The sequence below is a fragment of the Lepidochelys kempii genome, chromosome 6, assembly GCF_965140265.1.
Source record: "Lepidochelys kempii isolate rLepKem1 chromosome 6, rLepKem1.hap2, whole genome shotgun sequence".
NCBI classification, from domain to species: domain Eukaryota; kingdom Metazoa; phylum Chordata; order Testudines; family Cheloniidae; genus Lepidochelys; species Lepidochelys kempii.
This window is the reverse complement of record NC_133261.1, coordinates 15,422,014-15,492,383: the sequence shown is the minus strand read 5'-3', so window position 1 is coordinate 15,492,383 and position 70,370 is coordinate 15,422,014. Positions and strand designations below refer to the sequence as shown.

Below are 70,370 nucleotides of genomic sequence, written 5' to 3'. Positions count from 1 at the left end.
GCAAATGTCCTATGTGATTGACAATGTGTGGAGTCATTTGAGCTTGACTACTTCTCTGGGTGAATGATCAGCAGTCACTTAGATTGCAAAGGATTAATGCTTCATTCTGTATACTCAGGTTTCAGGTATAAATAGTTTATAAGTGGTTAACAGATGTCTTACTAAATGATTAATCAATTGTTAGAGAGACAAGGTGGGTGTTAACCAACCATAGCATATGCTATTCATATCTGTAACTTGCTTAGAGCATCTGTTAATCACTGAGTGATCCTTTTTAAGAGACAGAAGGTGGGTGAGGTCCAAAAAGATATTATCTCACCCACTTTGTCTTTCTGAGATCCTAGGACTGATAAAGGTTACAAAAACATTGCATAATCCTTCATAAGACATTTATAAATAGAAATATCATGTAGAGTGTGACCAATGAATTTATAGCACCTGGGATAGTGGTAACTCCAGGACTATGTCAATACAGTTCCAGAGACAGATGCATTCAGGGACTGAAACACTTACTGGAATTGAATGTTGTAACTTGGGTGTCTCTGCTTAATGAGCTGAAGATGGTGCATTAATGTAACTATATAACCCATACCATTCAGTGGGGTGCCCAGTCACTGTCTGGTGGTTGTTTGGATATGGACCCATTGAAGAGCCTACTAAAGGGTCAAGCTTTTCAGCTCAGGCAACAGGGGCTCCTACTTTTAAGATCTAGAGGTTACAGGTTCAATCCTCACTGCCAAAGCTGGGGCATTGTGTTGCAAGTGGCGGCCCACGTGATTCAGTGCATAGGTGGGGATTATGTAACACCTTTCTGATGTGTACTACAAGTCCCCACTCTGTGGCTGAGCCAAAGAAGCTAGCTGGCTGCTGCTTTTCCCACGTAATGGCTACAGTCCTGTAGCTCAAGTAGGGGCAGGTGCTGCAATGCTGAAGGCCCCACATTCAAATCCTAACGACTACCCCATGGCTACCAATCTGATCTCAGCAGCTGAAAGTGAAACTGTGCCTCTGCATCTTTTTTTGCCAGTAATAAAGATGCTGAGAGCCAATTTTCCCTGTTATTTACACCTCCACACTCCCATTGGCTTCAAATTCTTCCCTCAGATATACCTGTGTGCCATTCCTGCCTTCAGGGATATGACACCGGGTAAATGAAGACAGAATGTGAAGACAGTGAAGCAAAGCGAAGCGAAGTGAAGTCAGTCCCTGCAGTTGGGACTTAGGCCTTGTCTACACTCCACAGTTTTGTCGACAAAAGTCAACTTTTGTAGACAAAACAGTGGAGGTGTACACACAACAACGCTCCTCCTGCTATTTTAACTCCCCTGCTATGTTGACAAAACAAAACCACCTTGACAAGCGGCATAGAGCTCTTTGCTATATAGTTAGAGCGATGCAGTATCAGTATAGACAGTGCACTTGCTTACGTTGCCCTAACTGGCCTCCAGGAAGTGTCCCTCAGTGCCCATCAATGACGCTCTGGTCAGCAGTTTGAACTCCACTGCCCTGCAGGTACACAGGTGCCCTCCCCCCTTTAAAGGCCCAGGAATTTTTGAAATTTGTCTTTCTATTTGCTCGGTGTGGACTGTTCACACAGCATCTTCCTAGCTGACCATGCCAGCTTGCCGCAACAGACACGCCCCCTCATGGAGCTGTTCGATCTGCTGGGTCTGTGGGGAGAGAAGGCTGGGAAGTTGCAGCTTTGCTCAAGCCATAGGAATCTGGATATTTGCAGGCAGATTGCTTGCGGCCTGCCGGAGAAGAGACATGAAAGGGGCACGCAGCAGTGCCGTCCTAAGAGCAAGAAGCTGAGGCAGGCATATCAGAAGGCAAGGGAGGGCAACCAGCACTCTGATGCAGCGCTGAAGACAAGGAGCTGCATGTCACCCTCGGCAGTGACCCCACCGCCATGAGCCCACAGAATTCTTTGCGGGGACTGGAGGCAGTGGCCAGCGGAGTCAACCCTGAGGATGAAGTGGTGGATGAGGAAGTGGAGTTGGAGGAAGATGTGGGACATGCGACAGGGTTATCTGGCGACAGAGCCTGTTCAGCTACGCAGCGAGGGCCTGGCAGAAAAGTTTGTTAATGCTTGCAGGGCTGTCCCAGGAATGTTCCATAGAGAGCTCTAGGAAACTTTCCTGTAGGTATTCTGAAATCCTCTGCCAAAGGTTCTTTGGCAGAGCTGCCTTGTTTCTCCCCCCCGGTAGGAAACTTTGCCGTGCCAAACAGCAATTATTTCTGTAGGGACTACAACGGCACACAGGCGAGCAGCATACAGAGCTGGTTTGAAGCCACACACATGCAGGAGATGCATGCTTGGATCCTGGGTTACTCTCAGGAGTGAGATATCAGGTTCGATTACCCCAGCCTGTGAAAAGGGTGCCAATATTCTCTCTAGGCGTGTGTAGTGACCGTCTTTACAAATCACCCAGACCCTTTGTCCCTTCTTGCCCACTGTCCCTTCCCCACTTGCCAACCTCCCCACCCCTTGCTGAACTCACCATATTTGGGACTCTCACTGAGCTGTGTGCTAGCAAAGGGACAGTGAGAAAGAGGTGTATGAGACTTCTGTGACTCTCAGGTTTCAGTGCACTCACAATACTCTCTCTGTTCATTGTTTCTTTGGCTTTTGCATATGTGCCCTGGAGGACCAATGCCTACACACCCATGGAGTGCCTCTGTCAGATACGGATGCAAACCAGGAAGAGTAAGGAGGATATGTTTAGAGCTGTTCTGTAGTCAACAGATGAAGCACAAAGCAAAACAAGAGGTTGGAGGGAGACAATGAATAAAAAACTTAGGCTGGATAACCTGGAAAGGAGACAAGGGCAGGAGCGGATGACAGATGGACAGGAGCAGATGATAAAGCGACTGGAGGGCCAGACAGAGTTGCTCAAGTCCCTCATTGTGCTGCTGTCTGAGCATTTCCATGCATGACTCCCCCAGCAGCCAATCCAGAAAAGTGTTTCATGCCCTCCCCAAACTCCCCCAACACAATCCTAGCATGTTCCTGTTCTGTCACAGTACCCCTTGCAATCCACTCCTAGAGACTGGTTTCATGATGAAAGCTGGAGTTACACACAGCTGAGAGAACCTGAACCAAGAGACCATTCCTCATTGCCATGTCCTCTGTTTGCAAAAAAAAAAAAAAAGGGTGTTTTGTCCTCTAATTAGAGTCTAGTCTGAATTTTACCAGCTACTACCATGTCATGACACAAATAAAGACTCATTTTTTTTCAAAGAATCACAAAATCATAGAATGATAGAATCATAGAATATCAGGGTTGGAAGGGACCTCAGGAGGTCATCTAGTCCAACCCCCTGCTCAAAGCAGGACCTATCCCCAACTAAATCATCCCAGCCAGGGCTTTGTCAAGCCTGACCTTAAAAACCTCAAAGGAAGGAGATTCCACCACCTCCCTAGGTAACCCATTCCAGTGCTTCACCACCCTCCTGGTGAAAAAGTTTTTCCTAATATCCAACCTAAACCTCCCCCACTGCAACTTGAGACCATTACTCCTTGTTCTGTCATCAGCTACCACTGAGAACTAGATCCATCCCCTTTGGAACCCCCTTTCAGATAGTTGAAAGCAGCTATCAAATCCCACCTCGATCTGCTAGCAATGCCCCTACATATACATCCCAAAATGCCATTGGCCTTCTTGGCAACAAGGACACACTGTTGACTCATATCCAGCTTCTCGTCCACTGTAACCCCTAGGTCCTTTTCTGCAGAACTGCTGCCGAGCCATTCGGTCCCTAGTCTGTAGCGGTGCATTGGATTCTTCCGTCCTAAGTGCAGGACTCTGCACTTGTACCTTGTTGAACCTCATCAGATTTCTTTTGGCCCAATCCTCTAATTTGTCTAGGGCCCTCTGTAGCCTATCCTTACCCTCCAGCGTATATACCTCTCCTCCCAGTTTAGTGTCATCTGCAAACTTGCAGAGGGTGCAATCCACACCATCCTCCAGATCATTTATGAAGATATTGAACAAAACCGGCCCCAGGACCGACCCTTGGGGCACTCCACTTGATACCGGCTGCCAACTAGACATGGAGCCATTGATCACTACCCGTTGAGCCTGACGATCTAGCCAACTTTCTATCCACCTTATAGTCCATTCATCCAGCCCATACTTCTTTAACTTGCTGGCAGGAATACTGTGGGAGACCGTGTCAAAAGCTTTGCTAAAGTCAAGGAACAACACGTCCACCACTTTCCCCTCATCCACAGAGCCAGTTATCTCATCATAGAAGGCAATTAGATTAGTCAGGCCAAGTCATGACTTGCCCTTGGTGAATCCATGCTGACTGTTCCTGATCACTTTCCTCTCCTCTAAGTGCTTTAGAATTGATTCCTTGAGGACCTGCTCCATGATTTTTCCAGGACTGAGGTGAGGCTGACTGGCCTGTAGTTCCCAGGATCCTCCTTCTTCCCTTTTTTAAAAGATGGGCACCAGATTAGCCTTTTTCCAGTTGTCCGGGACTTCCCCTGATTGCCATGAGTTTTCAAAGATAATGGCTAATGGCTCTGCAATCACATCCGCCAACTCCTTTAGCACTCTCGGATGCAGCGCATCCGGCCCCATGGATTTGTGCTCGTCTAGCTTTTCTAAGTAGTCCCTGTCATAAATATAAAGGGAAGAGTAAACTCCTTTAAAATCCCTCCTGGCCAGAGGAAAAATCCTCTCACCTGTAAAGGGTTAAGAAGCTAAAGGTAACCTCGCTGGCACCTGACCAAAATGACCAATGAGGAGACAAGATACTTTCAAAAGCTGGGAGGAGGGAGAGAAACAAAGGGTCTGTGTCTATATGCTGCTTTTGCTGGGGATAGAACAGGAATGGAGTCTTAGAACTTTTAGTAAGTAATCTAGCTAGGTATGTGTTAGATTATGATTTCTTTAAATGGCTGAGAAAAGAACTGTGCTGAATAGAATGAATATTCCTGTCTGTGTGTCTTTTTTTGTAACTTAAGGTTTTGCCTATAGGGATTCTCTATGTTTTGAATCTAATTACCCTGTAAGGTATCTACCATCCTGATTTTACAGAGGTGATTCCTTTACTTCTATTAAAAGTCTTCTTGTAAGAAAACTGAATGCTTTTTCATTGTTCTCAGATCCAAGGGTTTGGGTCTGTGGTCACCTATGCAAATTGGTGAGGATTTTTACCAAACCTTCCCCAGGAAGTGGGGTGCAAGGGTTGGGAGGATTTTGGGGGGGAAAGACATGTCCAAACTACGTTTCCCAGTAAACCCAGTTAAAGTTTGGTGGTGGCAGTGGAAATTCAAAGGGCAAAGGGTAAAGTTAATTTGTACCTTGGGGAAGTTTTAACCTAAGCTGGTAAAAGTAAGCTTAGGAGGTTTTCATGCAGGTCCCCACATCTGTACCCTACAGTTCAGAGTGGGGAAGGAACCTTGACAGTCCCAAACCACTTCTTTCTCCACAGAGGGCTGGTCGCCTCCTCCCCATGCTGTGCTGCCCAGTACAGTAGTCTGGGAGCTGACCTTGTTCGTGAAGACAGAGGCAAAAAAAGCATTGAGTACATTAGCTTTTTCCACATCCTCTGTCACTAGGTTGCCTCCCTCATTCAGTCAGGGGCCCACACTTTCCTTGACTTTCTTCTTGTTGCTAACATACCTGAAGAAACCCTTCTTGTTACTCTCAACATCTCTTGCTAGCTGCAACTCCAGGTGTGATTTGGCCTTCCTGATTTCACTCCTGCATGCCCGAGCAATATTTTTATACTCTTCCCTGGTTATTTGTCCAATCTTCCACTTCTTGTAAGCTTCTTTTTTGTGCTTAAGATCAGCAAGGATTTCACTGTTAAGCCAAGCTGGTCACCTGCCATATTTACTATTCTTTCTACACAGCGGGATGGTTTGTCCCTGTAACCTCAATAAGGATTCTTTAAAATACAAGTTTCAGAGTAACAGCCGTGTTAGTCTGTATTGGCAAAAAGAAAAGGAGGACTTGTGGCACCTTAGAGACTAACCTCAAATAAATTGGTTAGTCTCTAAGGTGCCACAAGTACTCCTTTTCTTTTTTCATAAGCCAGAAAGGAATTTCTTGAAAGCCCCATAGTGAAAAACATATCACCTTCTGGAGAATGCAGGCATCAATTCTGCTACCTCTCACACGCTAAGCGAGCGCTCTACCATTTGAGCTAATTCCCCAGGTTGTTGCTATGCCGACACTGGGATTCGCTATGTGTACACTGGCACTTAGGTTGGTATAATTTACGTGGCTCAAGCGTGTGGATTAATCGCACCTCTGAGTGATGTAAGTTATATCTAAATACTTTGTAGTGTAGCCATAACCTATATCTGACCTATCAGTCCTCACCCTCAAAGGAAATCTGCACAATGCCTTCAAAAGACAAACTTGGGAACTTAAATTCATAGCTCTGCGAGGCACTAAAAATCAGGAACTGAATAGAGACGCTGGATTTATGGCTTCTTACAACAATTTGTAACCTATTAACTCCACTTTTTGTCCTATGACTGCAGAGGTGTTAATGGGCCACTCTACCTTGAACGGTTCCTTACCATATGTGCTAATTACTTATGCTAAACAATCTGTTCCACCTTGCATTTTGCTGTGACACTGAGTACCTTGCTGAGACCTGAAGGAGAGCTCCCTGTGACTCAGTAGCTTGTCTCCCTCACCAACCGAAGTTGGTCCAATAAACGATATTCCCTCACCCACTTTGTCCCTCTTTTAAGATCAAGAGTTTCAAAAGTGACTAGCCGTGTAGGGGCACCCAAATGGAAACCTCTTAAAGGGCCACACACCCTTTGAAAATCAGATCCCTTTAAAGGATTTCTCAAGGGGGGACACCAAAGTCAGTAGGCACTTTCAAAAATCTTGGCTGTGGCCTAGTGGACTGGATTGGGAATTCAGGAAACCTCCATTCTTTTCCCAGCTCTGGCATGCTGGGCAACCTTGGCACATCACTACCCTTTGCTGTACTTCAGTTTCCCCATCTGTAAAATGGTAAAGTGATTTGAGATCTACTCATGAAGAGTACTAGGTATTATTATTACTAATGGCTAGACTTGGCCCGAGGAGTTACTTACTCTGTAAGGAGTAATCCCAGGTACCTGAGTCCTGAGCGGTCAACGCTGGAACATGACACCTATCTGTCTAGTGGCTGTAAAGTCAGTGACATAATCATGCCAACACTAAGGTTGTTTACTATCACAGTGTACATTTGTTGCCCTAAATCTAGTCGCTTATGTAACCGTACCACTCTTTCAAATGCCGACTTGCTGCTCAGCTGATAACACACACTGTGAATTCTGTGGGTTTATTGTACTGATCTACTCTGCTGATTGCTACTGGCTCTCTAGTATATTAGCTGCTGATTCCACAGAGGTCCCCATGGGTATTTACAGGAGTCCAGAGCTTCCAGGATTCCTTGTCGTCATACTGAGTGAGAGCAGTTCAAAGGTCAGATCCTCAGTTAGTGAAAACAGGCATAGCTCCTTTGCAGCCATTTCCATCAGCTGAGAAGCTGTGCCTATGTTTCTATATAGAGCAACGTGCCTTCTGATATATCCTTTAAATAATTTTTAATGCTGTAAGCGGGACTCATCCCTTGAGTGTCTCTTTGTGGCTGGGTGCAGTACTGTAGTCCTTTCCCTGCTCCTGGTGTCCCTGTAGGGGATGAGGTGGACGAAGTTTTCTTCAGGCAACTAACAGAGTTACTGAGGCCCTGGTTCTCATGGGGGACTTCAATCACTCCGTTATCTGCTGGGAGAGCAATACAGCAGTACACAGACAATCCAAGAAGTTTTTGGAAAGTGTAGGGGACAATTTCCTGGTACAAGTGCTGAAGGAACCAACTAGGGGTAGAGCTCTTCTTGACCTGCTGCTCACAGACAGGGAAGAATTAGTAGGGGAAGGAAAAGTGGAGGGGAACCTGGGAGGCAGTGACCATGAGATGGTTGAGTTCAGGATTCTGACGTGAGGAAAAAAGGACTCTGGACTTCAGAAAAGCAGACTTTGACTCCCTTGGGGAACTGATGGCAGGATCCCCTGGGAGAATAACATGAGGGGGAAAGGAGTCCAGAAGAGCTGGCTGTATTTTAAAGAATCCTTATTGAGGTTGCAGGAACAAACCATCCCGAGGTGTAGAAAGAATAGTAAATATGGCAGGCGACCAGCTTGGCTTAACAGTGAAATCCTTGCTGATCTTAAACACAAAAGAGAAGCTTACAAGAAGTGGAAGATTGGACAAATGACCAGGGAGGAGTATAAAAATATTGCTCAGGCATGCAGGAGTGAAATCAGGAAGGCCAAATCACACTTGGAGTTTCAGCTAGCAAGAAATGTTAAGTGTAACAAGAAGGGTTTCTTCAGGTATGTTAGCAACAAGAAGAAGGTCAGGGACAGTATGGGCCCCTTGCTGAATGGGGGAGGCAACCTAGTGACAGAGGATGTGGAAAAAGCTAATGTACTCAATGCTTTTTTTGCCTCTGTCTTCACGAACAAGGTCAGCTCCCAGACTACTGCACTGGGCAGCACAGCATGGGAAGGGGGTGACTAGACCTCTCTGGAGAAAGTGGTTCAGGACTATTTAGAAACGCTGGACAAGTACAAATCCACGAGGCTGGATACACTGCATCCCAGGGTGCTAAAGGAGTTGGCGGATGTGATTGCAGAGCCATTGGCCACTATCTTTGAAAACTCCTGGCGATCGGGGGAGGTCCCGGATGACTGGAAATAGACTAATGTAGTGCCCATCTTTAAAAAAAGGGGAGAATAAGGATCCAGAGTACTACAGGCCAGTCAGCCTCACCTCAGTCCCTGGAAAAATCATGGAGCAGGTCCTCAAGGAATCAATTCTGAAGCACTTAGAGGAGAGGAAAGTGATCAGGAACAGTCAGCATGGATTCACCAAGGCCAAGTCATGCCTGACTAACCTAATTACCTTCTATGATGAGATAACTGGCTCTATGGATGAGGGGAAAGCAGTGGACATGTTATTCCTTGACTTTAGCAAAGCTTTTGATACAGTTCCCACAGTACTCTTGGCAGCAGGTTAAAGTATGGGCTGGATGAATGCACTATAAGGTGGATAGAAAGCTGGCTAGATCATCGGGCTCAACGGGTAGTGATCAATGGCTCCATGTCTAGTTGGCAGCCGGTATCAAGCGGAGTGCCCAAAGGGTCGGTCCTCGGGCCGGTTTTGTTTAATAACTTCATAAATGATCTGGAGGATGGTGTGGATTGCACCCTCTGCAAGTTTGCAGATGACACTAAACTGGGAGGAGTGGTAGATATGCTGGAGGGTAGGGCTAGCATACTGAGGGACCGAGACAAATTAGAGAATTGGGCCAAAAGAAATCTGATGAGGTTCAACAAAGACAAGTGCAGAGTCCTGCACTTAGGATGGAAGAATCCCATGCACTGCTACAGACTAGGGACTGAGGGGCTAGGCAGCAGCTCTACAGAAAAGGACCTAGAGGTTAGAGTGGACGAGAAGCTGGATATGAGTCAACAGTATGCCCTTGTTGCCAAGAAGGGTAATGGCATTTTCGGATGTATATGTAGGGGCATTGCCAGCAGATCAAGGGATGTGATCATTCCCATCTATTTGGCATTGGTGAGGCCTCATCTGGAGTACTCTGTCCAGTTTTGGGCCCCACATGACAAGAAGGATGTGGAAAAATTGGAAAGAGTCCAGCGGAGGGCAACAAAAATGATTAGGGGGCTGGAACACATGACTTATGAGGAGAGGGTGAGGGAACTGGGATTGTTTAGTTTGCAGAAGAGAAGAATGAGGGGGGATTTGACAGCTGCTTTCAACTACCTGAAAGGGGGTTCCAAAGAGGATGGATCTAGACTCTTCTCAGTGATAGCAGATGACAGAACAAGGAGTAATGGTCTCAAGTTGCAGTGGGGGAGGTTTAGGTTGGATATTAGGAAAATCTTTTTTACTAGGAGGGTGGTGAAACACTGGAATGGGTTACCTAGGGAGGTGGTGGAATCTCCTTCCTTAGAGATTTTTAAGGTCAGGCATGACAAAGCCCTGGCTGGGATGACATAGTTGGGGATTGGTCCTGATTTGAGCAGGGGGTTGGACTAGATGACCTCCTGAGGTCCCTTCCAACCCTGATATTCTATGATCCTATGTCAACCTCCCCTGGTGGGATTTCAGTGGGTCAGCCCTCTGGCCAGGTCACACAGCCAAAATGAGCCCCTTCTGGGGTGGCAGAGTCCAATAAACAAACAATCTATCTGGTCTCACCAAAGTCTTCAGCCCTGGCTCTGAACCCTTTAAATTCAGCCCTTCACTCTGGCTTCCAAACAAGTCCTGTTCCATTCTTGGGGCTTAGGTTAGGTTGATCCCCCGATTCTTCGGGTTGACACCAGTTTGCTGGTGGGGGACTCAGGCCTGCCCACTACTCCAGATCCCAATCCAGGGACCTGATAAACATCAGCCATATACTGCTCAATTCAGTTTAGGGTGACCAGCTGTCCCGATAAAATCGGGACTGTCCCGATGTTTAGTTCTTTGTCCTGTGTCCCGACCGATGCACGGTGGGGACGCCATTTGTCCCGATATTGTGGCTTTGGCTGCTCCGGCGGGTTTTGTTTTTTTTTGCTTCCCCCATGTGTCCCGATATTTTTTCCGTTTCATCTGGTCACCCTAATTCAGTTTGTGGTTGCTACTTCCCTAGAGTGAACACCTTTTCAAAAGGTAAAAGTGGGACACATGCAGGAGCCCTGCCCACCTCTGTGGCTTCACCCCTGCTCCTCCTCTTCCCTCCAAGGCCCTGCCCCCTGGCCAAGCCAGAAGCTGGAGCGGGGCCATGGTAAGAGCCACACAGGGAGCCCCAGCTGCTGTGGAGAGCCCCGGACTCTCCGCCTGCCCTGGGTGTGGGATTGGGATGCCAGAGAGCAGCCCCCAGCCCATGTCCCTGCCCTCGTGGTGTCGCTGCCCAGGGCAGGTGGAGGGTCCGGAGTCCCTGGTCAGGTCCCGCTCTCCCTGCTAACCCAGCTATACAAATGCAGCTGCAGATAAACCCTGGCTGATCCTCAGGCTCCTGTGGCCAGAGAGAAACACATTTCCCTGCTCCTCTGCTCCCAGACAGCTTCCACACTGCCCTGCTAAGGGCCTGAAGCTCCTTTTACCTGAGCCTGCTGGGCTCTGACTGGCTGGCACTAGCCCTTGGAAGGTCACATATCTGTAGTTTCCAAGATGGCTGCTCCTGACAGGCCTGCAGGAGCTCCTTTGTTGCTGCATTCCCCCCCACCCCTTTGCTGCTTCCTGGGGCAGGGTGTACCAGGACCATGGGGCCCCCTGTAGAGAGCCCTAAAGGCCAGGTGCACCCTGTCACAAACACCTTCATCTCAATGAATAGGCTGCTCATACAACACTTACCCCCAATGCTCACCTTTGAGAAGTTTCTCCGTTGTCCTTTGGGTCGTGTGCCCAATATGGACAAAGCTGTGGGGCTGGTTCCTGTGAAACATGGTCCAGAAAGGCTGGCGCAGCTGGACTTCAGACTGCAAAGTCCTAGGGAGTAGCTATTCCAAAAGGCAGGTGGTACCAGGGACCACTGCCTGCTTGGGCCATTCAATACTGGCACCAGATTTGTGGTGATAGAAATAATGATTAATTCCAGAGGGGAGAAAGGCATTGGCTTTCTTTGTGCCATTCAATCCTTGGCTCTCTGCTAGAGTTGGGTGAAACTTTTCACACTAAACTGTTTTTTGGTGACAAATGCAGATTTGGTGACACAAAAATATTTTGTGAGTTCATGTGAATTTTGCCATATTGTTCATTTTTGGGAACCCTCCTCCCCAAATTCTTGAAAAAAATCAAATTGTAACCTTTCAGTGTTTTGGCTTGAACTAACTTTTCATTTCAAAATTTCCTTTCATTTTGTTTTTAAAAAAATCTAAAAATGGTCAAAATCTAAATGAAATGTTACAATTTTGTGAAACCAAACATTTTGTTCAGCCCTAAATATTGCTTTTATTTTTGTGATTTGCCGAAAAATTTGAACATTTGTGGTTTTGGTTTGACCCCAAACAAATTTTTTTCTCAACTTTTTGAAATTGCCAACAAATGGAAAATTCTATTATTCACCTAGCTGTAATCTCTACAGAGACTGGCTGCAAGGGTGTATCTCGCTCCAAGATGACACAAAATACCCAGAGATCAGGATTTAAAGTTTTAAACAGGTGGTTTATTTAAAAAGTAAAATAAAAACAACCAGAAATACAACCAAACATAAAAAAGATTGAGCCAGATGCAGGACATTTAGGCAAATTTCAATATATCTTAAATGTTCCTATAAGTTACCAAACTTACAACTACAAGGGTATGTCTACACTGCGTAAAAAAACCCATGGCATTGAGGTTCAGCGCCTGGGTCAGCTGACTTGGGCTCTGAGGGCTATGAAATTGCAGTGTAGATGTTCAGGCTTGGGATGGAGACCAGGCTCTGAGATCTTCCCCCTTTATGAGGTCTCAAAGCCCAGGCTCCAGCACGAACATCCACACTGCAATTTTATAGCCTTTCACAAGACCTAGTCAGCTAAGCCAAGCCAGCCGTGGCAATGCAGAGGGTCTTTTATTGCAGGGTAGACGTATCCAAAGGATGACTGTTATAAAGGTCACCTCACGCTAAGGATCCCTGATTTCCAGATAGGCTTTTTATAGCCGGAAGAAATTTCCCATGATTGCTTTTAAAGGACCTGATGCAAGGTCTATAGAAGCCAGTGGGAGACTCCCCCACCCCACCCACCCACCTTTCCCCTATAAGGCTCTTCTCAAAAGAAGCCAATAGGCAATTAGAGAAAAATCACTCAGTCACACTACAGGGGAGAAAAAAGCCATGCCCATCTGTTTGGGGACTGGCTACACCATGAGGCTAGAGAGACTGGTTATAAACCAATGGCTTCCTTCTTGCGGCACCCATATTTGCCTGGGAGGCCATGACCCCTCTGTCTAGATAGGGCTCTCCAGCCTTTTAGCTGTGGAGGAACCAGGAGATGGGGAATCTCTCATTACGACCCGGACCTTTTACCCCCTGCCCTGCTCTGCAGAGCAGTTGCCAACCCCTCAGGGTGCTGTGTCATAGGAGTTGAGGCCCATCATAGTGGGGTTCTTGTTACCTGGCGGCCTTACCTACTAAGAATGAGGCACCATTTCACATGGGACACCGGATTGTCAGATGATAATGCTTTCCAGCCACTGCTGACCTGCGGCTACATTAGCATCAATGTCTGGAGGCTCCAAAGTCTGTGCCCTTCATCCACCTACAGTGAAGGCCTGTCTGGGTCGCAGCCTGGGGCAAAATCCAGTGATGGAGAGAGAGCGGCCATTGGACACTGGTTACACTGTTCCAAAGCCGTGCAAAGTAACAACACCCCTGGCTGTTCCCCCAATGCAGAAAACCCCTGGATCAGGAGTTTCCAGGGTGTGCGGCCAGGGCAGCCCGGTGCACTGGCTATTCTCCAGCTGCCACGGGGACCAGGGGAAGACAGGTGGAATTAGAGCATCCCTCAAGGCTGTTTTAACTAGCTCAGGGTCAGGATTCCAAGCTGCCACTCCCTGTTCCTGTGCTGGATTCTGTGCTGACAGAGGGTTGAAAGGGGGCCTGGGAGAGCGCAGCTAGATACACGGGTGATTGTCACATGTTTGTTTGGAGGTGCTCCTGCCCCAAGTTTCACTCTGGCCCCCTGCCTGCTCTCAGATCTCTCTGCCCAGGGGGCACTCATGCACAGGGGATGTGCTGCCCCCTTGACAGATTCATTGACCAATTCCCCATGCAGCCTACAGGGAATGCGGGCTAGATGTTACCTCTTGGTTCAAGGTAGACCAGGCTGGGGAACATGCTTTAAAGTCTCATTTGTGGGCAACACACAGTCCTGAGCCCATCCCGGAAGAAGGGGAGAGCAGGTCCCTTGGAACTCAAGACAGAGACCAGGGGTGGGCAGAACATTGGCAGTAACTGAAGGAAATCTGTCATGCAGGCAGGGGGCCAGAATTTGCTCCTCAGAGGAGGAGGAGCTGCTGCTTCTGCTCTTGGGCCGACTTCTCCTCAGGTTCTTTCTTGGGCCTCCCACTCAGACTGGTTCTTCGGATCATAGGCCGCATCATTGTAAGTTGGTGGATGAGGCAATTCTGCAGTGGGCACTATGAGGTCTGCCCTGATGGTATTGGGCACAATCAGCATGGACTGGAAAACAGGGAAATCAGCCTCTCATTGGCATCATCATCACCACCAGCATCACCTGCATGCAGTCTCAGAGGAACTGAGCCAATGCCCACCGAGGTCCATGGGCATCTCTCCAATGATTCCACTAGACCATGTCCTGTTCACCAGCAGCATCCGCTACACCTACTGCCATCTTCCTGGCATCATCTGAATCATAGTGGCCACCATGCCCATGTTACCCAAGCCCCACTATTGCCTCCCTGAGATATGCTCTGCTAATCAGGAATGGGGTTAAATGGAAGCAAACCTCTTGCCATGCTTCCCAGACATGGAGCTGGCCAGCAATCTCATGGGATCAAAATGCTCACCTCGTGGGAGTTGAGGCGGGTTGCCCGGCACCAAAAGAGTGCGGTGGCGACGGCAATGCAGAACTCCAGGATGGTGAAGATCAGCAGCACGATGGAGATCCCGTTCCCGGCCTGCTCGAGAATAGAAAACCACAACAGCATAGCCATTAACACCCTATACCCCTGATCAGGGCTGAGGCTGCTGTGTGCTACATACAACTCATGCCCTCTCCTGCCTCGAGCTGCCCCCCGCAGAGTCCATTCCTAGAAGCACAAAAATCCAGTTCCACTTCTTCCCCTTGTCCAACGGGGTACACTAAGAATCCATTCCAGTGGCTCCCCCCAGTGTCATCTCAGACTTTTCTATCTGCCAGGATGCTGCACCCCAAGGGCCGGATTATTCACTGGTGTAGATCAGCTCTGAATTGGCTTCAATGGAGCAACACCGATTTACACCACCTGAGGATCTGTCCCCAGTGTCATCCTCAATCCATGTTTGCAGGGTTATAGCTGGGTGGGCCCCAGGATATGGTTGAGGCAAAATCTTTTATTGGACCAACTTCTGTTGGTGAAAGAGACATGCTTTCCAGCTAGACAGAACTCTACTTCAGACCAACAGAAGTTGGTCCAATAAAAGATTTTGCCTCACCCACCTTGTCTCTCTCTAATCTTCAATCCATATTATTTAGCATCTAGAATGTCTTGGGCACATCCCCTTCAGATTCTTGACTTAGACTTCAGTGCTAACAAAGAGGAAGCCTCATCCCTTTCCAAGGGAATCTACCTCAGGGTTTACGCCTTGCCCAGTGCATGATGGGGCAAGGACTTGGGAGTTTTGCTGGTGCTGTGTGAAGATTCAGGGAGTGTAGTTTAGGGTCCTACCTCAACAAAGCACTTTCATTCCAATTTTGACCTTTTTATACTTTTTTTTCTTAAAAAAAAAAAAAGAAGTTTTCTTTGCAATAGTCCTCTCAAAATGTTCTGTTCTGTACATGCTGAAATGGGACATTTTGACATTTTCAAAACTGCTTTTTCCCAATTTTTCTTCCTAAACAAAACATTGTCACTGCTGGCACGTTTTTAAACATTTCGATTTTGACAAAAGCAGCATTTTTGTCTAAAAAGGGGGTCACTCTCAAAATACCAACCAATGCCAATGTAATTTGTGCCAGGCTCATCACCTTGGCATCTGAGCCCCTCGTCACTGTTCCCATTCCTACATAGAAGGCTAGATCCTCCTCTCTCTCCATCTCTCTTAGAGCAACAACAGATCTCCCCAAGATGTTCATTCCAAACCAATGATCTGTGAATAGAAAGCTGCCAGCAGGATCTGAACAGTCGCTTACCATCACTAGATAATTGTAGTAGTCATAGTTGGAGTGGTACAGTCCATTTATATTCAGGTCTATTATAAAAGCCACTATCCCAAGTAATGCAAAGATGGCACTGATGACATTCATGGTCTGGCTTCCTTTCACCTGGAACATACACACAGAGGGGGGAAGGGATATTGCTAGGTATGGATGAAATAAATAATCAGCTGGAATCTGGTTAGTAACTTGCAAGTAATCTTGCAAGTAACTTGAACCAACCCTCTAATCTGAAACCATGGATCTGTGTCTCCTGGCTTTGTCTGGACTTGGGGGGTAAAAACCCACATTCTGGAAACCCAGCCTCTGAAGCTTTCCCGAGGATTGACCTGGAATAGGAATCTCCAGAAATCACGAGACGATGTTCCCAGCCTGGGATCAGACAAACCTACCTGCTGGACTGCAACATAACATCCCTCTCCACTCCCTGAATCTTTAATGGAGGACAAACCCGCACCACATGCTTCAGGGGGATGCCCTGAAATATCATCAGATGCTTCATGTGAACCCCACCCCTGCCCTGGAGAGGTTCTTCTCCCACACCAGAAACCACACCTCCTGGGGGAGGAGAGGAATTCAGCCTGTGTGTTCACCTGGTGCCTGGCATTCTGCTTTCACCCTGGTTCAAGTGGAGTTAAACTAAAGCCTCTGAAGGGAAGGCAATGCTAGGACTCACCGCGCATTCGGTCGGGCTCTTCTCGGCTCCGATAGAGAGGCAGCCAGAAATGATGAACTGTGTGGGGAAGGGGAAATTATCATTGTCAGGTGCACCTTGTTCATGGCTGGTTGCAGGGCTGTTATTAGCCCATCAGGCATCTGTACCAGATATGGCCTAGCTACAGAGCTTCATTATATACACCAGATGCCTAAATTGTAAGATCCTTGAATGCACTGTTGTGAGTTTAAGTAAGGCATGCCACACACAGCACTGCCTAGTGGCAGAACAGTATAATACAGCTGAGCATGCCATTACCCCAGACTTTAAGGTCAGAAGGGACCATCATGATCATCTAGTCCAGGGATCTCAAACTCAAATGACCACGAGGGCCACATGAGGACTAGTACATTGGCCCGAGGGCCGCATCACTGACCCTCCCCTGCTGCCCTGCTCCGCCCCACCTCTTCCCACCCCTTCCCTGCCCCCATTCCAACCCCTTCCCTGAAATCCCGCCCCAACTCCGCCCCCTCCCTGCCCCCAGGGGGGGTTCAGGGTGCATCAGGGGGCTCAGGGTACAGGAAGGGTGTGGCGTGCAGCAGGGGGTCAGTTTGCGGCAGGGGGCTCAGGGCAGGGGGTTGAGGTGCAGGAGGGGTGTGAGGTGTGGCAGGGGGTTGGGGTGCAGGAAGGTTGAGGGGTGCGGCAGGGGGTTCAGCTGCAGGAGGGGTGCGGGGGCGGGCTCCGGCCTGGCGTGCACTGGGGACAGGGCAGGCTTCCCTCCTGCCTGCCCTGCCCCCGCGCCGCTCCGGGAAGCGGCTGGAACCTTGGAGGGGGGCAGGGGACAGGGGTCTGTGTGTTGCCTTGGCTGCGCCTCCAGGACCACCCCCCGCAGCTCCCATTGGCTGGGAACGGGGAATCACGGCCAGGGCAGCACACAGACCCCTGTGCCCCCACTAGGTCCTGGCTGCTTCCCGGAGTGGCGCAGGGGCAGGGCAGGCAGGCAGGGAGCCTGCCCTGCCCTCGGTGTGTGCCGGGCCGGGCCGGAGCCGCTCTAGATAAACGCTGGGGGGGCTGCGGGGAGCTGGCGAGCTGCAGAAAATAACCCTGCGGGCCGCGTGTTTGAGACCCCTGATCTAGTCTGACCTCCTGCACAATGCAGGCTACAGAACCTCACCCACCCACTCCCGTAATAGACCTATAACCTCTGGCTGAGTTACTGAAGTCTTCAAATCATGATTTAAAGACTTCAAGTTACAGAGAACCCACCATTTACACTAGTTTAAACCTGCAAGTGACCCATGCCCCATTCTGCAGAAGAAGGCAAAAAATCACCAGGATCTCTGCCAATCTGACCCCAGGGAAAAATTCCTTTCTCACCCCAAATATTAGACCCTGAGCATGTGGGCAAGACCCACCAGCCAGACACCTGGGAAAGAATTCTCTGTAGTAACTCAGAGCCCTCTCCACCTAGTGTCCGATCACCAGCTATTGGAGATATTTGCTGCTAGAAGTCACAAATTGGCTACATGCCATTGTAGGCAGTCCTGTCATACCATCCCCTCCATAAACTTAGTAAGCTCAGTCTGGAAGCCAGATAGGTCTTTTGCCCCTACTGCTCCCCTTGGGAGGCTGTTCCAGAAATTCACTCCTCTGATGGCTAGAAACCTTCCTTTAATTTCAAGACTAAACTTGTTGATGGCCAGTTTATATCCATATGTTCTTGTGTCCACATTGGCACTTAAGTTAAAATAACTCCTCTCCCTCCCTGTATTTATCCCTCTGATGTATTTATAGAGAGCAATCACATCTCCCCTCAGCCTTCATTTGGTTTGGCTAAACAAGCCAAGCTCTTTGAGTCTCCTCTCATAAGGGAGGTTTTCCATTCCTCAGAACATCCTAGTAGCCCTTCTCTGCACCTGTTCTGGTTTGAATTCATCTTTGTTAAACATGGGAGACCAGACCTGCACACAGTATTCCAGGGGAGGGCTCACCCGAGCCTTGTATAATGGGTATTAACACTTCCCTGTCTCTACTGGAAATACCTCGCCTGATGCATCCTAGGACTGCATTAGCCTTTTTCACAGCCTCATATTATTAAACTGTGGGTCTCTTTAAACTTTGGGATCAATTCTGGTTCCCCTAAGGGACCCGCCTCTGATGGAAACGAGGCAGAAGCATGGACCCCTTCTCCCTGCTAGGGCAAACAGGATGGGGAGCTCAGGAAATGAGTCTGCTTCTGCTGGAAAGCAACTACCTCTCTGGACTCCTGCAATCCAGAGTCTCTGTTGTCCGGCTGGAAGGTGGGTTTCTCCAGGTAAGTAGGCTCCATACTTTCAGGCACAGGGCCACTAAGGTCCAGGCCCTCAAAGATATGTGGCTGCTTGACTCCTGTTGAAATCCATGAGTTAAGTCCCTAAATATCCCGTGAGGATCCAGGCCTGGGGCATGGATCATCTTTTTGTTTTGTGTCTGCACAGCACTTAGCACTATGGGATCCTGGTCCAGGACTAGGGGCCCCAGGAGATCCTGCAACATAAATAATAACAATCCATCTAATTCATCAGCATTCTGATCCTCTGCAGGTGCCTCTAAAAGACATTCAAGTGAGAGACAATCCCTTCAGGCTAGACCATGGGACAGTCCTACCCACCCAGTCCTCGGTGGGTAGAGAGGAGAGAAAAATGGGCTGGTCATGGGAAGCCAGTCTGAGGTGAGTGGAGAGGGGAGAAAATGGAATTGTCATGGGAAGCCAACCCAATCTGGATTCATTCAGTTCCATTTACGCTACTCACAGACACTCCTCCAAGGAACGGGATCTCTCCAATCACAAAGACAGAGGTGTAAACATTGGTGATGGTCGTCAGGACAATCCCAAAGCCGATATGCATGAAACCCATCATGATCTGGATGGTCTGAGAGAATGATCACAGCAGTAACATGGGTCACAGTCATCCCTGCCATCATGCTGCTGACTTTACAGAGAGGTGCCCAGCAGCTCTGCATTTTGAAAGCACTGTGCAAATGCAGCATGGGCTAGGTATGGGTCACTGAGGGCACTGTTACAGCTTATCACCAAGTAGCTTGTGCTTTTTAGCTCTGAAAGCCGAGAGTTCAAACCCCGTTGTTGACTCAAGCTGGGGTCAGTGACATAAACATCAGCTAACCCTCCCATATTTAGTAGATGGAGAAACTGAGGCAGAACAGTGAAGTGACCTGCTGTAGCTCTTCCACCCAATCAAGCTGGGTTTAGTGCTCAGGAGTGATTGACTCCTAGCCACACTGAGCTCAGGACCATAGGTGAGAGCCAGAGGAGAACAAAAGAAGGGGAAAGATTGGAACTGCTGTGTGATGAGTTCTGACCTCCTCAGTGGTGTCTGGGAAGAGCATCATGAAAGGTCCTCAAGGCAGGACAGTGCAAGAGCAGGATTCCTTTTTTTGCCATATTCTGGAATTGTGGGGGGGTACCCATGTCCCCCCAGCATTTCCCCCTCCATGCATGGCCAGCAACCTTCCTTTTGGGGGCTGTTCTTTACCCAGACTGAGGGGGGTCCTGCAAAAGATGCTCCCCACTGCCCCAAAGCAGAGCTCTATAACCCCCTGGCTAGGATGCAGCTCTGCAGAAACCTCAGCCTCTGCCAGCAGGAGAATGGGCCTACGAGTCTGCCACATGTGAGAGCTGCACTTTGCTCTGCGGAGCTCCCTGCAGGAGAGAACAGGCCCAGGGGGTTCAGTGGGGCTGCCAGCCTCTGACCTCCCAAGAGGAGGGAGGGAGCAGGGCTGGCCCTGGAAGCCAAGGCAGAGCAGAGTGCCCTCAGGTGGGCAGTCCCTGGAAGCCTCCCCTATGCCCATGCTGGTGCCAGGACTCTGCTCTCCTGACACTGACCAGAGCCCCTGCTGCCACTACGCACCCTGGCCTGCTGCCAATCCCAGGGCTGGCAGCACCTGGGGGGTGCCAGCTGGAACAGGTGTCAGCCCAGGTCTGCCTGCCCCTCCCTTCTGCTCCCCTGCTCTCTCCACCAGCTGGAGAATCAGGCTGGCAGGCCCCTGAGCAAGAGGCAGGGTGACCAGATAGCAAGTGTGAAAAAACAGGAGGGGGTGTGTTGGGGGGGGGGTAATCTGCCCCTATACAAGACTAAGCCCCAAATATCAGGAGTGTCCCTATAAAACCGGGACATCTGGTCACCCTTGCGTGGGGGTCACCTTGCCACACAAGCGCCTCTCAAGGAAGAGCAGCCCAGGCAGGCCCCCCCACCCCGAGGGGCAGCTCCAGGGGGCTTTGGCTGATGGGTTTCCAGCCCAGGAAGGAGCGCTACGATCCTCGTCTGACAACCCGCCTAGCACAGGCCAGGGGGGGGGATGCGCCCCACCTCTCCCCGGCACTCGGAGGCGGCTCGGGCCCTGCCAGTCCCCGCACCCCCCTGCCCAGTGCAGCCCCCCCACACACACACTTTTCCCATCTCTCAGCCACACTCACCCCCATCACTCGGTTCTTCCCCTTGGGGATCGTCTCCGCCTTGTACATCACGGCGCGTCTCCCCAGCCGTATGGTCCCCTCCCCTGACATGGACGCCACCGGGGTGTTCGCTCCCAGCCCCGCGGGGTGCCCGGCGGCTGGACGCGAAGCTGCATCCGCCCCCCCCAGCCCCACGCCTGGCTGAGCCTGGCCCACGAGCGCCGGCCCGGCTGCCCAGCTGGGGAGGAGCCGGGGCGATCCCACCGGCTGCCGCGGAGGACGAGCTCACGGAGACAGAGGCGCTGGAGGACGCGCACACGGCAGGGAAAGGGGGGCGGGGGCGGGGGGGGGGATTTATTCACAAGCGCGAGCTCCAGCCCTGATCGTGCAGGGGCAGCAAGCGGGCGCGCAGCCCTGGGCTGGGGGGTGAGCTGCAGGGGCCCCCCGGCGGCGGCTGCCCCTGCCCCGCCGTTCAATCCGTTCAGGGAGGCGTGGGACGGAAACGCCACCGTCCCGGGGCTGCTGGGGCCGCGGAGCGAGAACGGGAGGAACCGGTATTTACACAGCGGAGCAGCCGGCGGAGAGTGAAAACCCGTTTGTAAGGAGCGGGAGCAGGGAAAGGTCTTCACGCAGAGGCGCGCAGGCTCCTTGGGTGAGCAGGGTTAGATGCGAGCACTCTGTCCAAGCCGTCAGACAACGGGAAGAGCCAGCCACAGCCCTCAATGGCCTCATGCAGCACGGAGACCCACAGGCCCTGGGACGGCTTCCTTTCTTTTCTTGAAAATGTCAGGGCCATTCATTTCATTGGGTGAGGCCCTTGCTCGGTATACATGGCCAGATCTTGACCAAGAGGCTTCCGGCAACTTGGTGGCCACTAAAATCCAGCCCCCAGAATACCTATTTTCTGCTGCAGCAGCCAGAGCTCTGACACTTTAGCCCTAACTTAACCTCTACCCTCACCCTGAGGTCAGTGCCTCACCCCAGGACCCAGAACCTATGTAACCATAGCGATCAGTGGTCCCCCAGATCAACAGAATGGAAATCTACAACATTCCCTGCAATTCTGGAGTGGAGCAGATGCAACACACAGACATATCAAGTTAAGCACAAGGCCTTGCTTTGCATCCTTATGCCCTGTCTGTGACGGAGAGGAGCATTAGCCCTCCTTTTATAGGTAGGGCAACATGGGAAAACTTTCTAACTCTAAGGGTAGTTCAGCTCTGGAACATTGTTGGAGGTTTCTAAGAACAGATGGGGCAAACACGTGCCAGGGATGGTTTAGGGTTCCTCGGTTCTGCCTTAGTGCAGGGGACTTGCTGAATTCTTCCAGACCTAAGTTTCTGTGATTCTGTCATGGCCCTGCCCTGCCTCCCAGGGTACAGTGAGGATAAATACAATAAAGATGGTGACGCACTTTGAAATCAATGCCTGAAAAGTGATAGCATTGCATTATACCAATAAAGAAGCCCAGATAGGGCATAAGCACAGACAATTTTGGTGTCATTCTTATATGGAAACCCTAACTTGTCAGGAAACCGAGACAAGAAAGGTAGTGCAGAGCCAAGGTTAGCCAGCAAAAGGTGCTACAGGACCGCCACCCCTCTCTCCCTTTCATCTGTTAAGGCAAACCCAGGCCCCCGCTGCTGATCTGGCGCTGCACCCTCTCCAGGGCTTTCACCAATAGCCTCATCACACTATTTACAATGCTCTTACTCTGCTCATCATGCTGGGTCTATTCCCTGCACCCTGCTGGCTGCAGGTGTCTCTTTGACAGGAGGCTCCCAGCACAGCCAGCTGGATGGCTGTATTGCTTTCACAGCTGGAATCCCCTTTGGAGTGTGTTGCCTGATTTTAGGAAGTTAATATTAATTTGGATAGTATGGGTTACAGACTCACCAGTTAATCTGATCAGAAGATATTAAAAGCATCTTGTAGGTGCTTCCTCAGCTCTCGTCCCCTAAAGCCCCTACTCTACTTGCGCTATATTGATGACATCTTCATCATCTGGACCCATGGAAAAGAAGCCCTTGAGGAATTCCACCATGATTTCAACAATTTCCATCCCACCACCAACCTCAGCCTGGTCCAGTCCACACAAGAGATCCACTTCCTGGACACTACAGTGCTAATAAACAATGGTCACATAAACACCACCCTATACCGGAAACCTACTGACCGCTATTCCTACCTGCATGCCTCCAGCTTTCACCCTGACCACATCACACGATCCATCGTCTACAGCCAAGCTCTGCGATACAACCGCATTTGCTCCAACCCCTCAGACAGAGACAAACACCTACAAGATCTCTGTCAAGCTTTCTTACAACTACAATACCCACCTGCAGAAGTAAAGAAACAGATTGATAGAGCCAGAAGAGTTCCCAGAAGTTACCTACTACAGGACAGGCCTAACAAAGAAAATAACAGAACGCCGCTAGCCGTCACCTTCAGCCCCCAACTAAAACCCCTCCAACGCATTATTAAGGATCTACAACCTATCCTAAAGGATGACCCAACACTCTCACAAATCTTGGGAGACAGGCCAGTCCTTGCCTACAGACAGCCCTGCAACCTGAAGCAAATACTCACCAACAACCACATACCACACAACAGAACCACTAACCCAGGAACTTATCCTTGCAACAAAGCCCGTTGCCAATTGTGCCCACATATCTATTCAGGGGACACCATCACAGGGCCTAATAACATCAGCCACACTATCAGAGGCTCGTTCACCTGCACATCCACCAATGTGATATATGCCATCATGTGCCAGCAATGCCCCTCTGCCATATACATTGGTCAAACTGGACAGTCTCTACGTAAAAGAATAAATGGACACAAATCAGATGTCAAGAATTATAACATTCATAAACCAGTCGGAGAACACTTCAATCTCTCTGGTCACGCAATCACAGACATGAAGGTCGCTATCTTAAAACAAAAAAACTTCAAATCCAGACTCCAGCGAGAAACTGCTGAATTGGAATTCATTTGCAAATTGGATACTATTAATTTAGGCTTAAATAGAGACTGGGAGTGGCTAAGTCATTATGCAAGGTAGCCTGTTTCCTCTTGTTTTTTCCTACCCCCCCCCCAGATGTTCTGGTTTAACTTGGATTTAAACTTGAAGAGTGGTCAGTTTGGATGAGCTATTACCAGCAGGAGAGTGAATTTGTGTGTGTATGGGGGTCGGGGGGATGTGAGAAAACCTGGATTTGTGCAGGAAATAGCCCAACTTGATTGTCATGCACATTGTGTAAAGAGTTGTCACTTTGGATGGGCTATCACCAGCAGGAGAGTGAATTTGTGTGGGGGGGTGGAGGGTGAGAAAACCTGGATTTGTGCTGGAAATGGCCCACCTGATGATCACTTTAGATAAGCTATTACCAGCAGGACAGTGGGGTGGGAGTAGGTATTGTTTCATATTCTCTGTGTATATATAAAGCCTGCTGCAGTTTCCACGATATGCATCTGAGGAAGTGAGCTGTAGCTCACGAAAGCTTATGCTCTAATAAATTGGTTAGTCTCTAAGGTGCCACAAGTACTCCTTTTCTTTTTGCGAATACAGACTAACACGGCTGTTACTCTGAAACCTACCTAGGTGAAAGATTCCCAGACATGTATGCTAACTTTGCCACAGCCAAAATACTTTAATATAAATATATTACAAATCAAACCCATAAGAAAATAAGAAATTCATAAAAAAAGATATGTAGGCAAGCAAACAGACTAGCCCTGTAGGCTACAAGTGGGACCCACCTCCGCCCCTCTTCTTTCAGCCCCAAAACTCCCCTCTCCCTGCCTGACACCAGAATTCCCCTTCTCTTTCCTTTCTGCGCACCTGCTCCACAATCAGCATGTTTCATTTTAATTTTAGCCACTTTTAATCATTTTGGATTGATTTCATTACAAAAGCAAAGGACACTGAGGCAAAGTCATTTTGAACCAAGACACCAAATCATATTGATTTTTTCAGAATGCATTTTAGGTTTTTGTTGTTGTCCCCCCCGCCCCGACCAACACAATTTGGCAAAACCAACACTAATTCCCAAAATGTTTTGGGGGTCGCCGAATTGGCATTTTTCATCGAAAAAAGTTTTGGTCACAAAATGTCACCCTGTTCCAATCGCATTCGAGAATCAGCCTGAGCCCACTGGGGAAGAGGGTGCTCTGATCAGTGACAGAGGGACTGATGTTGGTTTCTAGGTGAACTCCTGCTTCCCCTAAAGCTATAGGTTGCTTCTCCAGTCCAACACAAGGGCAGAGGGCTTGGACGTAATTACCAGAGAAGGGAGTGTCCATCACAAGAGACTGAGAGGAGAGTTCAAGGGTTGGTCCATCCTGGGCCTTTCTGCTGACGTTACCCAATGAGGGGGACCATGGAGCTCACCCCCCTGGATAGGGTGACAATAGCATGACCCTTATGGTGGGTGGATCTTGCTAATGTATGGCACAGAGCGACCAGGGATAAGGAATGTAACATTTCAAATGGGGGGGGGGGGCTAATTTTAAAGCAACAGACCGAAACAATATACTGCCAAGAGCAAAAACTGAGCCAGGCTCCAGCCATCTGCTCTAGTCTCAGTGGACAACATATACATTGTTTCCCCATAAGGGACCAAATATGCAACAGCAACACTGCTGGCAACCTCTCTGCCTGGCTATCCAACCCTATTCTCCAGCCAGGCTTTTTATAGCCACTGGAGAGATCCCATGAGCACTTTCTCTTAAAGTGACAATCTTTTATACACAGACAGTTAAGAAGACAAAGTAGTAGTTGATACCCCCATGATTTCCAAATACCATTGGAGCCTTCTTTTTGAGTCAGCAGAGCAGAGTCCTGTTTGAGTCAAACTGAGCATCCATATCTAGGAGCTATCAGTAGAGGAATACCCTTGCTAGCTGGATCAGAGGGAGGGACGGACGGAGGGGTGGAAATGAATGGATGGGTGCTGAGGGTGGATGGGAGCATACAACTTGATCTTCCCCGTGCTGGGGAAGGGCGGGCAGGGATGTGCCCAGATCCGCAAGGCACTCATTCATAGGTCCATAAAACCAGAAATAAGAGTCTAATAACATCTGATTAATTGGGATCTGGAACTTCTTCTTGGCACCAGGCACTAGATCTGAAGAGGGGCATCTCAGGAAGGGCTGGTGACGTTTTTGTTTGAAACTTTTTAAAGTCAGAAATGGAGATGGGGTGATCCTGAAATGCTTTGTGAATTCGTGCTGGTTGTGCTGAACTAGTTTGGCAACACAAACAAACAACCTCCCACCCCTAAAAATATTCTGAAAAACTCAAGGTATTTCACTGACATTTTCAAAAAGGTTTAGAATTTTTTTTTTTTTTGCTTTGAAAGGTCTTTTCTTCTAGAAATTTCCTTAAAAAAAAGTTTTAAAATGCCCAAAATCAAAATGAAACATTTTGTTTGACCCCAGAAATTTTTTTTTAACTTCTTGATTTGCCAAACATTTCATTTTCGGCTCAACCCAATTATTCCCCCTCTATCAAGAATGCTTGATAGAGATCTTGTAGGCATCTGAGGGGTTGGAGCAAATGTGGTTGTATCGCAGAGCTTGGCTGTAGACGATGGAGCGTGTGGTGTGGTCAGGGTGAAAGCTGGAGGCATGTTGGTAGGAATAGCGGTCAGTAGGTTTCCAGTATAGGGTGGTGTTTATGCGATGGTTGGAGCAAATGCGGTTGTATCGCATAAACACCACCCTATACTGGAAACCTACTGACCGCTATTCCTACCAACATGCCTCCAGCTTTCACCCTGACCACACCACACGCTCCATCGTCTACAGCCAAGCTCTGCGATACAACCACATTTGCTCCAACCCCTCAGATGCCTACAAGATCTCTATCAAGCATTCTTACAACTACAATACCCACCTACGGAAGTGAAGAAACAGATTGATAGAGCCAGAAGAGTTCCCAGAAGTCACCTACTACAGGACAGGCCTAACAAAGAAAACAACAGAACGCCACTAGCCGTCACCTTCAGCCCCCAACTAAAACCCCTCCAACGCATTATTAAGGATCTACAACCTATCCTGAAGGATGACCCAACGCTCTCACAAATCTTGGGAGACAGGCCAGTCCTTGCCTACAGACAGCCCCCCAACCTGAAGCAAATACTCACCAGCAACCACATACCACACAACAGAACCACTAACCCAGGAACCTATCCTTGCAACAAAACCCATTGCCAACTGTGCCCACATATCTATTCAGGGGACACCATCACAGGGCCTAATAACATCAGCCACACGATCAGAGGCTCGTTCACCTGCACATCCACCAATGTGATATATGCCATCATGAGCCAGCAATGCCCCTCTACCATGTACATTGGTCAAACTGGACAGTCTCTACATAAAAGAGTAAATGGACACAAATCAGATGTCAAGAATTATAACATTCATAAACCAGTCGGAGAACACTTCAATCTCTCTGGTCACGCGATTACAGACATGAAAGTCACTATTTTACAACAAAAAAAACTTCAAATCCAAACTCCAGCGAGAAACTGCTGAATTGGAATTCATTTGCAAATTGGATACAATTAACTTAGGCTTGAATAGAGACTGGGAGTGGCTTAGTCATTATGCAAGGTAGCCTATTTCCCCTTGTTTTTTCCTACTCCCCCCCCCCCCCAGACGTTCTTGTTAAACCCTGGATTTGTGCTGGAAATGGCCCACCTTGATTATCATACACATTGTAAGGAGAGCGGTCACTTTGGATAAGCTATTACCAGCAGGAGAGTGGGGTGGGAGGAGGTATTTTTTCATGCTTTGTGTGTATATAATAAGATCTTCTAAACTTACCACAGTATGCATCCGATGAAGTGAGCTGTAGCTCACGAAAGCTTATGCTCAAATAAATTGGTTAGTCTCTAAGGTGCCACAAGTACTCCTTTTCTTTTTGCGAATACAGACTAACACGGCTGTTACTCTGAAACCGGTTTAGAAGGTGGATTTTAGAAAAGTTTGCAGAGTGTGGATGATAAATAGAAACTTTGGCTTGGCTGTGGCTTGGCTGTGGCTTTGTCTTGGCTGTGGTGGGATTCACTAGCCTGTGATGAGTGGGTGGATGGGTACAGGGAGCTGGAACAGATGGAGAGTTTATTCTATGGGGAAAGTTTCTGTAAATGTAAAACCAACAAGTAAATCAAGGATCGATTCCTCCCTTTTGGACAGTTCATCGCTTCTGGATCCCTCTCTGTTGCAGCTGAAAAGAAACTCAAAAGGGCCAGGTGAGTTACAGCATTTGCTCCTCTTGTGTGTTTGAGAGAGATATAAAGCCAGATCCTCAGCTGGACTGAGAAGGGACACGTGCGCGAAAGAGCCCTTGTCCCCATCCTGAGGTCACTTTCTTATTGAACAGTCCCTGTCCAGGCTGCTCCAGGCCTAAGGGGATATTCTGGCAGCTGTGGATTGCTGGATACAGACATGAGCCCCAACTGATCACTCTTCTTTGGGCCATGCCCCCTATGCCAGCAGTTGGGAGGCATAGCAGTGGCTATAGGATATCTAATTATTTCTCTGTATGGGTGCAATGGTGTCCACTCACCACAGCAGTGTCTCCTATTCTGCCCTGCAGCTGCTTTTATGCTAGCCAGCTGGGCCCTGATTGGCTGCTCTGTGCCACTTCTCTCCCATTGGCTGCTTTCTGCACAGCCTCTCTAGGCTGCTTGGAGGACTCACCTCCACTACTCTTTTCTGGGCTGGAATGTGGCAGGCCCACAATGCCTCCACTAACCCCTTCCACTCCTGTGTGAACACCCATCACAGCATAGAAAAAATCTTTGCAGAGCTGGATCTGCAGGGTTTAGAGCTGCTTGTATCGGTAGAGCTTAGTGGCCTGAAAGTGGCCGAGGATTGGGGCCTTATAGCTTAGTTCTGCTCTGCTCAGAATGTTCCCCAGAGAGAGCAGTTTGGGGAGAGAAGCAGACACCCTGTCTGTCACAGCCTAGCTGGATCCTGGATGCTGCTCCTGCTCTGATAGAAAGGGACCCCTACTGAGTAAACCTGGGATTCATCTCACGGATACTGTTGGGTGGTGTTACAGGGTGGTGCCTGTAGGAGGTATTGTGTGTAGAGGTAGGACCAAAGCCTGAATACACAAACCTCAGTGGACTCTGGGAGAACTCGATACAGAGCTTTCAGTTACTCCCTCTCTGCACTGGGGCAGGAACCAAGTGGGGGAGGCTCCTATATTCTGGAGCTGTGCCTAGGCCTACCTGGCTCTTGTTGTAAGTTAGAGCTGCCTCAGGGCTGCTCAAACTTAGCCTTTCCTTTCCATGGGGCCCCTGGGGGTCTTGAGAAGCAGAGAATAGCCAGAATGCAGTGTACTCCGGTCATGTAACCGATTCTAACCCTTATGCCAGGGGCTGAGATCAGGACTGGTGCAGAGTATTTATCATAGAATATAAGGGTTGGAAGGGACCTCAGGAGGTCATCTAGTCCAACCCCCTGCTCAAAGCAGGGCCAATCTCCAACTAAATCATCCCAGCCAGGGCTTTGTCAAGCCTGACCTTAAAAACCTCCAAGGAAGGAGATTCCACCACCTCCCTAGGTAATGCATTCCAGTGTTTCACCACCCTCCTAGTGAAATAGTGTTTCCTAACATCCAACCTAAACCTCCCGCACTGCAACTTGAGACCATTACTCCTTGTCCTGTCATCTGCTACCACTGAGAACAGTCTAGAGCCATCCTCTTTGGAACCCCCTTTCAGGTACTTGAAAGCAGCTATCAAATCCCCCCTCATTCTTCTCTTCTGCAGACTAAACAATCCCAGTTCCCTCAGCCTCTCCGCATAAGTCATGAGTCATAAGTCAGACCCCTAATCATTTTTGTTGCTCTCCGCTGGACTCTTTCCAATTTTTCCAAATCCTTCTTGTAGTGTGGGGCCCAAAACTGGACATAGTACTCCAGATGAGGCCTCTCCAGTGTTGAATAGAGGGGAACGATCACGTCCCTCGATCTGCTGGCAATGCCCCTACAGATACATCCCAAAATGCCATTGGCCTTCTTGGCAACAAGGGCACACTGTTGACTCCTATCCAGCTTCTCGTCCACTGTCACCCCTAGGTCCTTTTCTGCCAGCTGCTGCCGAGCCATTCGGTCCCTAGTCTGTAGCGGTGTGCCCATACTACACCAGCTGGGGCTGCCCCCTGTGCAGCTGGTGTCCTGAGGAGACATTCCCACCCCTTTCATGCTACCTGAGGCTTAAGGGTCTTAAACTCAGACTCATACTTTAAGGCTAGAGGGACCATCGTGATCATCTGCCCTTCTGCAAATTGCAGGCCACAGAACCTCACCCATCCACTCCCGTAATAGACCCCTAACCTCTGGCTGAGTTACTGAATTTCTCAAATCATGATTTAAAGTCTTCAAGTTACAGAGATTTACACTGGTTTGAACCTGCAAGTGACCCATGCTGCAGAGGAAGGTGACACCCCCTCCCCCCCGCATAGTCTCTGCCAATCTAACCCAGGGGGAAATCCTTGGTGTAATGGCTAAGGGAACCTTTGCTCTGAATCTGAATGTCACGACTCAGCCTGGTCAGAGCTTCACCTCTAAAGAAGCCCAGAAGGCACAGTCATGCTGCACAGCTGGAACTCACAGTCTGTTTTAGCTCTAAAGACAGGAAAAGGTTGTAGGGTGGGTGGGAGGATGAGGACATGAACAGGAGTGACTCTGAAGGGGTGTCTCTAAATGCAGGAAAATCCTCTTTTCTAAGCATAGCTCTGCCAAAATGAGTAATTAATCCCAGTAGCTCCTTGAGTTATGATTTATATACTCATAGGAATACTGGGCTGGAAGGAACCTCGAGAGGCCATCTAATCCATCTCCCTGCACTGAGGCAGGACCAAGTACACCTAGCCCATCCCTGACAGGTGTTTGGCTGCCCATTTTAATGATATGATCACCTTTGATGGCTCAAATTCACCGTACAAGCACGCCTCATCTAACATGTCCAGTCAAAATTTTCCTCCATGAAGCAAAGTTAGTCACATGCAACACAACTTTCCTTAGCTACACACTTCATCAGCATAGCAAGAAATCAGGTGTAAAACTCTACACCTAGGTCATTTTCGTAACAGCACAATGCTGAGCCCTTGGGCATATCATCATGAGCAAGGATCAAACCTACAGCCTTTGAAACGTAAGGTCTACTAGCTGAGCTGGAAGTCCCAGCTTTACTAACTAAAGCTGCCGTTGGCTCAGTGATTGCTAGCTGTGGCCTAGCCCCCACTAGAGAGGGGCAGAGAGTCACACTGAGCATGGGTTACAATAACCATACTAGTTTTTCCCTACAAACTTAGTTGCACATAGGTAGCCCATGTAGCTAGATACAGATCAGTAGCAGCAGCTGCATGGTGCTCTGTGCATTCTAGAATAAGTGGGCGTCATTTACACAATTGCTAAGTGGGGGTACAATTCTTCCACATCAGAATGAGCACATTTGATACAGGTGCAAATGACACAAGTAACCTTTCTGCTCAATGACAGGTTTCAGAGTAGCAGCCGTGTTAGCCTGTATTCGCAAAAAGAAAAGGAGGACTTGGGGCACCTTAGAGACTAACAAATTTATTTAAGCATGAGCTTTTGTGAACTACAGCTCACTTCATGCATCCGATGAAGTGAGCTGTAGCTCACAAAAGCTCATGCTCAAATAAATTTGTTAGTCTCTAAGGTGCCCCAAGTCCTCCTTTTCTTTCTGCTCAATGTTTTCAGCAGCATCAGAGGCTGGTTCAAATATCTAGGTGCATCTCTTAAAACCCTAGCACACACTACTAGCTCAAGCCCCCACCCAGAATTTCTGGGATCATTAAATACTTTTCCTGGATAGCTCGGTAGTTTGAGCTTTGGCCTGCTAAACCCAGGGTTGTAAGATCAATCCTTGAGGGGGCCATTTAGGGATATGGGGCAAAAATTGGGGATTGATCCTGCTTTGAGCAGGGGGTTGGACTAGATGACCTCCTGAGGTCCCTTCCAACCCTGATATTCTATGACTGAATAGGCAGTACTGCCCCCACTCACAAGCAAACTGAGTCTCTACATGAAGCAAGGAGAACTTAATTTGGGGAAATGGAACCTGGCATCAACTTGGGAAGACACAACATTATATCTACCTGAATGGTCAGTAAAAGCCTCCCCCCATGGTAGCTTTGTCTGTAGGTCATTAACTCAGTTCTCCACCCACAGGTGTGAATATCCAACAGGCAAATGTCCTGTACCACAGCCCTTCCCCATTTCCCACTCACTGAACCCCACTCCAGGTTTGGAGTCAGCTTTTAATGTAGTCCTGCAGTCCAGGCATGCACTCAGACAGTCCTGTCTCCAATCTCCTGGGGAAATGCTATTCAATCTGCTTCTGAGAATCCACCCCCAGCCCAGCTACAATGACTTCAGCTTTATTTAGTGGTTGGCTAGAAAGAACCTCACCTCTCTTTTTGCAGCTTCCTTCATTAGTTTCAGCAATGAGCATCCTTGGTGTTGCCCCCCAACAAGTACCTGCTGCTACATCCCCTCAAAAAAAAAATCCTCTCAACAACTGAGAGTGTTCAGTGGGAGAAAAATCAGTAGCACATAGGATCCTTGAGCAAAATCTTCCACAGGATACATTCATTGCCAAAAACCTTTCCTTTTTGCCCTCAGTTTCATTATGCAACCAATTCTGAGTTTTTGTACAGTTATGGTGACTCCTGGACAGGGCCAGATTAATCTTTTGTGGGCCTGGCACCAAATATATTTGTGGGACACTACAGCAGGAGCACCAAAACCTCCCCCTGCCCCACATCTTCCCCCCCTCCCACAAGGCCTTGCCCCAACTTTTGCTCCTCCCCCTTCCCCATCGCTCAGTGCTCTCCACCTCTATTCCCCCCACAGGGGTTTAAGCAAAGAGAATGAAGTCGCTGTATGCTTTGCTTTATATATCCATATACTTCCTTCCTCTCAAACAAAAAAAACCCTTCATCATGTGGATCAATTAGCCACTTCCAAGAAATGCAGGTATAAACATGTATGAAATTTTCCACCATATATGAGCCTACTTTGGTCCTTCATAACCCCATACAATTTTTGGCCACTCAGTGCATGGCACTTTCTAAAGCCAGACCTTAATTACATTTATTACTAAATAGTGTCTTAATGTGATAAACAACAGTAGTGTTTAATGTCTTTGGCATCCAAAAATCAAAGACTTCTGGACATGGTGTCAAGGTTCCTTCCCCACTCTTAACTCTAGGGTACAGAAGTGGGGACCTGCATGAAAACCCCCTAAGCTTATTTTTAGCAGTTTAGGTTAAAACTTCCGCAAGGTACAAACTATTTTACCTTTTGCCCTTGGATTGATTGCTGCCACCACCAAGCATCTAACAGGAAGAGAGCCTGCTTGGAAATGTCTTCCCCCCCCCCAAATCCTCCCAAACCCTACACCCCCTTTCCTAGGGAAGGCTTGATAAAAATGCACACCAATTTGCATAGGTGAGCACAGACCCAAACCCTTGGATCCTAAGAACAATGAAAAAGCAATCAGGTTCTTAAAAGAAGAATTTTAATTGAAGAAAAAGTAAAAGAATCTGTAAAATCAGGATGGTAAATACCTTACAGGGTAATCAGATTCAAAACACAGAATCCCTCTAGGCAAAACCTTAAGTTACAAAAAGGCACAAACAGGAATATACATTCCATTCAGCACAGCTTATTTTATCAGCCATTTAAACAAAACAGAATCTGACGCATATCTAGTTAGAACTTAGTAAGTAATCTAAGACTTCATTCCTGTTCTGTCCCCAGCAAAAGCATCACACAGACAGACTCAGACCCTTTGTTTCTCCCCCACTCCAGCTTCTAAACCCTTTACAGGTGAAAGATCACCTGCTGAACCCATCCCTCCAACACAGGAGCCTACCAGGCTGCTGACAGTGTTCATTTATCTGCTACAACGCATCTGACTGAGCAAGGCAAATGGTGTGGGGAGTTATTACTGCAAGCGTTTAACGGGTGGGTGAGAGGGAAGGATACATAATGGAGGCAACCTTTGAGGTAGGGAGTGATGAGAAGAGGTAGCTGGGAGCACGTAGGGAGAAGGACTGGAGATTTCAAACTGTTTTTAGGGACCTTTCAGCTACTTTTAACTAATTTTTTATTGCAAACTTGTTTAACTGGCAATCCATTCCAACTGTATTCTGAAGTCAATGGAATTGCCCACATGCATTAAGAGAGGCATCTTAGCAGGGCTGGCTGAAAATTTAACTGTTTTTTGACGGAAAATTGGTTTTTTGATTAAACTAAATTGTTCATGAAAAGTGTTTTAGAGAAAAGCAAATTTCAATTTGATAAAAAGTTTTTTAAAAAAACCAAAACTGAAATATTTTGATTAAAATCTACCACTGTGGTACTTCCTGGGAGTTGTAGTTCAGTTTCCTTATACCCCCATTCTCCTCCCTGGGCCAGGCTCCCCAGCTGGACTATATCTTCCATGATGCACTGTGTCCACTCACCAAGAAGGGAGACCTGGAGTAAATGATACACCATGATTCACACTATTGTGAGTATAGAATTTGGCTCATAACACTACTACCTAGTTCTTTTTACCCTTGGATCTCAAAACCCTTTACAAAGGAGATTAATATCATTAACCTCATTTTACAGCAATGGAAACCAAGGCACAGGGCAGCAACATGACTTGCCCAAGGTCACCCAACAAAGCCAGGATTAGAACTCAGGTCTCCTGCATACTAAGCCAGTAATCTATCCATTAAAGCACACTGCCTCCTTGTTTGGGTGCATGAGTCAGGACATGAGAAGCCGTTGCCTCCTTCACTGAGTGGCAATGGCTCCTGAAGAGCACATTAAATGAAAGCAGGGCTCACCATTTTTTGCTGCAATCCTAAATTAGCCCCCTCCCTTTAGGGCTCTGAGAAAGGGTTGCCAAGCAGCACTTGCGATGCTAGAAACAACTTCCACAGATGCATGAATTATGCTTTTCAAATCTGTATCATTCAGCTAAATCAAAGCCAGTTTGCACCAGAATCTGAACTGTTTTCGCTGACAGATGTCAGCTCCCTCTCCCTCCCACTTCAGCACTGAAGCACTCCAAAAAAAGTTCACAAAAGAGAATGGATAATGAATTATGTTTGTTTGGGTTTTGTTTTCTTTCTTCAGAGAAACCAGTTTTGTTCAAATTTTGACTCTCTGGACATGGATTAGGGCTTGAAAACTTCACTCCAAAGCTTTAGTCTTTCAGCCTGATCAGAGATACCGAAAACAAGTATCTGGAAATGCTTAGGCAACCTTAGCTGTATTACTGCCACGAATGCTCCAACCATTGTAAAATGTCCATCTATGTCATAGAGTCTTAGAGTTTAAGGGCAGAAAAGACCACCAGATCATCTAGTCTGACCTCCTGTAGGTCAGAGGCCAATAATACCACCCAGCCCCCACACACCAACTCCAACAACTAGGCCACACTACTACAGCCCTCTGGACACTACACTATTGTGTGCCACAGGTAGAGAACAAGAGCAACAGAAGGGTTGAATAAATATTTCTGTTCTGTACTTGAGACTAAACAGATGCTAATCTCATCATACGGTTCCATTCCATTAGTATCTCTGGAGGGTGTTAAACAGCAACTACTAAAGTTAGACATTTTTAAATCAGCAGCTCCAAATAATTTGCATCCAAGGGTTTTAGAAGAGCTGACTGAGGAGCTCACTGGACAGTTAATATTGACTTTCAGTAAGTCCTGAATCACCGGGGAAGAAAGCTAGTATTGTGACAATTAAAAAAAAAGTGTAAACGGGTTGACCCAAATAATTACAGGCTAGTCAGCTGGTATCGATCCCAGAGAAGATAATGGAGTGGCTGACTGGAAGAGGCCCCAGGGGTTTTTCGCCTTCCTCTGTAGCGTGGGGCACAGGTCACTTGCTGGAGGATTCTCTGCACCTTGAAGTCTTTAAACTACGATTTGAGGACTTCAAGAGCTCAGCCGTAGGTGAGAGGTTTATCACAGGAGAGGGTGGGTGAGATTCTGTGGCCTGCGTTGTGCAGGAGGTCGGACTGGATGATCATAATGGTCCCTTCTGACCTTAATATCTACAAAACTCTATGAAATTACTTGATTAATAAAGAATTCCCTAACACAGGCCAGTTGGCTCAAATCCCTGTCTCTGAGCTTATACTGCAACGTAGACATAGACCCACAGGGGACAGAGCTAACGTTGCATGTACTGCTCCGGGGCCAGATGCGGCTCTTCAGAAGTTAATATGCGGCTCCTTGTCTAGGTACCGACTCTGGGGCTGAAGCTACAGGCGCCAACTTTCCAATGTGCCGGTGGGTGCTCACCGCTCAACCCCTGGCTCTGCCACAGGCCCTGCCCCCACTCCACCCCTTCCCGCCCCCTCCCCGGAGCCTGCCATGCCCTGGCTTGTCCCCCTCCCCACCAGAGCCTCCTGCACGTCAGAAACGGTGATCAGGAGGTGCAGGGATGTGCTGATCGGCGGGGTTGCCAGGCACTGGGAGCGAGGGCATGGCAGGCTCAGGGGAGGGGGTGGGGCTGCTGACATATTATTGTGGCCCTTTGGCAACCCCTGGCCTTATGAGATAATTCTTGTCTTTCAACTGGCTTAATTGGGCAACTTTCGGTTCAGGCTACCTAGTCTCCACCTACCAGTGCTGACGAACATAGGCACCAACTCCGTGGGTGCTTGGGAAAAAATGGTTGGTGCTGAGCACTGACCGACAGCCCCCCCCCCCCCACCCAGTGGACCCTAATGATCAGCGCCTCCCATTCTCTCCCAGCACATTCCGCCCACCGTGATCAGCTGTTTTGCAACATGCAGGAGATGTTGGGGGCGGGGGGCAGCAGAAGGGAGGAGTGAGTGTGTAGTGCACTTGGGGAAGGGGGTTGAATGGGGCAGGAAGAGGCAGGGCCTTGGGGAAGGAGGGGAGTGGGGGCAGGGTCTGGCACAGAGCCAGGGGTTAAGCATCCCCTGGCACATTAGAAAGTCAGCGCCTATGATGATGGACAGAATGCTTTCCTGTACTTTTAATCTCACAGTTGTGATGCTGATTCTAGCTTTCTTAAAGGCCATTCACATGCCACAGAAAAAACCCCCACTGCTTTCCCAGTTTTGTATTAGACAAATAACATGCTGATCGTGATCAATCCCTACATGTCATTAAAGGCCCAATCCTTCAAAGTGCCCAGCAGCTCACAGGTCTGGGTGCTGTGATTCCATGTGCCAGCCAGCATCATTAGACACAGAGCTAGTGTGTTAATATTAGAAACATGAAACCAGTTCTAAACCAATTATCTGTGTTGTACATTTCTCCCCTTGCAGCTGGGCAGTCTACAACTACAGAAGCTGTACAAATTTTAAGCAATAAGCAAAGCTGCAGGCTTTGAGTCCCTGATACAAAAGCATGCCTTATAACCTTGATATGAAGGCTGGGGTTTTCATATGAGCTGATGGCGGTGGGTGCTTAAATCCCTTGGGTTCCTTTGAAAAAGAATGCACAAAGGGAACAAGGAAGGGATGATTAAAGATCTGGCTCTCTCAGATCAAGATTGTGGCTCCCTTACACAAGTGGCGAGTTGTTCCACTGGAACCAATAAGACTACTTCAATAGGGAAGAGTATAAAAATATTGCTCAGGCATGCAGGAGTGAAATCAGGAAGGCCAAATCACGCCTGGACTTGCAGCTAGCAAGAGATGTTAAGAGTAACAAGAAGGGTTTCTTCAGATGTTAGCAACAAGAAGAAAGTCAAGGAAAGTTCGGGCTCCTTACTGAATGAAGGAGGCAACCTAGTGACGGAGGATGTGGAAAAAGCTAATGTACTCAATGCTTTTTTTGCCTCTGTCTTCACAAACAAGGTCAGCTCCCAGACTACTGCACTGGGCAGCACAGCATGGGGTGGGGGAGGGGTGACCAGACCTCTGTGGAGAAAGAAGTGGTTTGGGACTATTTAGAAAAGCTGGACAAGCACAAATCCATGGGGCCGGATGCATTGCATCCCAGGGTGCTAAAGGAATTGGTGGATGTGATTGCAGAGCCAATGGCCATTATCTTTGAAAACTCATGGCGATCGGGGGAGGTCCCAGGTGACTGGAAAGGCTAATCTGGTGCCCATCTTTAAGAAAGGGAAGGAGGAGGATCCAGGGAACTAAAGACCAGTCAGCCTCACCTCAGTCCCTGGAAAAAGTCATGGAGCAGGTCCTCAAGGAATCAATTCTGAACCACTTAGAGGGGAAGAAAGTGATCAGAAACAGTCAGCATGGATTCACCAAGGGCAAGTCATGCCTGACTAATCTAATTGCCTTCTATGAAGAAATAACTGGCTCTGTGGATGAGGGGAAAGCAGTGGACGTGTTATTCCTTAACTTTAGCAAAGCTTTTGACACAGGGAAATGTTTCAAAGTTGAAATGTGTCATTTTATTTAGAAATTCAGCTAGATTTAACTTAAAAAAACACAACTTAAGGGTAAGAGACCCCAAAACAAAACAATTTGGATTGAACAAACATTTAATTTGACCCAAAACAAAGTTTTTGGTGGTGGCGGCGGCTTTGGTTTCTTGCTGGGAAAAAAAAAAAAAGATTGTCATTTTGGGTTAACCTGAGAACAAAAATCTTGTCAGATTTTTTTGGTCAGCCACCAAATCAAAAAAAGTCAATTACTCACCCAGTTCTACTCACTAAAATAAAGGCTCCACAAACTGTCCCTGAGGGAAGCCAGACTTAAGGTAGTTTGGGTTTTTTAATAGTTACTTTCCACATTTTCTAATGTTGGGTTTCTTGTAAATTTAACCTTAGTATTGAATTGCCTGGCTTTTAGGTAACTAAGGGTAAAAATCCCTACAGGTGTCTTATTTAACTGATACCTACCCTCAGCCTTTAGTGCCAAATTCAAGCTGATCTTCACCAGAACTCTCCAGGGTCCTTCTCTTAAATGAAGGCTATTTTTCTAGGAAATTTCATCTTTCTACTGCTACCCATTTTGGCAAGAGAACCATTCAAAAAAAAAAAAAAAAAAGAGTTTTTTACAATTTTACAATTAGGGAATGTCATGTATGTGTCCCTCTATACAGTCTCAGATGTAGCTGAGCTACTTCCCCTTTTAAACTCCATGTGCACCTAAAAACCAGACTGGGGCTTTGAAAATTTCAGCCTAACAGGGTGAAATTTGGGAGCAAAGAAAAAAACCCAACCACCATCAATAGAGGTTGCTGCTGCTTTAATATGTCTCTTCTGTTCTCCATGCTCTGTCTGGGAAACAGCTCATCACCCTGTGACATTTCAACACAGTTACAATGTCTTCCAGGATTTCTAAAGTTGCCGTGAAATCCATCCCATTTGGGAGATGAGAGGTACACCCACCACTCCCATACACTCAGGTCAAGTGAGATTGAAAGAACCAACTCACAATACCTTTTCAACCCATTATTGAAGAAGCTGGCGTAAGAGTCATTTAGGAGGTCTTTTCCAAGAGGATGGATAAAGCTAGTGAGTCATTATTGCCCATCTTCCCTTCTGCGTAAAAACACATGTGATCTCTGGACCAGACTCAGTAAGAGAGAGAAGGGCGTCTTATCTGCAAGGTGAGGGAGAGATTCAGGCACCACGCATATATGCTTTTTACCCATGAAAGCTGCTTGGAGTTTGTTGGATGCTGCTGATACACTACTGCCATGGAGGACCGGTTCCATTGCTGAACTGTGGTTGTGGGGGTGACAGCAAAGGAAACACTTGCTCTGCCTCATGATCCTGTGACTTATCCTGGAAGAAAAGACAAAATCACTACCTGGTGGGTCTCCTTGCCACCATCTTCCTTGTCCATCCACTCCCTCAGCCCAGACAAAGAACCCCCACCCTGATAGAGCCACTGACTTAACATCTTAAGTCCTCACCGAGTCGGAGGAGATAGCGTCTTTAGAAACGATGTTCTGGATTACAGAGAAGATCAGCATCAAGGCCAAGATTCCCTATGCCACACAGCCAATAAGAGAGAGATACAATTAGTGACACTATCTGCTATGGACTAATAGGGCCAAAATCTGGTGTCATCTACACCAGTGTAAATCTAGAATTAATTCCACTGAAGTCAATGCAGTTTGGATTCAGGGGAATTACACCAATATAACCAAGAGCAGAATTTAGCCCAAAGAGAGAAAACACCACAAGGGCCTGAATGGGGAGACGAAAAACAAAACCCTATCAGTTTGCATAAAACAAGACTTGAACCTTCTCTAATGTTTCAGAGAGTTTAATGAGCATTTGCTACAATTATTTTCTAACAATGTTCCTCATGCTATCATGCATCCAAGTTCCAGACAGTGCCTGTTGTCTTTAAACATCTCCCATGCTAATACTAAGGTCCATGAGAGTCCAATGAACATGGATAACTCTCCAAACCCAAGCACTGACCCTCCCCTTAGATGCTGAGCCATCACCAGCTCTAAATAGCTCAGAAGACACAGAATTCATAGCACCTTGTGGAACCACTGCACTTACCGTCTTGTAAGAACCAATGCTCTGACAGTAGTCCCAAGGGATGGGGCTTTCTTCACAGCGATGAGGGAGAAGGAAGCTGACTAAGTGGATTTTATCCAAAATTGGGATGGAAACTTTGTACTTGTTTAGAATGCAAATATTAATCAAATCAATTCCCAACATTATTCCTCCAGCTAATGAGGCAAGGAAGCTGATGGCATTCAACATATTGCTGCCTGCCTCCTGAAAGAGATATGCAGAGGGCACAGGTTAGGACAGTCATATCAATACCCAGACACATGGCCACTGAGTATTGAGCCATACACATACATAAGCACAGCAACCCATATTTGCAACATTCCAGCCTTCTTTTGCCCCATTCCCTCTGACTTCATCCCTCCACGCACAGATAAAGAGAACAACAAAATACACATATGGCAGAGAAGCACTCCCTTTTAATAGACAGAGTGATTAGCAACACTCTATGGTTAAGGTTGCCTGAGTGTGAAAGGGCTTTTTCAGTTACTTAGAACTTGGTCAAACTTTTCACTTTCTAGGCTGCAATTTTCCATGTTTGTTTTAAGCCCATGAATGAACTTTTGGGGAAAATGTGAACAAAAACAGTTCAGCAATTTTTTTTAAAGTACTAACAGAGTGAAAAAAAATTACATCTTACCTTGGCCATCGGAAATAAATGATTAAATTGCTAAATGAAGGACAAAGTCAGGAAATGGTGAAGTTAAGTGCGCTAATCACACCTGGATTCTGTCTCCTTAATGGGCAATTTTACATAGTATCATAGGATTAGAGTTGTGCAAATCATGGATTTTTTGGTTCACTGGCAATTTTCAAAAATAAAAAATTGTTTTGGCATCAAAATAAAAATTTTTCAGCAAATCAAAAAAAATTCACTTTGAGCCAAATGAAACGTTTCATTACAATTGCAATCATTTTTTTAAAATATAAAAATAAAATTCAAGGATAATTTGATTTGAAAAGTCAGTTCAAACCATTTCAAAAATGTCAAAACATTTTTTTCCTGAATTTTTTTGTTTTGTTTGTTTTCTAAATAAACAATTCAGTGAAACCACCACGAACTGGTCAAGTGTGTGTGCCTGCAATCACAGAGTTTGTGGAATGGGGCAGCACCCACCTCTTGTGAGTGCCCCGCCACCCCCAGTGGTTTCTTCGGTGAGTCTTCAGTGACTCAGCCATTCAGCCAAGCCACACAGACTGACTGTAGGTGGAACATCATAAACCCCTTCCAGGGTAGGCACTCTTTACTTCCCCCAGCCCTGGTATGAGGCCACAGCCCCAGGACCTCCTCTCTGGAGACATTGTGTTCCTGCAGCCCTCCCTGGACTCAGTCCTTGTTCAGTCCCAGCAGCCAGCCAGGAGCTCCTTCTTAGCACCCCCAGTTCCTTGCCACACTGAGCTGTCCATGAACCTCTGCTTTTTCACCCAACCAGGAACATAGTCCTCTTTTCCAGCTCCAGCGCTCCTTTTTATATAGAACTGCTGCCCCCTGATTGGCCACTCCTGCAGCCCTTCTGATTGGTTGCTTCCCCTGCAGTCACTCTAGGCCACTTGGAGGACTTCTCTTCTGCTCCTGTCTGGGATGGGGTGTGGCAGGACCATGAGGCTGCCAGCACGAGCCCTTTGGGCCTACTCCACCCCATCACAGCACTGAAGATTTACACCCCAGCTTGCTGAGCACTAACTCTCCATCTAGACAAGCTCTTAGAATTCCAATAACAGACCCTAGTTATAGGTGGCCATCTAGGTTGCCATCCCCAACTCTCCTGAGATTCCTTCCTCTTCCCCAGAGAAAACATGGCATAGACCCATTTCCTGGTCCCTAATAGGACAATTAATGCCTCCACAGGAAGGTAAATATCCACATCCTCTGGGCCCTCTCCTTTTAAAGGGAAGACTAATTCTGCAGATTAATTTAGACAGGATCCACAAGGGATCCTCAAACAAATGAAGTCTGGGTGCGGGGGAGGGAATCTGATTGCTCTCTATAAATACATCAGGTTGGTAAACACCAAGGACGGAGATGAGCTATTGAAGCTAAAGGACAATGTTGGCAAAGGAAGGAATGGGGATAAACAGGCCATGAATAAATTTAGGCTGGAAATGAGAGGAAAGTTTCAATTCATGCAGGGAGCAAGGATCTGGAACAGCCTCACAAAAGCAGGAGTGGGGGCTAACAACCCAACTAGTTTTAAGATGGAGCTTGGTATATTTATGTGTTGGATTCTATGATGTGGTTTCCCACCATGTCAGGTGCCTGGACTTGATTACCTAGCAGGTCCCTTCCAGTCCTATCTCCTATGTTCCTAAACAGCGGCTTTTGGGGAGTTATTTTAAATATCAGTCCAGAAGCTTTTTCCCAGACCCAGACCTAAGTTTGGGTCCACGTGGCCTAGTGATTAGAACTCCCAGTTTTCACCTAGATGGCTGGGTCTTGATGCCCAGTGTGGGGTGAAGATCCAAACCAAAATGACACAGCCTGCTCTGCTTCAGGAGGAAACTGTCTTCATCTCAGTTCACTGACTCCTGTCCAAGTCCCAAATGGAAACAAACAGAACCTTTTCCTCCAAGGATCAGATGGATCATTGCCCTCAGACCAGGAAGCTGTCATCTTATAACTACTGCAGACTGGACCTCTAATGAGCCCTAGCAGACTGATCTCTGTCCATTAACCCTTGCCTTCCCAGCCCTGAGTCCTATGGCTCTCTCATTCTCAGGTCTCTGAGGGATCGTATATCCTGTCACATCCTGCCATATTAACCAAGCAGTTCGGATGGTGTTCAGTGAATGAGGCAGGAGGTCCATTCATGGAAGAGTTAAGCATAAAGAAAAATATTGAGCAGAGCTGGCTCATTCACTGAGCCCCATGCAACCCATGCTCTGAAATCAGGCTTGGTCATGCAGAGAAAACAAACTACTGCAATAATGCAGATGCACAAGGGGGCATTGTTAAAGTTGTGTGGGCAACCTTAACTTAGGCATTTTCTAGCTTTTGCATGCATTATGCCACATTTAATGCATATTTTTATAGAATCATAGAAGATTAGGGTTGGAAGAGACCTCGGGAGGTCATCTAGTCCAAACCCCTGCTCAAAGCAGGACCAATCCGAGCCAGGGCTTTGTCAAGCCAGGCCTTTAAAACCTCTAATGATGGAGATTCCACCACCTCCCTAGTCTACCCATTATATGGAATCGTGTTTCAAGCAAACCCATGCGTACTTCTGCAGCAATCCGTCTCTCCTTGAGTGAGAGGGGAATTCGTTCAATTCTGAGTTTCACCTTTGCATGCTCCTCCCCATGGGACACCAGCCATATCCCGGAGGGCATTCTTGACAGACAAGGGCTCTGATTTCTCCCCTTAGTGTTAACTTGTAAGTCTCTCCCAATAACAGAATACTGCATAGCTCACCAGACCCTCTGTGATATTCGTTGCAGTTGCAGTTGCAGCTGAGAGGGACCCAGAAATGATGAACTGTAAAGAAAAGAGAAAATGATCATTAATTAAGGTGAGGGTCACTTTAAAGTTTTAGATAAAGAGCTCCTCCCCGACCCATCCATAGGTCTGAACATTCCATCCACCCACCCTATCCATATACACCCACCAACCCCAAGCAAACATACCCATCCCTCTCACAGCTTTCTCATCTGTCCATCTCATTGCCTAATCATAGAATAGGAGGGTTGGAAGGGACCTCAGGAGGTCATCCAGTCCAACTCCCTGCTCAAAGCAGGACAATCCCCAATTTTTTCCCCAGATCCCTAAAAGGCCCCCTCAAGGATTGAACTCACAACCCTGGATTTAGCAGGCCAATGCTCAAACCACTGAGCTATCCCTCCCCCCTGGACTACATCCTTCCTGTGACAAATCAGCCCAATTAGAGTGCCCTGGGCTGGGACTAACATGTCACTTCACCTACAGAAAGAAAGTTAAAATAAAACAGCTTGGTCCTATCCCTTGCATGTTAATTCAAGGGATCAGGGAGCAGCCAGTAGCCCCACTAATGTGCCAGTGATCAGAAAGCAACCAGTGGCCCATGGCAAGACATATGTCTGGGTCAAATCAAAACAAAAACAGGAACATCTTATGAAACATCTGTGTCACTGTTCTCTCTCTCCCTCTTTGATAGAAGGATGTTGATTTATGATCTATTCAGCCCATAGGTAAATATGAGAATACATCTGTCCAGAGTATCTATAATTAAGGCTGGATTCAGTTTTTCACTTAAAACATGGATTCAACCGCTTTGTCGTCGATGTCCAATATAGTGTTTTTGTAACACACACTGAGTCTTTGTCACTTTCTAGTGCCTGGTTCATATAAAAAGTTTTAGATTTACACAGCTTCCAGCTTATAGAATTTAGTTCTTTAGCATAAGCAGTAGAGGCTTTCAGTGTTTCCCGGTTCAAATCCCACTGCTGGCCCTAGCAGGATTGGTTTCATATCATTCTCCACATTGCAGGGGTGGAGTAAAGACTGAATTTGCTGAAGATTTTCAACTAAAATCTGCTATTTAGTTTCTCAGGGGAAAATAATTAAAAATTGGACCTTTAAGCCTCCCCCCAGCATCTCACCTTCTTTTGGACTTTGTTTGCTAACAAGTGACTGTTTTTTTATCCCTGACAACTCCCATATTGCTAAACCTCACTGCAAATTAGTGACAGTGTACATTTGAAGAAGTTAGGTTGCAATTAAGCAAAGTTATGAAGGATCACTGTATCCTTTCTTTGCCATTGTTGCAGCAATTTTCCCTTACTCAAAATGACTGCCATTTTCCATGATTCACAATGGGATTGAAGCTACTCATGCCCTCAATAAACATGGTCACTGGCATATGCCTCTACTAAAAATGGCTGCCACATCCCATTGTTTCCATTGGAATTGAAGCCACAGATTGCCCTCAAGGAAGATGGCTGCCATTCCACTAAAGCCTTGCCACGTAAAAATGATGCTGCTTCTATGACCCCTCGGGTTGCTAGGTGTCCGGTTTTCGACCGGAATGGCCAGTCAAAAAGGGACCCTGGTGGTTCTGGTCAGCACCACTGACCGAGCTGTTAACAGTCTGGTTGGTGGCACAGCAGGGCTAAGGCAGCCTCCCTGCCTGATGAGGCTCCGTGCGGCTCCCGGAAGCAGCTGCATGTCCCCGCTCTGGCTCCTATGCATAGGGGTACCCAGGGGGCTCCTCCGCATGCTGCCCCCGCCTCAAGCGCCGGCTCTGCTGCTCCCACTAGCCAGGAACCGCGGCCAATGGGAGCTGTGGGGGTGGTACCTGCAGACAGAGCAGCGCGCAAGGCGCCTGGCCTCACCTCTGTGCAGGAGCCAGAGTGGGGACATGCTGCCGCTTCCAGGAGCTGCCTGAGGTAAGCGTCTGCACCCGTAACCCCTCTGCCCCAACCCGGAGCCCCCTCACTCACTCTGAATCCCTCAGCCCAGAGCCCCCCTCCTGCACCTCAAACCCCTCATCCCTCAGCCAGAGCCCTCACCCCCCCACACCCCAACCCCTTGCCCCAGCCCAGAGTCCCCTCCTGTACCCCAAATCCCTCATTCCCAGCCCCACACCAGAACCCGCACCCCTAGCTGGAGCCCTCACATCCCTGCACCCCAATCCCCGTGCCCCAGACCGGTGAAAATGAGCGAGTGAGTGAGGGTAGGGAGAGTGAATAACAGAAGGAGGAGGGATGGGATGAGTGGGGGCAGGGCTTCGGAGAAGGGGCGGGATGGGGGTAGTAGGGTGTTCAGTTTTGTGTGAGTAGAAAGTTGGCAACCGTAATGAACACAACTTCCCATTGTTTCTGATAGGATTGAAGTCAGGGACTGTCCTTGAGGAAGATGGCTGTGCCATATGCTCTTTGTTTAGAAATCTGGACAGGAAACCATGAGGAGGAGGTAGTCTAGGCTGCGGGCTCCCACTCAGTCAGTCAGAAGGAGTAGCAGCTATGGTTGCAGAGGAGTTACCGGCTTTGATACTAGGTGCTGTCTGGCCTCACTAGTAGCTCTGTGGCTTTGCAACCCTTGGAGCTGTGGCTGGCCCACAGAGCAGACACAGCACTTGACAAAAAGAACAGGAGGACTTGTGGCACCTCAGAGACTAACCCATTTATTTGAGCATGAGCTTTCGTGAGCTACAGCTCACTTCATCGGATGCATTAGCTCACGAAAGCTTATGCTCAAATAAATGGGTTAGTCTCTGAGGTGCCACAAGTCCTCCTTTTCTTTTTGCGAAGACAGACTAACACGGCTGCTACTCTGAAACCTGCACTTGACAGTCTACCCACAGCTTGGGAAAGTGGGCAGAGTTATGCTGGAGGTAGGAGCAGCAGGCCTCCTCCTCGCATTTCCCTCATGACCACACACCACACTCAACCGGCCGAATGCTGAGTGTTTGCTAGCGCTGCTGAGGTTAGGCCTCAGACTGAGGGGGATGAATTCACTGCCTGTAAAGTGTTTCCTTATCTCTTGAAGGCAGCCTGCTTCTATCAGTAGGCGTGGGCATTAAAATATGGTTAAGAGACAGGGCCACATTCCCTTGCCTTTAAGGGTTTGTGTCTCTGCTGCCCCTGGCTTACACTAGGGGCACAAGTTACAGGGAGCTGTAAGGGATATGCTGCTGATCCCCCAGAGCAGTTTATAGCAGCTGGGGTCCTCAGGGACCATATATCAACTGGGTGTTGGCAGAACACCCCTGCCCACCCCTCCTGAACCCTATCCTGCCTCTGCACTGAGGGATGTGCTAAAGGAATTGGTGGCTGTGATTGCAGAGCCATTGGCCATTATCTTTGAAAACTCGTGGCGAACGGGGGAAGTCCCAGATGACTGGAAAAAGGCTAATGTAGTGCCAATCTTTAAAAAAGGGAAGAAAGAGGATCCTGGGAACTACAGGCCAGTCAGCCTCACCTCAGTCCCCGGAAAAATCATGGAGCAGTTCCTCAAAGAATCAATCCTGAAGCACTTACATGAGAGGAAAGTGATCAGGAACAGTCAGCATGGATTCACCAAGGGAAGGTCATGCCTGACTAATCTAATCGCCTTCTATGATGAGATTATTGGTTCTGTGGATGAAGGGAAAGCAGTGGATGTATTGTTTCTTGACTTTAGCAAAGCTTTTGACACAGTCTCCCACAGTATTCTTGTCAGCAAGTTAAAGACGTATCGGCTGGATGAATGCACTATAAGGTGGGTAGAAAGTTGGCTAGATTGTCGGGCTCAACGGGTAGTGATCAATGGCTCCATGTCTAGTTGGCAGCCGGTGTCAAGTGGAGTGCCCCAGGGGTCGGTCCTGGGGCCGGTTTTGTTCAATATCTTCATAAATGATCTGGAGGATGATGTGGTTTGCACTCTCAGCAAATTTGCGGATGATACTAAACTGGGAGTAGTGGTAGATACGCTGGAGGGCAGGGATAGGCTACAGAGGGACCTAGACAAATTGGAGGATTGGGCCAAAAGAAATCTGATGAGGTTCAATAAGGATAAGTGCAGGGTCCTGCACTTAGGACGGAAGAACCCAGTGCACAGCTACAGACTAGGGACCGAATGGCTAGGTAGCAGTTCTGCGGAAAAGGACCTAGGGGTGACAGTGGATGAGAAGCTGGGATGAGTCAGCAGTGTGCCCTTGTTGCCAAGAAGGCCAATGGCATTTTGGGATGTATAAGTAGGGGCATAGCGAGCAGATCGAGGGACGTGATCGTCCCCCTCTATTCGACACTGGTGAGGCCTCATCTGGAGTACTGTGTCCAGTTTTGGGCCCCACACTACAAGAAGGATGTGGATAAATTGGAGAGAGTACAGCGAAGGGCAACAAAACTGATTAGGGGTCTGGAACACATGACTTATGAGGAGAGGCTGAGGGAACTGGGATTGTTTAGTCTGCAGAAGAGAAGAATGAGGGGGGATTTGATAGCTGCTTTCAACTACCTGAGAGGTGGTTCCAGAGAGGATGGTTCTAGACTATTCTCAGTGGTAGAAGAGGACAGGACAAGGAGTAATAGTCTCAAGTTGCAGTGGGGGAGGTTTAGGTTGGATATTAGGAAAAACTTTTTCACTAGGAGGGTGGTGCAACACTGGAATGCGTTACCTAGGGAGGTGGTAGAATCTCCTTCCTTAGAAGTTTTTAAGGTCAGGCTTGACAAAGCCCTGGCTGGGATAATTTAATTGGGGATTGGTCCTGCTTTGAGCAGGGGGTTGGATTAGATGACCTCCTGAGGTCCCTTCCAACCCTGATATTCTATGATTCTATGATTCTATGTGGGACAGGATGGGTAGAAGTCAGCTCTGCTAGTTGTCTGCCTGCTGGGGATTCCCCCATGCCAGGGATATTCCCAGCAAGGGAAGATTCTGTTCCCATTGCTCTGCCCAAGTGGTGCGACTGTGGTGCGCCGAATCTGCATGGCAGTTTTTATGGAGACCATATTTAGAATCCATGAAGCCACCCTTCCACTGCTTTTCTCAATACCACGTTTATTCAGCCATCAATCCATAACTCCACATCGTTCCTATCTCTAGAGCCAGCATCCATTTAGCCACCGCTGTGTTTCAGCAATAATTCATGTATTCCACTTACAAGCGCTGCTCCCCAGAACGGATACCAGGAAGCCATGCACAGGGGGAGAGATTCTTTTGAGGAGAAGAACAAGATGCCCCCGAGGCCAAGGTGTATTAAGGCGACGATGATCTGTATGGCCTGCAGGGAGAGAACAAAGTCAGTACAGTCAGTAAGGTTCTCCTAATGATAAGCACTTACCCACCTCCGAAGGTGCCCAAAGCATTACATGTTAATTAATTAGACACATTAATTAGTTAAACCTCACAACTCCCTATGGAGTTGAAAGGGGCTACCAGCTGCCGTCACAGGCTCTTGGATCCAAACCCAATCACAAACCTCATTATAGCTAATGGATTGGCCAAGCACATTCCTTCAGGCTCAACAGAAGGTGCACTCAAGGCCGTTTATGTAGTAAAGACAGCAGAAAACAATGAAGGCTATTGCCCAAGGCAATAGGTTCATGGCAGGTCAGAACTAAACCATGTGGTCTGTGGGATTTTCCTGGTTGCAATCACAAGGGCTAGAAGATTGGTTGCAGCTCTCTGTGTTGGAGGCAGAGAAAAGCCAGGAGAAGCAGTTGCAAGTGTGACCCTGAGAGGAAACAGAGGCAGAACTGTTTGGGCACAGAGCTTACTGGAGAGGCAGACATTGGGGATTTCTGAGCCAGGAAGCTGTCTGTTATTGTTTGGTTCTACTGTGTTCAGGGAAAGAGGACTTTGTGGACATTCTTTGTAAATAAACAAGATCACACCAAAGAATATACCTGGCTTAGCATCAATTTCTCACCCTCATGGAAACAACTCCACAACGCCCTGAATATTGGCTAACTGCTCATGCCAAAGGCTAACAGTACAGATATTAAGTTATTAAGTGAGTATTATGTTATTAAGAGAGGGGGAAACTGAGACACTACAGCAGTTAAGTGGCTTGCCCAGGACCTCACTGATTCAGAAACCAAGCATTATTCCCACACTCCTAGGGGGATTAGAAGCATTGCAGAATGAGTTGTTTGGAAACCTCACCATAAAAACCCACCACCTAATGCAATGTTCTTAACTAGTTTGAATTGTCTCTTCCCCAGGCAAGGTGTGGGTGCATCGCATTAGCCTCTGCATTAGTGAAGATCAACCCCAATTTCCTCCCTCCTCGAGGCCATATCATGCCCCCCCTCTTTTGGCTCATGGGGTGGTGGTTCATATGAGGTTTGGCAGCTCCTTAGGGGAACAGCAGACATTCCTCCACAGTGAAATGGGTGCCCCATCTCCCATGCATGCAGGTTTGAGAAGGTGGCAGATTTACCCCTAGTGCCTCATTCTTTCTTGGGAATTTCTTCTGAGTGTCATCAGGGCTGTGTGGGGGGATGAGCAGGGTCACATTGTTAGCCGCAGTCCTGGGAAAGGCCATGGCATATCAATGGCTGCTGGGGAGAGACACAGCAGAGACACAGCTTATCTAGGGAGAGAGATCAAAAGAGGTTAATTTATGAGCAACCAGATCACTATTGGAATCATTGTTACATCATATTGACTTGGCGTGGGCTGTTCATCTCCAGGGACATGGATCCCATGTCCCAGTCTGCTTGCAAGCTGGGGCACAGGGAGCGTTTTGTAGCACACAGGAAGGGCACATCTCTATATCTTCCCCATGCCCCACCTTTCTATGGGGGAACCATAGAGTTACCACTGTGTAAGGCCCCCTTTATAGCTGCCAATTTGGTTTAAGAGCTGTTTTTCAGCTTACATTAAATGGGAAATCCATCTAGGGGCAGATTCTGATCTCGACTGCACTAGTGTAAATCCTGAGTCACTTTCTTAAGGCTGGTTGTTGGTGTAGCCAATGGCCCCCTCCCCCACTGGATTTCAGCTGGTGTGACGGAGAGCAGAACCTGGCCCTGACAGTCAGTGGCTATCCAAGGAGCACGTTTGTACTGAATGACTGCAAGATGGCTGGGTGAATGGGGAAGAGATCCCATTGAGCCAGTTGGCTTTGTATGCCTGGAGCTGTTTTTCTTCTTACTCTGTCTTTTAGGTTAAGACTTTTCAAAACTGATCTTCAGTTTTCCTTGGAGGGTCTAGACATCCAGAGCCAGAGCCTCAGCTGAAGTCACTGACATCAGAAGAGGATCTGACACCTAGCACCCAATCAATAGTGGATATAGAAAGGAGAATATGTGAAATAGGTATGTGTCTAGGGATGTTTGTAATACCTCATCCACTGGTGGACCCTTCCATTGCCTCAGTTTTCCCACTGGGAATTTGAATTATGCTCCCCTTCCAACATAAACTAACAGCTTAACTCAAAACCAAGCTCACTAGTCCATTGCATCCCTCCTTGGCTTCTAATTCCCTCTTAGGAGTTTTGCTCCTGCCCCATACACAGATAGTTCCAGCCAGGCATTTCCTTCTGGGTGGCTTAGATAATCTATTCCCTACTCCCCTGTGGTCCCCTGCAGGTCTCTCTCACTTCCCAGGCCCCGAAAGCAAGAGAGTCTCCCTTCCACTTCTTTGTGTCTCTTCCTCAACCTGGCCTGTATGTCCCAATAGGCTTGTGTCTGAATCACATGCTACCATCATGTGACGCCAGGACTTGTTCCCTTCACCTGGGGAGATGGGCTAAGCCTGGCCCAGGTGCAGCTGAGCCCTGGCCCCCTTAAAGGGCCAGCTGCCCCTGTGACTAGGACTAAGGCCCAGATCTACAAAGGTATTTAGGCTCCTAACTTCCACCGTCAATGGAAGTTAGGAGTCTAAATACTTTTGTGGATCTGGGCCTAACTCCCCACAGCGCTGCCCTTTGAGTTGCCATTCACATCCCTGCAAACTGAGTGTAAAACAGTGCCATTCTGCTGTGCACACTCATTTTGCAGTGATGTAAATGACAACACAAGGTGCTGGGCAATGATGAATTAGACCCGAAGGCACTGAAGTTTGGAAGATGTCAACCAGAGTAGCTCCAGGGAAGTCAGTGGTCCTATGTCAATTTACACCAGCCTTAAAATAATTGAATCATAGAAAATTAGGGTTGGAAGAGACCTCAGGAGGTCATCTAGTCCAATCCCCTGCTCAAAGCAGGACCAACACCAACTAAATCATCCCAGCCAGGTCTTTGTCAAGCTGGGCCTTAAAAACCTCTAAGGATGGAGATTCCACCATCTCCCTAAGTAACCCATTCCAGTGCTTCACCACCCTCCTAGTGAAATAGTCCAAATAGTCCAATAATATCCAACTTAGACCTCCCTGACTGCAACTTGAGACCATTGTTTCTTGTTCTGTCATCTGCCAGCACTGAGAACAGCCTAGCTCCATCCTCTTTGGAACTGCCCTTCAGGTAGTTGAAGGCTGCTATCAAATCCCCGCCCCCGCCCCCCACCCTCCCGCAATTCTTCTTTTCTGCAGACTAAACAATCCTAGTTCCCTCAGCCTCTCCTCATAAGTCATGTGCCCCAGCCCCCTAATAATTTTTGTTGCCCTCCGCTAGACTCTCTCCAATTTGTCCACTTTCCAATTTCTTTCTTTTCCAGTTTCTCTCATTTACATGGGAACAAATCAGAAATAACCCAGCTGAAGTCAGTGTAAAGTGAGTGCAAGAGAAGAGAATCAGGTCCTTGGTTTTTATCTGCCAGCACAAGATCCTCTCTCCTCTGTGTCTGTAGAGCTCATTGCTAGTCTGTGCAACTGCACCTTGTTCATTTCACAAATGCTTTCTCGCTCCTTTCACAAGCCCCTTCTGATATCTTTGCTCCATCTGGAGCTTGCTGCTTTTGACCACAGCATCACCGCAGTGTGCTAAGAGTAGAGAGGTTTTCCTTCCTGAGCAGCATTCAACAGAAGCAGAGAGGAAGTAGCCAATGGTATTTCTTTGTACTTATCAGCCTTAGTAGAATCTACTGTTCTCTCTGGTCAGGAGAGGCCATGAAGTATTTTAAAAGCTGAGATTACAGAATAAAGGGGGAAGGGACCGAAATCACTCTTGTCCTTCCATCAATTTCGTGCATCTCCCCTGTTCCACTAAAGAGAACTAGCTCATGTGGGCGAGAGGCATAGGTAGCAGTCATCTGACTGGTGGTGTCCTCTGTTGATTGAGTTCCCATGGGGAAGCATACACCATAGGGGTCCCTCTGCTTCCCAGAGCAACTTCAGTGTGCGTGGTGCCTGAAGGAGCCAGGTAGGGCACAGGCAATAAGATCTCCTGCTGCACAGCACAGGGAGGGGGAAATTCATCAGGATCCACAGAAGAAAAATAGTCGGGGGAGTGAGTTTATACAGCAAACAGAAAATCAATCTTGCTGCCGCTCCACACCTCCCATTCCCCCAAAGCTTCAGAGCCTGCCTCTTCTACAAACCCCCACATTCACCTCTGCCTCTCTCCCCACTCGTGCTTTGGAAAGGGAAGCAGCCACCACTTGGGAAGGGAAGCAGCCACCGCTTGGGAAGGGAAACATTTCCATTTTCAGGGCATGCGTTGTTCGGGGGCAGAGAGCTTTGCTCCCTGGGTAAGTGCACATGGTGCAAAGAGGCGTAACGTGGTCAGCTGGGCCCGACTCCACAGAGTGTATCTCGCCAATGTAACAAGCATGTTCATGGCTCCATCCTGCTCCTGCTGAAATCAGCTGGACTTCCATCACTGAGTGCAAACCCTCCGTGCTCAAGAAAGCATGAGAGTTTGTTCTTGGTACAGTGGCAACTCCTCTCCAATCACCAAGTGGCACAAGGCAATATCTACCTAAGGTCTTTAGCTTCACAACACCCCTGTGAGGCAGGGCAGTGCTGTTGTCCCCATTTTACAGTCAGGGAACTGGAGCACAGAGATATTCAGTGGCTTGCCCAGCATCACACAAGAAGTCTGTAGAAAAGCAGGAAATTGAACCTAGGTCTCCTCAGTCCCAGATGGATGTGCTAACCACTGAACAATCCCATCTCTCATAGATCATACATGGAATTCCATGTAATAACCCTGTGCTTACCTAGGTATTTCTACAACACTTATACCATCAATGCAGTGAACTGTACTAAGAAGCATTGGACTGGGTTCTGATCTCATTTTAGCTGGAGTAAATCAGGAGTAACTTAAATGGAGTCACTCCAGATTTAAACCTATGCCACTGGGATCATGATCTGACCCCAAATGTGCCATAAATCACATGCCCTTCAACCCCATTAATTCCAGGGGCATTGTATATGAGGTAAGCTAGGGTGAAATTTGAGCCATTCATGGTAACACATTAATTTCAGAACCACACTGTCATTCACCCCGAAAGTCAAAAAGCCATTTCATCCATTCCTCAGAGCTTGGAGAAGAATCTGTTGGTCTCTTGACATTTCCTGAGCTAACAAACTTTCATTAAAGCTTCTTGCAGGTAAGAAACTGTGAAATTATTGATGCACATTAGCTAGTACATGAAATTAACAAGATACCTGTCCCGTTGACCACCAACGCCGCCTTTGTTGCGTAGCAATGAAGAGCTGGACAAGGTCCAAATGTAGATTCAAAAAGCCACTTCCTATTCCTTGTCTGAGTGAAGACAAACAGGAGAGCGGGGCTGGGACCCAGCTTTATCTCAGGCAGCAGAAATAGAGAGGGAAGATGCCTCCAAAGGAAACATAGGATTTATCTGCCTTTCTTTCAGGCTTCTTGCCTCTCCTCTTAGCTTCTTGTAGCCAACTGGGTGCTCAACTTGTGCTGCACGATCATGTGGTTTCAGAATACAGTCAGAAACGAAACATTCATTTCCTGCCAGAACAAAAGTAAAGGAACTAGACGTGGTGAATTGATTATTTTAGTGCCATGATGGGTGGCCGAGGGAGCCAGCCAAACAATCAAAGATCAGAGCATCTCTCTGCCCCAAGGGCTCTTCTTGGGAGCACTCCTGGTCCCATTACAGCTGAATGGGAGTTTTGTCTTTGACTTCAATAGGACAGGTCTCTTTGGCCCAGATCTTCCAACGTGTACAGATGCCCAACACTCATTGATGTCAGTGGGAGTTAGATGCCATTGAGGATCTGGGCCTCAGTGTTTAAAAGAAATTCGTGGGCCAGATTTTCTACTAGTGTAAATGGGGTGGGGAAGAGCTCTATTGACTTCTCTAGAGTGTCATCCATTGGCATCATCAGAGAAATTGTTGTATGTGTGTGTGAAACACACACACACACACATACAGTCAAAAAGAAAAGGAGGACTTGTGGCACCTTAGAGACTAACAAATACAGTCAGTGGCTCTTTGCAGGCAGGTACCCTGAGTTTATCTGTTGCTGCTTCCCATTTGGTTGGAGCCATCTCCATCCAGCCATTCCCACGACACGGCCAACAAAGGCTTCTTTAGCGCAGTGGCTGTTGATCAGGGTGTGGCGAGAATGCTGCTGCCCACACTCCGATAGGCTGGAGGGGTCGGATTGCTGCGCACTCAACTGGCTTTCAGCCAGCCGCTGGTGGCCCCTGAGAAAGTTGTCCAAGAGTCATGATTGGCTGGGTTGGTCCTTGCCCATCAATCAGTTGCCAGGGCAGCAGTGGGCTGGGTGAGGGTTACATGACCTAGATGAGGAAGTCACCAGCATCCCGTGGTATGAGTGTAGTTGCTGGGTCCAGTGAGGCCTTTTTGTATTCCCTGTATCTGCTGCCACTGGCTTTCACAATGGCTGTTCTGAGTGGCCATCATGGAGGGTTAACCTTCCTCAGCCATTGGACTTTCCCTGCCACCTGGTAGAAGAATCATAGAATCATAGAATATCAGGGTTGGAAGGGACCTCAGGAGGTCATCTAGTCCAACCGCCTGCTCAAAGCAGGACCAACCCCAACTAACTGGTGTCTAGATTGGCCTGTGGGAGCTGCATGTCCAGTTTCTATGCAGATGCCCATGAAGATTTCTAAGCAGTTTCACCAGCAAGAGATTTCCCCATTGACTGGTCCATCCCTCACAAGCCCAGTCTTCTGCAGCCTGGACCCAGGTAGCAGCACTCCCCGTCTGATGATTTCTGACCTGTGGGGGTGGATTGTAGAGCTGCGATGCTCTAGACATTGTAATAATTGTCTCTGCAAGCCACAGTCCCACCAGAGATAAATCCCACCAATGGAAACCGCAGACAGTCACGTGCTGAGCTAAAGGGAACGGTAGCTTCACAGGGCCTAGTGGTTCTACAGAGCTCTTTATAGAAGCTGCATCCATGTATCAGTCTAACGGTCACCTGCCCTTGTAAAGAGGCTTTGCTTTAAAATATGTTAGGTCCCACTCAGAAACCTGTGACCATATTACCTCCTGCAGCCCTGAGCCAACTCCACCCTAGCACCCTAGCCAAGTGATAGACATGGACAGATGAATAAATACGAGGCGGGGCATGAATCAGAAGTACTGAGCACCCCCCACAGCTCCCACTGATAAAAGAGAGAGCCAGGGGCAGGCTAAGCACTTTGAAAATCTAGCCCAAAGGCTCAGATCCTCAAAGGTTTTACACCTCTAGCACCCATGGATTTGAATGGATCTGGTTCTAATTGTCTATGGGCCAGATCCCCCGCTGGTGTAAATCAGTGCTACTCCACTGGAGTCGATGGCTTCAGTAGCTGTGCTTCATGGCTTTAGTTTGGCTGTGGTACACTCCTTCCTGTGGTTTACCATAGACCAGATAACTTAATCCCTTCCCCAGCGAGATCTGTCTCTATTTGGGATATTTGATGAGTTGGCCTTGAACCCTGTAAAAGCCCATATGTCCTGTGGAGACAAGGGGGCTGTACTGACCTCCCCTGGGTCTTGCTGTGAGCAATCAGCTCGGGTGATGGTTTTCCTGCTCTTAATATGCTTCACAAATTGAAAAAACCTGAGCTTTGCAGCTGGCTGCGGTGGTTTCCGCTACGTCAAAACACAAACACGCAGACTTGACAACAACAAAGCGAATTCAAAGAATTGACGGTACATTGTGTCAGTTATGAAACAAACAGTGTTCCAGCTGGGTCCTCACTCCTCCCCTGGATCTACTGCACGTCAGCTTTCACTAAGGGACAAATCCTCATGTGGTGTCAAGAGATGTCATTTGCTACAGGGCAAGGAGGGCAGTTGCCCCCTCCAGATTGTGGTTTGCCTTGCCCACCGCCCCCCCGCCAGACTTTTCTTAGGTCTATGTGCTCCATTTTTGCCCTCTCCCCGCTCTGACTTTGCAGGAAATAACATAATCACACATAAGATGATTGCATTTCCCAAGCTATATAATCAATCATAAACTTTTCTTCACAAACATATAGAAGAAGTGCAGTTTTTCAAACACTGTTCTTTTCTGATCTAGCAGTACAGAATGCAGTTGATTGCAATGTGATGTAGTCACGCAGCTCTCAAACCTTCACCATGCTGGTGCGCATTCATTACTCATCTATTGCCTCCTCTCCCCTATGAGTTTTTCTTAAATGACACCCCAGTGGTGTCACTTGTCATAGCGCATTGACCTCAAGCCAACAGAGCTATAACAATTGACAGCAGCTGAGGATCTGTCTCTAAGTATTTTTCTTGGAACCTTCTTGACTCTTTATCACTTAATTAAGTATATAACACTAGCTGAAAGCCCAGGCTGTAATTTACTGGCTGAGAACTTAAAAAATTGGACGGTAACAGATGGTGAATCCCAGTGATGAATCAAGCTGGTAATATTCTGATCAAAAAGAGCTCTCAGCCACGCTTGTAGCCACTTCCATCACTTCACGCTGGCTCAACAGGCTTCCGAGTGACAATCCTGGAAGTTTATTAAATATATGGTTTGCAAATAAACACGGCAAGCCTGCTCTGCCACAGTTTATGGGTTTGTAGTGTATAGGAATGGGATAACATCCCTTTAAATAGTTTGGAGTCATCTAGTGAACCTCAATGTCTTCTATGGGAGAAGCCACCAGAACTCAACAGACCATATATATATATATATATATATATATATATATATATATATATATATATAGGCCTTATGTGTTAGTAAACATAGTTATCTGGAACTCAGCTGTGCCCGTGCTGATTCCTGCTATTCTTAGTGTTATGCAGAGAGCAAAGACACTGCTGCAGTCATGTTCTTCGTTGCACATAAGTATTTGGAGGCCATCATTTTATTCGGGAAAGCAGCTGCAAGTCCTGATAGCTTCACAAATTTTAGCCCAAATTAGAATTAATTACAGAGATAAGTTATTGCTCTCTGTTACTGGTTATTCTCCTGCTTCAAAGGTTTTACCCATCCAGTCAAGGACCAGCAGCAATACCACCTGACTGAGGTGACTAATCACACAGCACAACAGCGCAAAGTGAACAACCCCATAAACTGAAATCTCTGCAGGCAGCTGCAAAGAACAAACTTGTGAGGAAAAAAATCACACATGCTCCCCACCAGGGAGAATGACTCAGTCCATCTGCAAAAAGAAAAGGAGGACTTGTGGCACCTTAGAGACTAACAAATTTATTTGAGCATAAGCTTTCGTGAGCTACAGCTCACTTCATCGGATGCATGCAGTGGAAAATACAGTGGGGGGATTTTATATACACAGAGAACATGAAACAATGGGTGTTACCATACACACTGTAATGAGAGTGATCAGGTAAGGTGAGCTATTACCAGCAGGAGAGAAAAAAAACCTTTTAAAATGGTAATCAAGGTGGGCCATTTCCAGCAGTTGACAAGAGCGTGTGAGGGGGAAAAATAAACATGGGGAAATAGTTTTACTTTGTGTAATGACACATCCACTCCCAGTCTTTATTCAAGTCTAATTTAATGGTGTCCAGTTTGCAAATTAATTCCAATTCAGCAGTCTCTCGTTGGAGTCTGTTTTTGAAGTTTTTTTGTTGTAATATTGCGACTTTTAGGTCTGTAATTGAGTGACCCGAGAGATTGAAGTGTTCTCCCACTGGTTTTTTAATGTTATAATTCTTGACATCTGATTTGTGTCCATTTATTCTTTTACGTAGAGACTGTCCAGTTTGGCCAATGTACATGGCAGAGGGGCATTGCTGGCACATGATGGCGTATATCACATTGGTAGATGTGCAGGTGAACGAGCCTCTGATCGTGTGGCTGATGTGATTAGGCCCAATGACGGTGTCCCCTGAATAGATATATGGACACAGTTGGCAACAGACTTTGTTGCAAGGATAGGTTCCTGGGTTAGTGTTTTTGTTGTGTGGTATGTGGTTGCTGATGAGTATTTGCTTCAGGTTGGGGGCCTGTCTGTAAGCAAGGACTGGCCTGCCTCCCAAGATCTGTGAGAGTGATGGGTCATCCTTCAGGATACGTTGTAGATCCTTGATGATGCGTTGGAGAGGTTTTAGTTGGGGGCTGAAGGTGATGGCTAGTGGCGTTCTGTTATTTTCTTTGTTGGGCCTGTCCTGTAGTAGGTAACTTCTGGCTACTCTTCTGGCTCTGTCAATCTGTGTCTTCACTTCAGCAGGTGGGTATTGTAGTTGTAAGAATGCTTGATAGAGATCTTGTAGGTGTTTTTCTCTATATGAGGGGTTGGAGCAAATGCGGTTGTATTTTAGGGGTTGGCTGTAGACAATGGATCATGTAGTGTGGTCTGGATGAAAGCTGAAGGCAAGTAGGTAAGTATAGGGGTCAGTAGGTTTCCGGTATAGGGTAGTGTTTATGTGATCATCGCTTATTAGCACTGTAGTGTCCAGGAAGTGGATCTCTTGTGTGGACTGGTCCAGGCTGAGGTTGATGGTGGGATGGAAATTGTTGAAATCATGGTGGAATTCCTCAAGGGCTTCTTTTCCATGGGTCCAGATGATGAAGATGTCATCAATGTAGCGCAAGTGGATAGGGGCATTAGGGGACAAGAGCTGAGGAAGAGTTGTTCTAAGTCAGCCATAAAAATGTTGGCATACTGTGGGGCCGTGCAGGTACCCATAGCAGTGCCGCTGATTTGAAGGTATACATTGTACCAAAAGTGAAATAGTTATGGGTGAGGACAAAGTCACAAAGTTCAGCCACCAGGTTTGCTGTGACATTATCGGGGATACTGCTCCTGATGGCTTGTAGTCCATCTTTGTGTGGAATGTTAATGTAGAGGGTCACATGTTCTTGTCAACTGCTGGAAATGCCCCACCTTGATTACCACTACAAAAGGTTCTTTTTCTCTCCTGCTGGTAATAGCTCACCTTACCTGATCACTCTCGTTACAGTGTGTATGGTAACACCCATTGTTTCATGTTCTCTGTGTATATAAAATCCCCCTACTGTATTTTCCACTGCATGCATCCGATGAAGTGAGCTGTAGCTCACGAAAGCTTATGCTCAAATAAATTTGTTAGTTTCTAAGGTGCCACAAGTACTCCTTTTCTTTTTGCGGATACAGACTAACACGGCTGCTACTCTGAAATCAGTCCATCTGATAATTTACCCACAAACAGAATTGTGCAAATAACAGGTTTTTCAGTTCACTGGCAATTCCTGGGGGTGCAGGAAAGTCTAAAAAAGTTTGGTTTGGATTGAAAAGAAAATGACATTTTTGGCAAGTCAAAAGTTAAAAAAAAACAACGCATGTTTTGACAAAATAAAATGTTTTGTTTTAATCCCACCCATTTTAAATTTTTTAAAGGAAATTTTGAAACAAAAATTTATTTTGGACCCCCTCCCCTCCCAAGTTTAGTTTTGAAAATGTGTAAACAAAATTGGGAGGGGGGTTGGAATTTTTTTAGGTTTATTTCCAACAATTTCCAAACAATTTGGCAACATGGACATGAATTCACCTGTTGTTTTTTAGTGAATCTCCATTTTTCACCAGGAAAAAAAAGGTTGTGGATAAAAAGTTTTGGCCAAAACCTTTCACCCCTCTCTACTCACACTAGTAATTCCACCAACTCTACCTGGTTCCGTCTTATATGTGGGTGTCTAAGACTTCTCTGCCCTTTTTCCTGCTGTCCCTGTAGGGCACCACCTCTCCCCAGTAGGAGAAAGATGCAATGTCTCCTATGAGTATCCCCTCACAGCGGGGATACCAGCAGGGCAGGTGACTGGAGCTGATGGGCTAACACTCCATGTTTTCATTCAGCAGTGAGAGATTTTAGGAGACTGTGGCCGCACGCCCTCACAGCATAGACCACCAGCACCACAGTAGCTCGGCCTCTGTTTTCTTCCAGGCCTTCAGCTGATCCACCCAGCCTTCAACCCCTTCCGGGCTGACGTGACGCAGCCCTAGCTAGGTCACATCAATGTTCCACCACTTCCAGGGCAACCAAAGTCCAAACTGAACACAAAGAAACAAAAACTCTTCCCTTCCCACAGGGAGGCTGCACTAAGCAGCAGTCTCCCCCTCTTCCTGGCCTCCACCAGCCTTCTCTCTTTCTCAGTGAGCATGTCAGATCTGCTCTCTTAGCCAGCCAGGCAGCAACAGAGCTGGGTTCTTCCTTTTTAGCTCTTCCCTCAAAGACTGACACCTGCACAGGTGTCACAGGGCAGGGCTGACTGGGCTCCGATTAATCCTTTCCTGACTCCTGTGGGGTCTGTAAACCTCATCACAGAGACAAACAAACCAACCAAACCACGAGCAAGGTGAAACTGGATTATTTATTTTTTTGAAGAAGGGGGTGTTCTACATGTTAAGAAACCATCCTACGGGGAACGGCAGCACACCTCAATCAGCCGCAAAGCCATTTCCTTGGAGCAATAATGCATGTCATGATCCATGCCTGCAGCTTCGCTGATAGACCTACTCATTAAAGCAGGAGGAGATGCCCCTGGTAGACTTCTTGTGGAAGATCAAATACCAGGACTCTGTAATCGAGCAGAGAAAGGCATAATGAGAACCGATGGCTGAAAGCTGAAGCCAGACAAATTAAATTAGAAATTAGGCACAAATTTCTAATGGTGCATACGATTAACAGACTACCAAGGGAAATGATGGATTCTCCATCTCTTGATGGTTTCAGATCAAGACTGATGCCTTTGTGGAAGAGGCTTCAGCTGAACACAAGTTATCAGGTGCAGTGCAGGGGTAACTGAGTGACATGCACTGACCAGTGTTATACAGAAGGTCAGAGTAGATGATTTAACGGTGCCTTCTGGCCTTAGAATCTATGGTTCCATGAATCAGAGAGTTCCAGGTTTCAGGGAGATGCTTTCAGATAACAATTACACATCATGGATGAAGCTGGGTTCAGAGCTTGGTTGAGGGAATCCATAACATGTGCCAGGCTCTGGGCTGCTCTCTAGCCCACTTCCTGTTAGCTAGCTGCAGGGCCCATCAGATGGTGCTATGCCATCCTCTCCCCATCCAGGATTTTGCAGGACAGGCCCTTGGCTTGCAGGACATTAATAGATTTTGGGGGGTGCTTGTGCCGTGGCGCAATGGTGCGGCAGCTCAGCAGGGGACATGTGAGCAGCAACAACACACAATGGCAGTTAGCAGGGGTTTTCCACAAGGGGGATTGATGGAGGGAAAGCAGAGAGGGTGAAACAGAAACGCCTCTCACTGAGGGGCACGGGGTAGCTGCTCACTGAGGGGGGCTGTCGGTCTCTCCACCAGGGGACACTCATGCTGTGGGTCCCTCTGACACCACAGGCTCTGGCTCCGCGGTGGCCTCATGGGAAGCAGGCAGATTTGTCAGGGTAGCGACTGGCTGGGAGCAAAACACAAAGTCATGGGGTGAGCAGTGATGGCTCAGTAGGGGTAGCCCTGGCCGATCACCTCCTAGCCATGGGCAGCTGCTCCCTGGCCTGTCTGTTCATTTCTTTAGTATCTCCCTGCCCTTATCCAGGCACAGACATAAACACTTCATAGACACCCCATGGAGCATCTGCTCCCATCTGCCTCTCAGTCTTACCCCTTTGCTCCCCTTCTCTACTCAGCCACCCTCTGCCTGTCTCCCATGCTCTCGCCATCTCTGCTTATCCCCCCAGGGTCCATCCCTACTTTCCTTCCATCCCTTTTCCCCCAGCTCTCTGTGTTAACCCCACTCCTCCCCAGATCTCCCAGAAGCAGCGGGGTAGTTACCACATCATCGGCAGAGTTCTGGCGACACACTGCTTTGCACCCGAAGGCTGCCAGGGCAATGGAAACAAAGAACCCCAGCGAAGTTAAGATCAGGATGATGACCCGCATGCCTGTGCAATAGTGCTGGGAAACAGAGCAGGAGATGGGGAATCACAGACAAGCCCCTGGACTCAGCACAGATCAGAGGAACTAATGACCGGACAGCCCTGTTTGTTTCCGTTGTCCATCCCCTGGTAGGAATGGGAAGGAGTGTTCCCTGCAGTCTATTCTCATGTCCTGTCCAGTTCCAGTGGGTCAAGCTCCAAGAAGCCGTCAACAGGAGGAGGAATTCCAGGAATTAATGAATCCCCCACCTACCCCAAGAGACAGTTCCCAGGGGGACAGAGAAATGAAGCCCAGGCCTGAGTTCCTCAGGAGATATATCCCCTCCTCCAACTCCCATCCCTCGTCCCATCCCCCGATCACAGCCAGCTGGCTGCCCCACCATTGCTCTTCTATAGCTCTCCAAGGAGGAGGCACCCACCAAGACCTGGTACAGCCGCCTGCAGTGCAACCTGTTGCTGGAAGGACACCGGATGTACCGATTATGGGGATCGTACACCAAGTCCACCAGGTAGAATAAGTTGATCACGCCCACCACCACCGTGCAGATGATGTCGATGACCAGGCAGGCTTTTACCTGGAAGATGAAGGGAAATGGTTGTCGCTGCTAGGAAGCACCAGGGTGCTGGAGAGTAGGAATGGGGGACTGCCAATGCTCCTGGACAGATAACGGCTGTAGTCCTAAACCCCAGCGTGCTCCCCTAGAGTCCTTCCAGTGTACAGAGGGGAGCTGCCCCATCAAGAGATCACCTCCTAGCACAGCCCCTCTCTGGATCCATCTCACACTGACATATGGGCTTGGCCTCCTGTCCTGACTTGCCCTTCCCTCCCAACTAGCTCTGCCTTGCCTCTCCTGAGGACTGGGCCAGGATCACCTCTTTCTTCCCCAGGGCTGCCCCATGTCCTGGCTCTGTCCCCTGGATATGCCTATGGCTCTATGTCCCCTTCATGCAGCTGGGCCTTGGGTACCCCAGCTGCCCCTAAGAGCACCACTACAAATGTGGTTCACCTCAGCCACTGCTCCTGGCCCATCCCTCACCAGTGGCTTCCTCCTCTTCTCCCCACCTCGCCCTCTGACAGAATTCCCCAGTGCAAGGCACAGCTACCTTGGGCCTTATAGCCCCAACTGGCCCAGAGGGTACAGTCCCTCTTAGGAGGGTCGCTTGTCTGGGGAGAGGAATGAGGAGGGATGTGACCAAGCCCTGATGCAGCCCTGGGCCAGGCTTTATCAAGAGGTTACTCACCAGAGCCAGGCTGTGGGCTGTGTCTGCAGCCAGAGTGATGATGCCGGCCAAGAGCAACTGGAAAGGAAAAGAAAATAATCAGGAGCATCGGCAGAGCTGGGGTGGGGAGGGACTGGGATAGCAGGAGGCTGCAGGTTAGGGGTATTGGCAGAAGTGTGGGTGGGGGGAACCCATGGCTGGTATAGCAAGAAGGCTGTGGGTTGGGGGACATCAGCAGGGCTGGGGGTAGGGAGAGAACCCAGGAGTGAGATAGCAGGGGTTGGGGGTCAGGACTGAGAGGCACCGGCAGAGCTGGGCATGGAGGCTTAGGCAATGTGTCATTCATAGAATATCAGGGTTGGAAGGGACCTCAGGAGGTCATCTAGTCCAACCCCCTGCTCAAAGCAGGACCAATCCCCAATTTTTTCCCCAGATCCCTAAATGGCCCCCTCAAGGACTGAACTCACAACTCTGGATTTAGCATGCCAATGCTCAAACCACTGAGCTATCCCTCCCCCCAAAGCTACCCCTTTACCAGCACTGCTGAGTAAAAGTGGACGTGCAGCTCATCCCTATAGACGCAGGGGGAAATGGCCAAGAGGACACCAAAGGCCATCTGCAGCAGCCCCACCAACAGCAAGAGGGCCTGCAAACGGGAAACAAACCTGCCATCAGCATATGGCTCTGTGCGGGGGCAGGACAACCAGCAGGGGGCAGAGACAGGCGCCGTGTCCAGTCACTGGCTAACAGGCAGCGGGGTCTGTCTGACAAGAGGATCCCAAAGACCCCAGGTGCTGTGCAGGGCTGGCAGAGAGCGTGAGGCTGGAGCAACAAGGGGATGAGCTGTGAGATGGGGCAACAGCTTTGTGTGTGTGTGTGTGTGTGTGTGCGCACGTGCGAGAGAGAGAGAGACTCTCCAGCCCTCAGCCACCCTCCATGCACGTTGCTCACCCCCAAGACTCTGGGCTGCCCCTGGAGGAACCGCTGCATCAGGGGTCCTGCTTCCGACATGACAGAACCCAGCCTCTTGATATAGACCAAACTCCTCACAGGCTCTGGAGCAGGAAAGACAGCCCTGTGGGTGCAACAGGGACTGGGTCATGGGGTGCACTGGAATGCAAAACTGTATTATACCGTTCCTCTGCTAGGCGTTGCCGTGTGGAATATACCTTAGTTAAGCCATTCCTGGCAGTGCATGAAAGGATTTTACAGCAAAGACGTCTCTGGGAGAAAGGCTCTGCAGCCAGTCCATATCTGGTACAAGAGCCTGACTTGCTTATGGCAGCTCAGCAGCCTAACATGCACAAAACGTACACAGGGCATGTAATGATAGCAGAGACTTTGGAGTAACCAGTTACCCATAATGTTGTATGGGGGAAATCATTATGCAGGGAGCCGTATTTGGAGCCGAGCCAGCAACACTTATCTGTACATTTCTCAGCCACAAACTCAGGAAAGTGTTTACTGTTACTCTCTGGTGTCTTTTCTGGTGTTATAACAGCAAGTTGGCAACAGCTATTACATGGTGTCAGAACAAAACTGAAAGTAAGACTAGAGGAGAATGAATCTGGAAAACACTGGACCAACTAAAGCCTCCAGGAAAGTTTGCATTTGAAGGAAATGCAGCAGAAAACTGGAGAAAATGGAAGCAAAGCTGTACGGCACTGGGAGAGGCACAGACAAAAAGATGAGTGGCTGCAAACAGCATTACTTCTTCCTGTGGCAGGTGAAGAAATGAGAGACATATTTAACGCTTTTCTATTTGATGATGCAGTAGATTAAAAAAAAAATCAGGTCTTAAACAGGAAGTTTGAGGCATACTGTCCACTGCCAAGAAATATCCCGTATGAGACTGGAACACAGGTTTCACTAGAAGTCAGACAGATGGGGAAAATATAGACTAGCGTGCGACTGATGGAAAACTGGCAGCACAATCCTCCAAATGTGGAGAACTGTGTGACTCACTCAGTAGAGACCCCATTGCGTGTGGTATTGTGTCTGACTCTGTGCGAGTGAGTTTAACCCTTGAATGTGCTGACATGCAGATGAAAAGGCTGCAACCACAAGTGTCTTGAGGCCATTTTCAGAAAACCTTTTCATAGTACTCCATCAAGGATTCAAAGGTGGTTGCTAATACTCCAGAAATATCAACTGGAAGTTGGATACAGACCAGGGAAAGAATTAGTAATTGCTGACACTTTATCCAGAGTCTACATGTTGCATGATGAAGGAGTAAGTTCAGAGGAAGCTGATGTTGCACTACATCTGATTAGCTTTTACTTTGCCTATTGCCAAACAGAAATTGAAGGAATTTCAAGCAGTTCCTGCAAATAATGTTGTTCTGCAAACTATTTGGCAAAGAGTGCCAGACAATAGATCTGTAGTACCAGAGTTTATTCGTGTTATTGGTCATACAGAGACAACACAAGGCACACATTTTTAACAGTGCAGGTGATTAACCAATGGAACAAGCTGCCAAGGGAAATGGTGGATTCTCCATCTCTTGATGGCTTCAAATCCAACCTGGAGGCTGTTCTGGAAGAAGCTTCAGCCAAACACAAGTTACTGAGCTCCACAGAGGTGTAACTGAGTGACATTCTGTGGCCTGTGCCACACAGGTGGTCAGACCAGATGATCTAACAGTCCCTTCTGGCCTTTAAATCTAGGAATCCATGAAAACCTGAGAGCAAGCCAGAAACCTGAGAGCAATTGGAGATCTTATACCACCTCCGTGCAACCCATTTAGTGACAGCATCACTCCCATGGCCTGCTAACGGAGTTCCATGTCCTGACCCCATTAAGAGCCTGTCTCCCTCGCCTCGTCTCTCTCACTTTTCCACCCTCTCTATCCCTCTGTATTTCCCCCTTTGAATTCATCCATTCTCTCTCTTTCAGTCTCTCTGTCCCCAGCCAGTGCAGCCCCTCCTTAGAGAGGCACCCCTGGGAGGATCAGCCTGGTCCCTGTGGGGGAAGCCCCAAGGGATGGGGGAACAGGCCTAGTCTCTAGCTAGGAAGCAAGTGGGAAGCAGAGGATAAGGAAACAGATAAGGACACAGATTTTGGGTTCCCAGGGTGGGAGACTCCTCTGGCCAGGGATCCTGTCCTGCCCCAGAGGGTCCTTCACCCTACTCAGGCCAGCCACCTCTCCTGCAAGTGATCCAGCCCCAAACCCCTCATCCCATTCACTGCCCTCATCATTGTCCCCTCACACACCCAGCCCTGCCTGGGACCTGCATCTCCCCCTGGCGCTCACCTGTGTTGCTCTATCTCAGCACGGGGTGGGCTCTCGGCGTGAGTGCTATTCACCAGCTCTGCGCCTGTTTCTCCTGCCACTCCCCTGCCAGACCAATCCGATCCTCCTTGTCACATTACAGCCAGGACACCCCTTCCAGGAAATGTCCCAACCTCCCACAGGGCTGCCAGATGCTTACCGCAAACAAGGGACTTTCAACATCGGGCTTGGTCTGCTTCCCCACCCCCATCCTCGCTCAAGGATCTGTAGATACTTAGCACATCAGTCTCCCCCAGGAGTCAGGGGAGTGACCCATCCACAGTCCCCATCTCGCCCATTCCTCCTTCAGGAGACTTCCTCCGGCCTTAGACCCAATGCAGGGGCAGTTTTCCCTCTCCTGGAAAGGAGAGTGAGGTGAAATATTTGGCCTGAACCTTCTTCCGGTGAAAAATGCAGATTCAGATCAACTGAAATATTTTGCAAATTTGTGTTGAATTCTCCAAATCAGAGGGGGAAAAAACCCTAAAAATTTCCGAACAAAAATTGAAAGGTTTCAAATTGACATTTTCAAAACCAGACTTATTGATTCAACACACCTTTTCATTTAAAACTGAACTGGTCTCCTTTTTAAAAAATTAAGAAACCCTTAAAAAATAATAGCTCAAAGATGAAACAACATTGGTTATATGAAACTTTCCACTCAACTCTAAATGATATTTTTCTTGACTTTATGATTTGCCAAAAATGTTGAAATTATTTTTGTTGTGGTTCAATGAAAAGTGAATCCCCCGCCCGCAACATTTTGGTACCCCACAAAATAGATTATTCACAGGGCTCTACTGCAAAGCCCTTTCCAGCCACAGATTTTGTAGGGGTGTAACCCCCACTTCCCAAAAGCACATATGCCTGCTACATACTCCCACTGATGGGTTAGGCTTTAACCTCACTCCTGCCATGTGAGGCCCACTGGCCGACCTGAGCTGGCACAGAGCCTATTGGGTTCTGCATCATCACCAGGATTGGCAAGTTCCCATCACATGGCCAGAGAGAAACAGAATTTGGCACTGCTCGCTTGAGAGGGTCCAAACTCTGCTTGAGGTGGGGGTGGGGTTGATTGTTGGACAAGCGTCATTCTTATGTCAGTGTACAAGACTTGACTCACAGCAGGTGCACCCCCTCATGGGTGGGCATGGTGTAGCAGGTCTTTTGTTTCTAGCACCCCATGTCCATGGTTGCTTCAGTCCCACTGTGGTTCATATCTTCTCACAACTCAATGAGGTCACGTTTAACAAAGTCCAAAAACTAATATTCCCACTCCTTGAGTTTGCTGTGGGCCCCATGGTCCTTATGTCAGAGCTCTCAAAACTCCTTACCCTCTAATGTCAAGGCATGTCACACAACCTTCATCCTCCCAAGGTCTGCTCCCTCAGGCTCCTTGTTGCTACCTGCCTGGAGTTCTTCCTAGAGTAGCCTCTTTTCCAGGCCTTCTCCTGCCCCCGTAGGCCAAAAGCCTAATGGGAAGAAATTGTCTAAAGTAAAATTGTACTCCATTTTGCTTATTTTGCCATATACTCCATTTTGCTAGCTTTGAATTAGTAAGAAGAAATTGTAGCCTTGAATTAGTAAAAAGAAATTGTTCTGAGTTTATTCTTTGCTGATTTTGTTAACATTTGTTCTTAGAAGGATAGGAGTTTTATGGCTGTAATTGCCTTATTTACTGTTTGGTGTGAGTGAAGAATGTATGGTAATTAACTGAGAAAGGACAACTAGGCTGGATGGTCAAGAAGGGAGTGGAGGAGTCAAGAGGCACCATCTTTATTATCAATCACCCAGATGGCAGATTGACGACCCTCAAGCAAAGGCACACACTCCAAGGAGGAGGTAAGGAGTTGAGCCAAAGGGACGAGATAAGAAACAGCTGCAGAACCTCCCGGTAACAACTCAAAATAATACTAATTAAGAGCAACTTTGAATACCTCGTGATTGACAGTTCCGGTATGACACAGCAAGGTCGATAGACTTGTATGGGAACTTATCACTATAAAAGAAGTGTGTATTGCTATGGGACTTTGGGTTCGTTCTGCATCAACATCAGAGCTTCGAACACATTCGACAGAGGCCCAGCTTCCCTCCCTTGTGTGCAGTTTCAGCTGGCCACTGGAACTGACCGAGCAACCCCAAGGACTGGTAACTTTAAGATCCAGCTGCAGAATCTTTTGGAGTGTGCGTGGAAGCATATGCTGATTTCAATGCTTAAATTGTACTCTCAATAAATGTGGCATATTACCTTATCCCCTTTAAAAAGATTCCATGTGCTTCTTATAAGCATAACACGCCCACCTCTTGAAGTTCACCCTTCTCTCAGGACCCTCCCCCACCAAAATCCCAAACCAAAAGACAAATGTAAACCCGCTTCTGCCCTCCCTAGGCTTGACCTTGTGTCTCTTCCTCTGTTGAAATGCTCCAGGGTTCTCTCCCTGGACGTTCAGAGCCTGCCCTATTATCAGGGCTCACCACCACAGCCTGCCTCTGCCAGCCTCTTACCCGACTTCTCTACTCAGAAAAGGATGCCAGTGCTACCTCACTCTCCCCCTGGGCTTCCCCCTTGACCTTCCTCATCTCCCTAGTCACCCATCCCCAGAGAGGGACTGGACATTCTTTCCCTCTGCCCCAGCAGCCTCCTCCTAATCTGTGCTTCCTTTCTTTATAGTCACCACTTTGCAGCTTCTTCTCCAGCTGGGCTCCATCTTTAATTAGGCCTACAGGGGCAGGTAGATGAGTTAATT

The 70,370-nt window shown here is 47.9% G+C and overlaps 3 protein-coding genes across 3 annotated transcripts; all 3 read right to left on the bottom strand.

The window, feature by feature from the left end:
• Positions 1–12,177: 12,177 nt before the first annotated feature.
• Positions 12,178–21,563, bottom strand: LOC140912458 (membrane-spanning 4-domains subfamily A member 12-like). The gene is made up of 6 exons (XM_073346889.1): positions 21,023–21,563; positions 19,341–19,460; positions 16,570–16,626; positions 15,870–16,001; positions 14,545–14,655; positions 12,178–14,197 (listed from the first exon to the last, which is right to left on the bottom strand). The coding sequence occupies exons 1-6, from the start codon at positions 21,110–21,112 to the stop codon at positions 14,060–14,062; spliced, it is 648 nt and encodes a 215-aa protein (XP_073202990.1). The 5' UTR covers positions 21,113–21,563; the 3' UTR covers positions 12,178–14,059.
• A 16,970-nt stretch (positions 21,564–38,533) lies between these two features.
• On the bottom strand, positions 38,534–54,781 carry MS4A1 (membrane spanning 4-domains A1). The gene is made up of 7 exons (XM_073346888.1): positions 54,501–54,781; positions 50,389–50,541; positions 49,108–49,227; positions 43,962–44,024; positions 40,538–40,759; positions 39,934–40,008; positions 38,534–39,802 (listed from the first exon to the last, which is right to left on the bottom strand). The coding sequence occupies exons 2-7, from the start codon at positions 50,491–50,493 to the stop codon at positions 39,707–39,709; spliced, it is 681 nt and encodes a 226-aa protein (XP_073202989.1). The 5' UTR covers positions 50,494–50,541; positions 54,501–54,781; the 3' UTR covers positions 38,534–39,706.
• A 6,961-nt stretch (positions 54,782–61,742) lies between these two features.
• On the bottom strand, positions 61,743–67,684 carry LOC140913798 (membrane-spanning 4-domains subfamily A member 4A-like). The gene is made up of 8 exons (XM_073350595.1): positions 67,606–67,684; positions 65,304–65,427; positions 64,888–64,998; positions 64,374–64,430; positions 63,551–63,706; positions 63,028–63,150; positions 62,532–62,653; positions 61,743–61,808 (listed from the first exon to the last, which is right to left on the bottom strand). The coding sequence occupies exons 2-7, from the start codon at positions 65,361–65,363 to the stop codon at positions 62,567–62,569; spliced, it is 594 nt and encodes a 197-aa protein (XP_073206696.1). The 5' UTR covers positions 65,364–65,427; positions 67,606–67,684; the 3' UTR covers positions 61,743–61,808; positions 62,532–62,566.
• Between the last annotated feature and the right edge of the window lie 2,686 nt (positions 67,685–70,370).

Coding starts and splice junctions, on each gene's coding strand:
- MS4A1 (XM_073346888.1), bottom strand. CDS start 50,493: ATGGCCTTTCCCAGGACTGCGGCTAACAATGTGACCCTGCTCATCCCC. Junction 49,228..50,388: donor GAAAGAATGAGGCACTAGGG/GTAAATCTGCCA, acceptor CTCTCCCTGCAG/GCCATACAGATCATCGTCGC. Junction 40,760..43,961: donor CGAATATCACAGAGGGTCTG/GTGAGCTATGCA, acceptor TATCTCTTTCAG/GAGGCAGGCAGCAATATGTT.
- LOC140912458 (XM_073346889.1), bottom strand. CDS start 21,112: ATGTCAGGGGAGGGGACCATACGGCTGGGGAGACGCGCCGTGATGTAC. Junction 16,627..19,340: donor CGTTCCTTGGAGGAGTGTCT/GTGAGTAGCGTA, acceptor TTCCCCACACAG/TTCATCATTTCTGGCTGCCT. Junction 14,656..15,869: donor ACTACAATTATCTAGTGATG/GTAAGCGACTGT, acceptor ATTCTCGAGCAG/GCCGGGAACGGGATCTCCAT.
- LOC140913798 (XM_073350595.1), bottom strand. CDS start 65,363: ATGTCGGAAGCAGGACCCCTGATGCAGCGGTTCCTCCAGGGGCAGCCC. Junction 64,431..64,887: donor ACTTTTACTCAGCAGTGCTG/GTAAAGGGGTAG, acceptor TTTCCTTTCCAG/TTGCTCTTGGCCGGCATCAT. Junction 63,707..64,373: donor CAGCCCACAGCCTGGCTCTG/GTGAGTAACCTC, acceptor TTCATCTTCCAG/GTAAAAGCCTGCCTGGTCAT.